Here is a 64026-nt window from a genome sequence, read left to right as displayed (position 1 = left end):
GTGGATCGTTTTTCGGTGAGTTTTAATTTTGTTGGGTTTTGATTGATTTTGGTGGGATTTAATTTTTGTGGTTGGGTTTGTGGGTTGATTGGAGTGGCTTTGGGTGCTGGTTGTGGATGGGTATGGGTTATGGTATTGGTAGCGGATTGATTTTGGGTTGGGGTTTGATTTTTGTGATTGGGTTCGTGGGTTGATTGGAGTGGCTTTGGGTGCTGGTTGTGGATGGGTATGGGTTATGGTGTTGGTGGCGGATTGATTTTAGGTTGGGGTTCACGGTGATGGAAGGTAGGTGGGTGAGTGGGTTTTGGTTGATGGTGGGTATGGTTTGTGGTGGTGGTGGCTAGTAGTGGGTTGATTTTGGGTTGGGGTTTACGGTGGTGGCAGGTGGGTGGGTGAGTGGGTTTTGGTTTATGGTGGTTGGGGTTGAGGTTGTGGGTGGTGGTGGTGGTTGTGGTGGCTATGGCTGTGGTTGTGGTTGTGGCTGTGGTGACAATGGGTGCGGGTAGTGATGCTTCAGCGATGAAGATGGGTGAGAGGCTTGGTGAAGCTTCAGCGATGGAGGATGGTGTGTGATGTTGATGTTGATGTTGGGAGGAGAATGGTGTTTGGGTCTGAAGAGAGGAGAGAGCAAACAGAGAAACAGAGAAGAAAGAGAGAGAAGATTTCGTGGGAAAAAACATAATAAAATTTTTTTTTTATTTTTACAATACTGTAAACAGTACAATTCTATGTTTAGAATTGTACTGTAGCAGTATTGCAAAAAAATTTGCAATACTGCAGTTTACAATTCCCTGATGCAAGAGTTTTTTGGGCTTAAAATGTCAAATTTCCCTTAGATTTGGCATTAGCATTCCCCAATGCTAATGCTCTTATGAGTGAGGTTTTTTGACAGTCAAACATGACGTTTCCTGAGATTACTTATAGAGTCTAAGAAGACTGAAATTGTTTTGTAGGTGGAGATTATTCGAATTTTTGTGCCTTTTACATAAAATGTCTAAGATTGAAAACAAAACATTTGTGCTATTTTTTTTTGGAGTAAATCAAAACTTAAATCAATATTTCTACTGTTTTAGAGCATGTTTGGTAATGTTATTTGAACAATAGTTTTCATTATTTAAACAACGTAACACGTATTTCTATAACACTTTTTCACCCACATGTATTTTCACAATATTTAAACAATGTTACTAAAAATCTTTTACCAAACAGGCTCTAAGTTTTCTAGAGGTCTCAATCAATATCTTTTTCAGACGATGATAGAAATTAAAGTATTGCCTACTATTTCCCATTTGAGAATTTTCTCAGACCTAACATAATAAACTAATCAAAGCATACTGAATCTTCACTAGGAGCAGGGAGGACCTCTTAAGTTATTTTTTTTAAATCGATAATTAATGATGATATCAACTACAAAAGGAAAATTATGAAGTCATATTAATTTTACCATTAATTTTACTGTAGAGACACGATTTATTTAACGGCCCAAGAATGACGTTGGGCTCGTAAGTAAAGGGTCCTAACAATATGATTTGTAGAGAGTAGGCTTGAAAGGCAGGACCTTAGTCACAGGTTAACGGTTTGATCGGGGTTTCTATGGAAGCTTCTCTATGGGTGGACTTGGCTTGACTAGCTAAGCCTTCCATTAGTGCGGGTTGCAAGGTTTAAGTCCTCGGACAGCGTCCGAGGAGCATTGTACCCTTCCCTTTTCTCCCCTTTGCAGGATTTTTCCTCCACCAGGGGGCCTCTTTCCCCTTCGCTTTCTTTCCCCTTTATACTAGTGTTCCTTTCCCCCTTTAGGGTCCACGTGTAAGTTTTACTTTCTGGGGTGCAGACCTGTCCTGTCAACCCATACTTAGAGTGGTTAGGGGTCGTTGGAAAAGTTAAATGGCATGGTTTAGAGTATGGGCTTGTCAGATACAGGGTTCTGTATTACGATGTTGGCAGCTTTCTCTCTTGTCCTACCCCTATACTGAGTTTGCCTCTTTCTTCAGGCAATTTGTGAGGTGCTGAGCATGAGGTCGTCCTCGACAATATCCTTATGCTTTTTTTGGGATTTCATTATGTGTCCTCGGCAATAGCTCTCCTCAGCTTAGGCCTTGGGCCCTAATGTAGAGTGGGTCTGGGCCATGAATTCTTTGGCCCCACATTTACCATTAGCTCTCAAAGTGATTGAGAGATAAACACGGACATTTGGTTCGTCATGATGTTACATTATACCGTAATATTACATTATTTAATCTTATATTAATATAATCTCAATATAAGAATACAACATTATACTGTTTAGGAAAGTGCACTCTTTGGCTCACCAATCTTTTGCCATCTTCTTTCTTTAACATAATATCTCACAAGGAGAAATTTGTTGTACATTATATTTCTCATATTTTAAATAAATAATAATAATAAATAAATAAAATTTATATCACTAATGTGATAGGGGACCAAAGACTCACATGTAGCAACTGCCAATAGCACTTTGGTGAGAATTCTTGAGTTTGACCTCTTGCACGTACATAATATTTATTTCGGCAAAGTGAGACAAATTGGTTACTCTTTATCTACGTCAATGCATATAGTAAGTTTCTCTCCCTTTTCTATCTCACCTTCTTTATATAACATTACCACCCATCTTCGAATGATGTTGCTAAATACATTTATTAGCTTAGATTTTCTACTTAATATATTTACTTGGGCGTACGTAGATGAATTTATTCTTTTAATCTTGCTAAATATATTATCTTGCTAAATATATTTTCTACTTAATAATAGCCTAGCATATTTTCTCACATCAATTTATATAATTCATAGCCTAAATTACTTGAACATGAAAAAACTATTTTCCTCATTATTTGTTTACTTACTTCACTCGTTACATTTTACTACTAAGGTCAAAAAAAAAAAAAAAATTACAATAGCAGTCAATGATTGTTTCATCAGCGTGAGCACCAAACCAACTATCCCAAAAAACCCAAGTCTAACTACTAACTTACTAAAATGAGATGTGAGTCACGGTCAGAAAAATGCCCCAACATTTTAAAAATCATTTATTTTTTTTAAAAATAATTTCAATTTGTGACGTTCGCTTTTGAAAATTGCTCTAAATAAAAAAGTACGTATCATCTCATTCTAAATCTTCTACAATCTAATAAAAAGGCAGTTTATCTTTTTTTCCCCCCTAAATTGATAAAAAAAGAAAGGGTAGCTTAATCATTTGAGCGGAGGCCAATAATATACAAAGTGCGCTTAGTGTCATGATTTTTATTATTACTTTTTTAAGTTATAATTTTTTTCCATTTTTGATCACCACTACAATGAGCTACAATAAACATTGATGACAATTTTTGGGTCCAAGCAAGCATTGTAATTCAAGCAGTGACGGAATAGGATATTAGTCTAGGGAAGGAAGGGTAGGACCAAAGACATCTTAAATAGAAAAATTAATGATTAAAGTTCAAACTACACTCCTAAACTTTGTGGATTGTTGAATTTTATAGTACTCTAAAATTTTAGAATTTGAATTTTATTTTCTAAAATTATATTTTATTTACATCAACAACTCCTCTGTTCATATTTTTCAAAGCTAGCTAAGAAGTGGTTTGACCTCCATACCATCTTTTTTTTTTCAAGTCTTAAATTTGGTGCCACTTTTGAGTAATAGTAATACTGTAATATGTGTGTGTGGTTTTGGGGAAAGAGAAGTAAGAATGTAAGATGTAGCTGGAGGAAAATTGAGCCATTGAATTCAAGCATCGTCAAGATTGAACTAAATCATCTTAGTACGTTAAAAAAAAAAAGCACAAGACTATTAAAAATTTCTGTTGGAAGCACCTGTGGTACACAAATTATTTAACTTATTTATAGGATGTCAACAACGGAAATTCAAATATACTCATGCTACCTTGCTGTCTAAGTTGGCAAAGTCTTCATAGACTTGTTATTTTTTACAACGTGGTTTTAAAAGTCGTAGGGTAGCTAGAAGATGTGCCAAAAAGTACTTCCAAGCAAAAAAAGAAAAAGAAAAAAAAAGCGTAATTATACCACCATAAACTATAAGTAGTTCTATTATTCCTCCGACTCTGAATTTTTTATTTTGTTTTTACAATTCATTAGTTGAGGTAGAGGGATTTGAACTATGAACATCTTCTTTCGAAACAATAGAAATTCTCCTTTGAGATATAAAACTCTTTGCTTCTAAAATTAAACACATCACAGTTATTTAATAAAGCTTTTAAGTAGGTTTCTAGATTTACAAAAAATATGGAAAGAAATCTTGTAATCGCATGCATTAAAATCAAAAGTAAAATTAGAATTCAAATCAGCAATAATCCTTGATCAATTGGCTTGATGTTGGCACCAAAAGGGAGCTATTTTACCCTATAATGGATAGGACTTTATTGGAGCCTATTGAGTCAAAGGTTACAAGTGTTTATAGTCATTTTTTTGCCAAAATATGATTGCTAAAAATTCCTTTTGCAGCATACAAATACCTTTAGTCACTATTATAGAACTTATCTGTTTTGTGGGCTAGGAGAAGCTAGACATGAGTGATCAAACCCCCACCACGCCTTAGTTGTTCAGCATGGTAATCCACCGTACAGTTACTTGTTGCATAGCACAGCATCTCCACCCACACGTTGTTAATGATGTGCCATCTGTTATCCCTAGGGGTGGCAATTTGTGTTCGCATGTCGGGTTGAGCTGTAAGTATTATGTTATATGGGTCAACCTGAACCCGACCTGTTTAATAAATAGGTCAGAATTCCTCAACCCTAACACAGTCTGTTTATTAAATGGGTAACTCGATAAGACACATTTAACCCGTTTAATTAGTAGGTCATATTAGGGTTGACACAAATGACCAGTTAATAACTTGTTTGAATAATAAATCCTAACTAACCCAAACAACCTGTTTAATTAATGGGTTAAAATTAACCCGAATAACATGTTATCAACTCTCATATATCTAAAATTATAATTCAACCATAAATCAAGTAATAAAAATTCAAATAATAACGAAAGAAAATATTCTTTCATTCCTTCAAAATGAAATTACTAGTCCAAAAGGTTCCAACCTCCATACAATCAAATTCAATAATATGTCAAAGTTTCATAATAAAAAGAAAAAAAACAAAAACAAAACAAAATTACTACATGGCATCCAAGTGCCATATAAAAAACTTTAAAGACATTACATATTAAGAAATTAAAAACTAGAATGATTACATATATGGCATATCAAAATATCCATGATGGCAAAATCTAAGTCCAAACATCCAAGTGCCATATCAAAAAGTAAAAGTCACCATTGATTAAGGGACTGGATCCATTGAGGGTTCCATTGAAGAGGTGTCCTCCTTGTGCTCATCCTTATTGATACTCATGTTCATTATATCTTTAGTGAGCTCTTCCAATTGTGATTGTGCAAGTTCTACATCAAAAAAAATTTAATGAAACATTAAAAACTTATCAAAGCATTATAAATAAGAAATTTAGAAACTGTGGATAATCAAGCAATTGAATCAATTAAATAAATAAGAGTCATTCGCATAGTAGTAATTACTGGTAATGAACTTGTGATGTCTACCAAGTCTGCCAAAACATCTATAAACAAATGTATTTTGCCAAAACAACATCTATACAACAATTTATATCCAAGGGAAACTAAGATCTTGGTTTATTGTTCTATAATACTATTTGACATTTTATGGAAATGAAGGTATCATATCATATACTAAATTATAGAAAAATAAAACAAAATTAGAACCTATTAGAACCCAACACAAATTTCTAGTAGGTTTCTCTAACTTACTGTTAAAGTGTTATATAAGACCAATGAAAGGGGCATTAACAATAACATTTTCATTTAACATGAACATAGAAGAAAAAGTTGATTAGGCCAATATTCATTCTTTCCTTAATCTGTAAGTTCACTAGAGATTGGGTCATAAGTTGCTGCCATGACTCATAATGTCAATTAGACCTTGCTACCATGATTCATAACGTATATCAGACCATAAAATGGGTAGTGGAGTAGAACATTGAAAGGGAAAATGAAGCATTCTACCTGCAGATTTATCATCAAAATGAAATTTGACTTTTAAAGATAATAGTATGGAATGCTATTTGCACTGAAGCACAATCAGGTGAATCATCTCACCTGAGACAAAGTTTTCCATTTATATCTATCCTATAATTAGAGTTTTATTTTTTTTTAAATCATCATAAAACTTAAAACTCATTCAGCCAACATGTAAATAAAAAATACATTACCTATATCTGCATATAACCAGTCTCTTGTACAAACCAATGCCTCCACAACATCAGGCTTAAGTGCACTCCTGAATTGATCAATGACTCGTCCACCAACACTAAAAGTGGATTCCGAAGCAACCATAGAAATAGGAATGCTCAAAATATCACGAGCCATGGCAGCAAGTTCTGGATACCGAAATTCATTTCCTTTCCAAAAAGCTAGTATGTCTAGTTTTGCATTCCTATCCACTCTTGGTTCATCCAAGTAGAGCTCCAATTGTGTTTTTTGTGCTTGCCTACCCACATCCATACTATGAAAGGAATCAAATTCCTACATATAAAAACAATATAATAAATGTTAATCTAAGCAAAATATAAATGTCATAATATAAATTAAAAATAATAATAAAAAAATAACATACTTGCATCATAGGCAAAGATCCCTCATTAGCCTCATTAGCAAACTGTTTTTCAGTTTCTTGAGTAGCTTGACCAGCCATTTCGGAAGATGTTGAAGGTGTAGGAACATTACTCACATATTCTCCAAACAAAACAAATAATTTTTCACGAACCTTCACTATAAGGGATGTTGTCGCGCAAGCCAAGGAGGCCGGACCCAAGCCTATGGCAGGAGGTGATCACCCCGAGACAGAGGTTCCTGCTAAGAGCTCAGCCCAAGATAAAGCTTAGGACATTAGCATAGGGCTTTTCTTGTAGTTGTTTTGTTCTATCTTTCATTTCCTTAGCTTTTGTTAACGCTTGTAAGATGACACATCTTGGAATTTAATGAATGATATAATTTCTTTTTTGAATTTTGTTTTACTGCTTCCATTTTTGCCTTCATTAGGAATGAACCTCGACTATGTTACTAAATTTCTGAGGATAAACCGTTACTCGTAGTTTAAGCAATACAGCTAAGTATGAATGAAAGAATGGTAGTTAATTTCCCCCAAGTCTGTGACCCGAGGAGCCACGCAGACCTTGGGTTCTGTTTAACACTTAGATAAAAACTGCGTCGTGGTTAATTTCCCCCAAGCCTGTGGTCCGGGGAGCCACGCAGGACTTGGGTTCTATTCAACACTTAGATAAAAACTGCGTCATGGTTAATTTCCCCCAAGCCTGTAGTCCGAGGAGCCACGCAGGATTTGGGTTCTATTCAACACTTAGATAAAAACTGCGTCGTGGTTAATTTCCCCCAAACCTGTGGTCCGAGGAGCCACGCAGGATTTGGGTTATATTTAACACTTAGATAAAAACTGCGTCGTGGTTAATTTCTTCCAAGCCTGTGGTCCGAGGAGCCACGCAGGATTTGGGTTCTGTTTAACACTTAGATAAAAATTGCGTCGTGGTTAATTTCCCCCAAGCCTGTGTTCCAAGGAGTCACGCAGGACTTGGGTTCTGTTTAACACTTAGATAAAAACGCACAGGGGGTAGTACCATGAATACGAACTTTCATTAATAATAGTACATTTTCAAGTTATTTACATTCCAAGGACGTGGCACTACATGTTCATCCAAATCTTCTAAAAAGTAGGCCCCTATGCAGGCCACCGAGGTGATACGATATGGCCCCTCCCAATTTGGTCTAAGCTTTCCCTATGCGGGATTTCTTGCAGTGCCCAGGACTTTTCTTAATACCAGGTCCCCAAGTGCTAGTGGCCTTAGCTTCATCTTGGCATCATAACCTTATTTAAGTTTATGTTGGTAGTAGGCGAGTTGGACCATTGCTCTTTCCCTTCTTTTCTCGATGAGGTCTAAGCTTTTTTCCAGCAACCCGTTGTTAACACTAGGACAAAATGTGCTAGTCTTCAACGTTGAGAAGTTTGTTTCTAGAGGAATGACAGCTTCAGCCCCGTAGGTCATCGAAAAGGGGGTCTCCCCCGTGGATCTGTGCAGCGTGGTGCAGTACATTCACAGGACTTGGGACAATTCTTCTACCCATCTCCCTTTCGTGTCATCTAACCTCTTCTTCAGCCCATTTACTATGACTTTGTTAACGGCTTCGACCTGCCCATTCCCCTGTGGGTAAGCAGGTGTGGAGTATCTATTCGCAATTCCCAACTCGCTACAATACCTTCTGAAAGTCTTACTATCGAACTGGAGACCGTTGTCCGAGATTAGGGTGTGAGGGACTCCGAACCTGGTGACAATGTTCTTCCAAATAAATTTCTTGGCATCTACGTCTCTAATGTTTGCCAGTGGCTCGGCTTCGACCCATTTTGTGAAATAATCAGTACCGACGAGAAGGAACCTTTTGTTCCCCACTGCTTTAGGAAATGGTCCTAGGATGTCCAGGCCCCACTGCGTGAACGGCCAAAGGCTGAACAGCGGATTGAGGGTCCCGCCGGGTTGATGTATATTTGGGATGAACCTCTGGCATTGGTCGCACTTCTTCACGTATTCGTGCGCCTCTTTCTGCATGCTCGGCCACCAATAACCTTGGGTTATGGCCCTATGGGATAGGGATCTACCCCCGGTATGGCTCCTACAAATTCCTTCGTGCAATTCCTCTAGAATAAGCTCTGTGGCATCTAGGTGTACGCATAGCAAGTACGGTCCTGAAAATGAGCGCTTATACAATTTCAAGTCCTCGGACAGCCAGAATCGTGAAGCCTTTCTTCTAATCTTGTTAGCCTCGCTCTTCTCTTCGGGTAAGATATCCTCCCTTAAAAACAGTATTATAGGATCCATCCAGCTAGGCCCTGCCCTAACGCTGTGAACATGCATCAACCCGGCTTTCACCACTAAGGGTCTGTGTAGATCTTCCACGAGTATAACTCGAGGTAGGCATTGCGCCGAGGAGGTGGCTAGCGTGGGGAGAGAATCAGCATGGATGTTTCCACTCCTGGATACATGCATTAGGCTAAAAAAGTTAAAACGCGTCCACAAGCGCTTAGCTTGGACTAAGTACTCTTGCATTCTTTCATCCCTCGCCTCCAATTCCCCATTTACTTGTCCTACAACAAGTCTTGAGTCCAAGAATATGTTTATAAATTTCCCGCCCAATTTCTCGATCATAGACATTCCTTCCAACAAGGCCTCATATTCTGCCTTGTTATTCGTGGCCAAGAAGCCCAGTCTTAGAGATTTTTCGATGGTGATCCCCTCGGGGGAAATCAAGACGAGCCCCACCCCAGAGCCCCTTTGATTTGCCGCGCCATCCACATATGCTTTCCAACAGGCGGAACTTTGCTGAGAGACTGTGCCGACCAATTTCTCGTCCGTGTTTGGTACCTCTCCCCCCTCTTCTGGTGAGGGTCCAGCAAACTCAACTACTAGGTCCGCGAGGACTTGGCCCTTCACAACGCTGCGAGGCATGTATATAATGTCGAAGGCACCAAGAATGGTCCCCCACTTAGCTATCCTTCTTGTGTAATTAGCACTTCTGAGTATTGACCTGAGCGGGAGTTAGGTTAATACAACAACGTTGTGTGCCTAAAAATAGTGGGGGAGCTTTCTCGTAGCTTGCACGATCACCAGGATGGCCTTTTCCAGGGGGAGGTAACGGATCTCTGCCTCATGCAACGACTTGCTCACGTAGTAGACAGGCCGTTATACGTCATTGTCCACCCGAATCAGCACCAAGCTGACTGCATGAGGGGCCACGGCAATGTAGGCGAATAAAACCTCATCGGCTTCAGGACTAGACATGATTAGCGACCGAGACAGATACTCTTTGAGCTGTTGGAAGGCTAGGGTGCATTCTTCAGTCCACTCAAACCCTCTCCACTTGTTTAATAAGAGAAAGAAAGGCCTACATCTATCCGCCGACCAAGAGATGAAACGATTCAAGGCTGCGATCATGCCAATGAGCTTTTGGACCTCCTTAGGATTCCGAGGAGGCTGTATGCTATGGATAGCTCTAATCTGGTCAGGGCTGACTTCAATACCTCTATAAGTTACCATATAACTTAAGAATTTCCCTGATCCCACTCCGAACGAACATTTGGACGCGTTCAGATGCAGTCTGTACTTTCTCAAAATTTCAAAGACATTGCCGAGGTCCCTCACGTGATCGGACACTAACTTACTTTTCACCACCATGTCGTCTATATAGACTTCGATGCTCTTGCCCATCTGTAGTTCAAACATCCTAGTCATCATCCTCTAGTAGGTCAACCCAACGTTCTTCAAGCCAAAGAGCATCACCTTATAGTGGTAGTTTCCAACGGGGGTGACAAAAGTTGTTTTTTCTTGGTCATTAGCAGCCAGGGGTATTTGATAGTATCCTTGAAAGGTGTCCAAGAAGCTCATTCGAGAGTGTCCCACAGTCGAATCCACCAATCAGTCTATCTGAGGCACAGGAAAATGATCCTTCGGGCAGGCCTTATTCAGGTCTGTGAAGTCCACGCAGACTCACCATTTTCCGCTCTTCTTCTTCACCACAGCTGTATTGGCCAGCCACTCAGGGTAAAAAAACTTCTTTGATAGCCCCTGCTTTCTTTAATTTCATCACCTCCTCCCTCACCGCATCCGCATGCTCTTTCGACGATCGCCGAGGAGGTTGTTTCTTAGGTGTCATGGCTGGGCTAACATTAAGATGGTGGCAAATGAAATTCGGATCAACCCCTGGAGCCTCGTAGGCATCCCATGCAAACACGTCCACGTTTTTTCTGAGAAAGTCAATCAGCTTTTCCTTCTCTTAGGGCGGCAGTTCCGAGCCGACCTGAAAAAATCTTTCCCGATCGGAGCTCACAAGAACTTTTTCCAAATCCTCACAACTCGCCTCTTCGGCGGGTCCCCCACCACTCGAGGCCAGGTTTGGGGTTGTTAATTGCTATAAGCTATTCTCAACAGAGGTAGAGGGCTCAGTACTCGGTCGTCGCAAGATGGTAGACACCATGCATTGCCGGGCCACGGCTTGGTCCCCTATCACTTCTTTGACCTGACCTTCCGACGGGTACTTCACCTTTTGGTGTAAAGTTGATGATACAGCTCCTAGGGCATGAAGCCATGGTCTGGCCACAATGGCGGTGTAGGGCGAATATGCGTCCACCACTATGAACCTCCACTATGTCCGGACCTATTTGTATAGGTAGCCTAATCTGGCCTTTCGGGATAACAGTTTTCCCTTCGAAACTCACCAAAGAGGAGTCATATACTGTCAGGTCTTCTGGTCTCAGCTTCAACCCCTTGTACAAGTCGGGGTACATTACTTCCACGGCACTGCCCTGATCAACTAGCACCCTCTTCACGTCATATCCCCCAATCCTCAGTGTGATGACTAGAGTATCGTCGTGGGGTTGGATGGTTCCAACTTTATCCTCATCCGAGAATCCGAGCATAGGTAAGGCCATCCCTTTAACCCTCTTAGACTCCCGGTCATCAACTTCAAAGGGGAGTCGGGTCACCGACACCACTCTGAAAGGGTGGGAGTCGGTTCTTCCTAAAGCAGCAAGAATGACATTTATCGTGCCAATAGGCGGTCTTAATGTGCTTTGCCTTGCCTCGACACTCGTCTGCTCTTGTCGTCCAACAGGATGATGCAAGAGGTGTCTCAGCTTTCCCTCTCGGACCAGCCGGTCCAAGTGGTTTTTCAGGTTTCTGCAGTCATCGATGGTGTGGCCCGACTCTTGGTGGTATTCGCAATATAGGTTCTGGTTGCGCTTTGCAGGGTCGCCTGCCATCCTACTTAGCCATTGAAAGAACGATTCATTCTTGAACTTCTCTAAGATCTTGTGTAATGGTTCTCGGAACACAGCATGGACTGCCTGTGCCCCGGTAGATCCAGACTGTTCCAAGTAATCCCTTCTCGGCCGATTACTATTGTTAAATCGGTCTAACCTGAAGTCCTTCCTCTCCTGAGGGACAACCTTCGCCTTGCCTTTTCCCGTCTGCTGGTCCTCTTCGACTCTCTTGTACTTGTTGATTCGGTCCATGAGTTGGCGCACGCTAGTGACCGGTTTCCCAGTCAAGGACTTCCTTAAACCGTGCTCTGTCGGCAGGCCTTTCTTGAATGTGCTGATGGCAACATCATCGTAATTTCTCTCTATCTCGTTATACATCTCCTAATACCTATCCGAGTAGGCCTTCAGGGTCTCTCTTTCTCGCATGGACAAGGACAGGAGGGAACCTAAGGGCCGCGGAACCCTGCTGCTCGTTATAAAGCGAGAACCGAAAGCCTATGTTAGCTGCTTAAAAGAATTTATGGAGTTTGGCTTGAGGCTGTCAAACCATCTCATCGCCATGGGTCCCAAACTGGACGAAAACACTTTACACATCAATGCCTCATCTTTGGAGTGGACGGTCATCCTCTAGTTAAATTGGCTCACGTGCTCTACGGGATCTATCCGACCATTATATATGGCAAAAGTTGGTTGGTGGAACCACCGAGGAAGCTCAGCCCCCTCTATCCTGCGCGTGAAGGGCGATTGAGAGATGCGGTCTAGGGCCTTACTCATGGCGTCGTTTGCTAGGCCCTTGTAAGACGGACTTTTGTGGCCACGTTTGTGAGGTTGCTCTTCCTCGTAGGAGAAGGTTTCGCTTGGCGGGGTTCTCGACCTTCGCCTGTACTCATTGTCCTCCTCATCGCTGGTGTCTGGAGTAGGGGAAGGATGCCTTCGCTGCGCTCGGCGCAACTTCTTCTTCAAGTCGTCGATTTCTTGCCGTAGAGTCTTATTATCGTCCCACTTTTGGAATGCATGACCTTTCCCTTTCGAGCGACTTCTGCTCGTATGGGAGGTATTTACACTGCCCTCTCGTCGCTTGTCTTGATCTCTTTCCTGTTCGAGGTTCAAAAAGTTGTCCTGCCATTGGGAGTCTGCCTATCTCGTTTGGCGCAGACCTGATCCTTCCATCTCTAATGGCCTCATTTGCTGAGGCACAAGTTCTCCCCACAGACGACGCCAATTGTAGGGTCGCAATTTGGTGTCCAGACCCAACAGGTATGGGGTTTTGGCCCAAAGAGCCCTGAAACAATGAATTTATAGAGAATGGGTTATAGAACTAGGTCTTAACGAAGTGTATTCTGACTAGAATTGGGCCATGCTATAATTGAAAGTAAGAAAATCTCCTTCATGTCCGCTAGATATTCAGTCCGAGGAGACGTGGTGGATGTATACCGGTTCCTGCTCAAAGGCTATGGTTCTAGCACTGTTCTTCTGTTCTAAGTTCTGTTTTTTCTCCGTCCCCCCCTTCGTGGGGACTTCCCTTTCTTATATAGTCTTCTTGAAGTCATCAGGGCCTTACACTTGTTAATCATCTGGACCTCCACTTGAGTGTCTTTCCCATCGGACGTCCCTCCCATCTTTCTGTGAGTTGTGGTAGCCAAGGCAACACTGTTCACAAGTCCTCTCCACATTAATATGGCCAGAAAAGTAGCTGTCATGCATTTAATGTGGCAGTTGCAGCCTCACCCTTGGCATCCTACGCTTTCTTCCTTCTTACAGGCTTGTGGGACTCATCCTTGTTGCTAATGCTCATTGGGGTGGGTCCTTCTAGCAGGCAGAGTGCATGTTTGAGCCATATTTGGTACGTCCGAGGAGACATTTCTCCTCGGACCGCCTTTTAAACATCCTCAGGCACACAAGAATTGGGCCGAAAGCCCTTCTGGCACCCACGTCTTCTCCTCGGACGTGGTCGAATTTTCCACACGGGACCCAAGGCCCATTGTATGATCTTGGGCCTTTGCCCCTACAATATATATATACACGCACTAATTGTTTTATTATAATATAATTCAAATAAAAAATAAAGATAGTAAAAATAAAAGAACAAAAATTACTTGAAGTTGCATAAAGAATTACGTTGTGTAAGGTATTCACCAAAAATAAAATATTATAATAGAATATTAAATAACTTTAAAAAATTAATGTAACTCATTTTGAATATCTCAAAAAAAAAATTATAACCGTATTTTAATCTAAGTAATATTTAAAATATAAAAATAAAAAATAAAAAAATTGGCATTCACTTAAAATAAATTATCTTAATAATTTTAATATAATTATTATAATAAATCACGAGTAATTCTTAAATACTCTCGGAGCAGAGAGAATGGTGCTCCCTCTTCTTATATTCATGGTGAAGTCCACTCATTAAATTTATAGTAAGTCCACCGTAAATGTGAACATCATTTTTCGTACTCCAGAAGTACCTAAGAATTTTTCCTGACTCACAAAGCAAAACTATACCTTACACGTGGCAATTAAGGATAACATGATATTGATTACTCCTAAGACATTAACCTTGGTCAAAGAAAGAAAGAACAGAGAATTGTTTAAGTCTATTGATGAGAAAATGTTAATGATTAAGTGCTTATGAATAAATAATAATAAAAAAAGAAAGAGACAATGACACATGTAAAAAAAACTTTATATGCGGAAAACATCTCGTGGGCATGCTGCCAAAGCCATGGGCATGCCTGCATGCATGCTCCCAAGGCCATGACAGCCCCCATGGACGAAGCCAAGGCCTTTACAACCCATGGGCAAGCTACCTAGATCATGGCAACCTAGTGTAGGCACGTAGCCAAGGCATGGCATGCAAGCTTGCACTCTCCCCAGACCATGGCAGCTCTCGTGGACATGTAGCTAAAGCCAAGACAACTCTCGCGGGCATGCTGCCAAGGGAAAATCAAAAGCCAATTAACCAATATTCACTATGTAGGAAAATTTTTCCTAAAATACAAGCATATCCCTTCCTTTTATAGACTCGAGGAATTGGAAGAAATTCGACAACTACTGGCTCCTCATTTTGTAAGTGTGAGTACTGTGATCTAAAGCGGATAAAATGGAAAGGGATAGGAATCTCCCCCCTCTAATGCTAAGGTTGTGAATGGGGTAATAATAACTAAAAGGAATATTAAACTGCATTTTGTCTTTCAAATATGGGGTCAATTTTGGTCTCCCAAAATTTTAAATTGTAATAATTTAGTCCCTCCATCTATTTTACATTCATATTTCCTAATAGAATGCCGAGGTTCCCTATATTTAAGGGATCAAAATTGTACCAACCACATGGTTTGAGGTAAAAAAAAAATGCAAGTAAGAAATGGATTAAAATAGACAGAAAAAATTGTCCCCCATTTGGAAATTAAGAGAGGGAACCACGTTAAGAAAAGGCATAAGTACTTATTATTCTTGATTGGTAGAAAGAATGTTGATTACCAAATGCCTATTCTTCTTTACATCTAGAAGGAATGAACCAAATAATAACATTAGTCTACTCCTCCATTATGAGAAGTGTAAAGTCAAAATTAAAAAATCTTCTTTGTTAACCTCTTGATCATGTTGTTGTTCAATCCAACAATATCTTTCATGACCACAAAAAAAAAAAAAGCGCCCAAATAGTATGTCATATACCAATAAACCCAACTCCCCCATGCATTTGACTACTTATTAATCTCTTCTCTTCTAAGTGTCAAAATCACACTGAAATACTGGTGGCACATATGACTTGAGCTCACCAAAGATATTGTCATCTCCTTCACCATAAACACTTGAATCCTGATAATCAAAGTATGTTTGTATATCATCAGGAAATGAGCATTGTGGCGGGTCAGACTCCGATGGCATTGGTGAACATTCGGCATCCGATGACATCTCCATCATTTCCCTAAACTTTGAGGACTGAAGCAGAAGCCCTAGGGCTGATGTGGCAGTTGCAGCTGGTTGGGGTTGAGTCAGCAAGGTTTCTCCTGAGCTGTATGTTTGTTGGTTGTGGAGGAAAGTTGATGCAAGTTCTTGGTTATTAGGGTTCGGTGTTAAATTAGGTTCGACATTAGGAATATGGAGACTGGGATTATAATCAGTACTGTTACTACTATTATCTTTATTGGGTTTTAGCCATTTGATGTAACGACTAAGATCGAAGTTTGTGACTGCATTAAGTCCACGGTATTCTATAGCCGCCATGTCATATGCAGTAGCAGCTTCTTCTTGGGTAGCTGCAAAAATCAATGAGATCATGATTAATGATATTTGGGTCTTTGTTAATGAGTACCTTAGTTCAATGATTAAGAAATAACAAATATTATTGCTCAAAAAAAAAAAATAACAAATATTTAATTATAAATTTCAATACACTTTTTAAAGAAGAAAAGTGTATAAAAACATATATTCTGGTTAACCGTATGCATAATTAGTTTGTATGTGCTAATTCATTATGGTGTGTTTTTCTTCTTATTTGTGCACAAATTGACTTTATTTTTAAAAAGTTGTATAAAAACATCATTTAATGGAATATTAGGTGCATCTTAATTTGGAGCAATTATTTAGTAAACAAAGAGTAATATTCTTTTTTTTTACAAATAATAGCGGATCCTATTAATTAAATTCATGATAGGATTCAGCATTAATTTATACAAGAGGATGAAACATTAATTGCTTTCAGAGTTATATTTGTGGAAATTTGGTTTTTTTTTTTTTTTTTTTTTTTTGGAAATTTGGTAATTGGTAGTACTAAAATACCCTTAAATTGAAAATTGTACCAAATTCTAGGTAAGTTGCTCACTTATCCCTTGCCACTCTTGTAAAATTGAGTTTCAATTTTCAAAATTTTGGATGAATGAAAGAAAACAAGAGTGTATCATTTGATTGTGTAAAGAATTGCTTTTATAAGCCATAACAAAATTTAAATATTTTTTACCATCGAATGATCTAATCATGTTAGACGAAGCTGATTTCAGATTACGATAATAGAGGGAGGAGGAATACCATATGTCCCGAGATAGAGATATTTATTTCCAAAGACTCGACCAATTCGAGCTTCCCATCTTCCATTGTGATGATGCCTGCCCATTGATAATAAAAGAAATTCATATTTCAAATACGAGACAGGTTGCAATTGAAGCTTTGATAGTCACAGACATATATATATTGAAAGATCCCACGGTATACTTGATACATGATATTGATCCTCTATATATCTTATGTCATCTCGAAAATTTCGTGTATATATATGTATACACACATTCAAATCGATTCATATAGAGCACAAACAGTTTACGGGAAAGAACTGTGTCTCATCAAAGAGCACAAACAGTGAAACTTGGAATGATTTATTATTTTTTTTTATTATCTTTGAGACAATAATTGTTGAGGTAAATGACATTAGGAAGTTCTTAATTATTTCTTGAATTATTCCGTGCCCATATGCTACACTCTACTCTCACATAAGAGTGAGTCCTACCTATGAGTTTAGGGGTAGAACTGTAAAGTTTATATACTACACTCTACTCTCACATCAGAGTGAGTCCTACTTGTGAGTCCAGGGGCAGAATTGTAAAGTTCTATTGACATTTAGTTTTAGCTCAACTTTCGTTAGAAGCTCTATTCACATTTTTCCCAAAAAGTTTTACACCGTTAACTTCCTTTTTAGTTAGCCAATCAAGTCTCTCATTAGAACCAGTGCTCTCACATTTACTTTTAAGTTTAATTCTTTTCAATTAGATCTATCTTTGGCTTAAAATATCCTCTAATGATGGCAATCTATATAATTCACTTTGTTTAGCAAAAGCTCTCACACTATCTTTATTTAGCAGTATGAAGACTCTATATAATAATGAACCATATATATAGCGTGTTCTTTCTTCCTTAACAAAGAATTTTCTTATTTGAATCTAAAGTGAAAATAGCTTTAAAATCTTGACAAGTTCAAAATTCTTTTTTTAAGTTTTTCATTTCTATTTATTCAAATTATGCTTTATGTTTTCCCCCTTTAATTTATTTAACCAATTGACAAGCTTTATTCACTATTTTATCTAGAATTAACATTGGCTTCTACTTAAATTTGACATTTGGACAATCTAAATTGATGGATGATATTGGTTGTTTAGCTTGGTTAGTATTTTGAGTGTTGACTTTAATGGAAGATGCTAAGTTCTTTTTTATTATTTATTTTTTAAATATTTGTTATATGATACTTTGGAAATTGGGTAACTTTTGTGTGTAGCATCTTGGCCCCTCCACACATTAATTTCTGGCTCCTCCCCTGTGTGAGTCTCATACATAAACACAAACTGGCCAATTGAGAGGGGATAGAAAGTTGTGTTTTGTTTAGATCTCTCTCTCTCTCTCTCTCTCTCTCTCTCTCTCTCTCTCTCTCTCTATATATATATATATATATATATAATAATAAATAAATAAATAAAATAAAAACTCAACTTTCTTCCCCTCTCAATCGGCTGGTTTTTTTTTTCCCTGGGTGAGTAGACTGTTAACTTATTTAACGGCAAAGTGACAGAATTACCTATTTGGCACATATGTAAAGTTAAGGGAGTAAGCTAAAATAAAAGTTCAAGTGGTGTCATAGCTACTACCGGGTGTCATGGCATTTTTCCCAAAAGTAATATATCGAATGTATGAAATAATTTATAATTTCACTTATTAGAATTGTACAAAGATTTTATTCATAATAAAATTTCAAAGCCTTGGAAAATTATGATAATTACCTTGCAACACCTCTATATTTTGAAACTCCTCGAGAAAAACCACTGCTTTTCCTGCAAATTATATCTCACATCAATTCAAATTGTGAAATTTACACCTTATTTTTCTCAAAATTGAATGTAGATGTAGATTCTAAACCTTCTCAATGATCCAATATATTCTTCTCTTGATAGACCCTCCATTTCTTTGATTTGTTTATGGTATATTGATAACTGCAATTGTTAAGAGGGATTAGCCTCTAGGCCCTCTTCCTTAATCATCTATTCTAGTTTATAGCATTATTAAAAATAAATAAACATAAAAAATCAATAAAACAGAATTACCGGAAAGTTAAGAATGGTTTCTTCACCCCAGTATTTCAGTGCTGCAAGGTCATAAGCATGTGCAGCTGCTTCTTCGTCATCATAGGCACCTGAAAATTCAACAGTGCAATAAGAAATTAACACTACAAAACCAGAATTACTAAATTATAATAAAGTTGCACTCAAATAAGTAACTATAATTCCTTCATTTCTATAATTAAAGGTATACAATTTAGCCTTTATTTTCAAGAATTACATGTAGCAGCAGTAATTAATACATACCAAGATAGACTGCAATGAAGTAGGATTCCCACCAATCACCAACAAGTATGCCAAAGCCAAAAAGGAATAGGAAGAAAAAACCATAAGAGATATGAACATATAATCGATTAAGAGAAACATAGAGAAAATAAAAAACAAATAAACGTGAGCATGAACCTTGTCTTCCTTTCTTGTTTTGGGATTCATTCCAACAGTTCTTATCCCACAAATGAGCTTCATATCGTCCTGTCCATCGATGCCTGAAAATAATCAAACCACACCCACTTCAGAAAAACTAAAGGAAATGAACATAATGGAAAAATACAAATTAATAAAGTGGGTACGTAGTAACTTATTGACCTTGTGACCCCTCGATATATTGAGCTACGTTGAGGAGGAGAGTCTCTAGGGACACATCTCCTTGTTCGTTTCACCTTTGTGACAGTGTTAGAGCTATTAGTGTTATTGTTATTGTCATTGTTACTGCTGTTTGCATTGTTTTTCTTGGTTTTCTGTGATAATTTCGCCATGAAAGTCAATGAAAAAGATGAATATGAGAGAGAGAAAAAATGTTAAGAGAGAGAGATATGACTAAGTCCTAGAATGAGAAGGATTATAAAGGGTGACAATTGGCAATGATATAAGAGGCAAAAGAATGGAGTCAGAACAGTATGGGCTGTCAAACTAGAGAGGACGGGCCGGCAAGGAGCTAGGTACGTATTCTGTGACCGACTAGTTTAACCGGCTCATAAAGCCTTTTTCTTCTTGTCCTCACCTAACATTGTGCTAAATTAGTTTCGATCATATTGAAATCTGATTGATGTAGCCCTTTTTGTCTTTATTTTATAGGATGAACCTTATTTTATAAAATAAATCTTTTTTTTTTATTTCATATTTATACAAAAGTCGTAATGGTATATTGTCATCTTCAGATATTTTATGCCTACGTGTGAAATGAAAATATAGTTAATTTATGTTTCTTCAATGACAATATGCTACATGTTTTTGTTTTTTTACTATGCGTGTGGAATAAAGATTTTTTGTCTCATTTTAACTGTTTAATTTTATACTTCATCAATCAATCAATCACAAATTATTATATCTATTTTTTATTTTTTTTTCTTAAAAATATATATATACATGATTTATTGCTGTTAGTGTAATATATAATGTAATAATAGAAGTGGGATAAAAAAAAAAATTTATTGGCGTGTGTGTGAATACATTTATTGAGGGAGAGAGAAATAGAGATTAAATTAGATGAAGAATAAGATATGTCGATATTTTTCGGCCACTTTTAATTGTGTGCGGTTTCTTTTGCTTTACTTGTTAAAGATTTCATTGAATTGAGTTTAGATGTCATTGGCTAAAGGTAGGAAAATGTGCCATGTGGGGTTAATGTTAGCTCCTAGTAAATTGACTTCATCACATCAGAAATCAACCACCACAGTGCAAATTGAAAACCTTAGGCAACGTGTCATAGAGAAATAGGGTTGGTATAGAGTATGGTTGTCCTTAAAAGTTGGTACGTTAAATATCTTAAAGGCCCAGTTAACATGACCCAAAACTAAAATAGAACAGAAAATTATGGAAATACTTGCACACAGGGAAATAAATTCACTCACTCATGAATTGATGACCAAAGCCTCAATAAAAACTCAATGCGTAGTACACGTCTTCTTAAAGACCTTCACGTGACATGATCTATTCGATGTGGGCCTTAGGGAGACTTTACGTGCTCTATTCGATGTGGGTCACCAAGATAGCTAGAATTTATTAGCATATTTTGCACACGATGGCGTAACTGTAACCAACCCAAGTTGATCGTATAAGTATTAATGATATGGTTGAAAAGTTTCTGAACTTTTTAAGGTTTACCAAAGAAAAAAAAAAAATTTTAGGTTTAGGGTGTCCTAGCTAGCTACTTTCATATCTTGCTTACTGGCCCTGTTGTACAAAACTCTCAAATTAATACTCACAGTGGATGAGGAGCCAATGATGACTAGTTACTAGTTTTAATGCCAAACCAATAATCAGAGAGATTATTTTGTGTTTTAATTAAGGAAGTTTTTTGGTCAAAAAAAAAAAGGAAGTTTTTATCTCAAAAAAAAAAATTAGGAAGTTTGGTAAGCAAACTGTTGGCAACCATATCTAGTATAGCATAAAGATTTCTTGTTCACCTAATTAATGCAATAGATTATCAGAGAAATATTGTATTGTTCAACTGTTAATGCTTGAGTGCTTTTTTTATTTTTATTTTTTTGCTTGGTAAGTGTGGGGATAGAACCTCCGAGCAACAGGTTACAAAGGAACCAAGTGCCACTTGGTTACGAGGTCATTGACTTAATGCTTGAGTGCTTGATATTCCTTTAATTAGGACATAAAATACATTATGCTTTTTCATGATAATATCTTTTCTTGACATAGACACTTTTTTGTTTTTTGTTTTTTTAATTTTATGATTAACTGAGAACATATTTAAGGGAGTTAAGATCAATTATATATGATTTTTTTAATTTATTAAAAAAAAGAGAGAGAATTGGATGGGGTGACCAAAATATTTTTCCTACTTAGGTATTACGATAGTAGCATCCTATCTGTTGGATCCAAGCTTGAAAGTAGGAGAATCGATAAGTTATAGTTGTTATCCCAATTCCACAAGAACGCCAGTGGGCATTAAACCAAGTGTGGTAGATTATATGTGATATATCACAAAGATATATAATAGGAAGTAAGATGTTTTGACTAATCAGGGTGATAACCAATAGTCTCATATCTCTCACCAAATAAGAGATCAAAGTTTGAGGTTCAAGAAGGACAAGTGGAGATTAGTTCTGAGCACATCCAGCCTATGAGCTGAGCTAAGGAATAAATTTTACCGGGCTAATCAGGTTAATAAAAGGTGTACTTGTCAAACATGTCCGCAATAAGTAACCAAAAGAATGCAATATTATTGAACAAGAGATGAGAGGTTAGTTTTTCTGGGTTTTTTTTTTCTTGTAGTTCTGGCATCTTTGCTTCCAAAAAAGAAAAAGACTTTCTTTGGTCTAGAAAGAAGATACAGTACTGTCTGATATCTGGTGTTAAAACCAAGGACTCAATTAACTATAGGCACAATTTTTTTTTTATAGAAACTTTAGGCACATCTAACAATCTAAGTAACATCAAGTATGATTTCGAGCCAACACTTGCCGACTACAACTGTCAAAAAGGTTAACTTCGATTCAACATAAATTTTTATATCTACACCAGACCACAACCCCGTATCATCAATTTTCATAACTGCTACAATGCTGGGCCATACAACGTATTGGGTCTGGTCCCATTTATACAAGCTTTGGGCTAATAAATCTAGACCAAAATGGGGCTAACTGGCTAAGTGAGAAGTGGGCCAATTCAATATAACTTATTTCAGTAAGGGACCATACTTCTAGGCCACTTGAATACTTTTCCCAGAAATAATTTTCCCAGAAACAAAACAGGAAGATTAGTTGAAATTTTTGTGATGCACCTTTAAATCTCATTGTAGCAAGCAATATGATTGTTCTATCATGCCACAAATGAGAGGATAGAAAAGATACTTTAGTAATTACCCTCTTTGATAAGCTTTCTTGTTCCAAAAAAAAAACAAAGAAAAGCTTCAACAACAGAATCCTTCACCAATCCCTCTGGGCCAAGTTCTTTGTAAAATAGGACATTAAGGGTGTGTTCAGCAAAAATTAAAAAGTCGGCTTATTTTACTATTTAACTTATTTTTACTACTATTCATGAGCCTTATTGCACTTTTTGGTATTATTCATGAATTCTACTGTACTATTTCAGTTAATTTTTATTTTTATTTACAATATTTTCAATAAAAAATTTTCAGTTTCAGCAAAATAAGCAGATTCTAATCAGACCCTAAATCTATTTGGTCATAGAGGCTAGAGCCTTGTCATTTCTCGTGGCAAATAGAGACTGCAAAAATTCCAACCTCAGTTTTATCCTTCTGCATCAATTCTTTCACATCCTTATGAATCTGATCTGAAAACAGAAAAGTTACTCTACTAATAATTCTACCTTCATTTGTGGCAATAGGAGATCCTAATGATAGATTTTGTAGAATTCAATTACCACCTGTTTAATTTTAGAAGGTTTATCCAATCTTCTTCCTGTGTTGCTGTCTTGCTGATAGTCAATCTATTCTGAGAATCTGAGATGCTATAGATTTTTCCAATAGAATCCCTTTTTTTATTCCCTAATTTCTGGAACTCATTTTCATCTCACCATTCTATCATGTTCAATGATTTTAGAATTGATTATTCCCACAGTTATTTACAGAGTGACTATAAAATTTACATTTAAAGCATTCCACTGGATGCTTGCTAAATTTTTAATTTCAAGCATTTGTTCTCATTTGAGTAGGACAAGAATCAGAAGGGCATGTTTGGAAATTATGTATCCAATTTATTTTAAATTCTTAAAACCAATTCACAACTTATATAAATAATTGTCGGGGACGTTTTTGCGACAAGGGCCGAAAATGCGAGAATGGCCCAAATCTTCCCTTAGGTTCTTTAGAAGTGTTTATTTGTGGAGAATCAAGCCCAAAATTCCAAATGTATAATGAACAAAAGGGTATTGGGGCTTTGACAAGAGAAAATCAAAATGCTAATAATGAAAGTGCAGAAAAAGTATAAAAATATAACAAGTCTGAAACTTCGACCCACAGTCACACAGAAGAAGAAATTGAGGAAGGTCATGAGGAAGAGAGAGAAGGTTTCCCTGTACCCACATTTCCACCCCTAAGGTTCAGAATTGTGAGAATGTCTCTTGGCTAAGTGGGTTTTTGCTTTCAAATTTCAACTCTATAGGGAAAACGTGGTTTAACAAGTCTGAAACTTCGACCCACAGTCACACAAAAAATGAAATTGAGGGAGGTTGTGAGGAAGAGAAGGAAGGTTCTCCTATACCCATATTTCCACCCCCAAACTTCAGAATTGTGAGATTGTTGACTGGTTGAATGGGTTTTTGCTCTGAAATTTCAGGTCTTTAGGTAGGACGTGGACTCACTTTTTATGAGCTGAAGAGAGAGTTTTATATAGAGTTTGGGGTATTGCTCTTGGCTGGTTTTTGAGTAGTGGAAGAGGCTTTGATCCCCTATGATACCAATTTGGTGTTTTGGCTTGGGTTGCTTTTGTTTAGGAAAGAGTTTGGTAAGCTTTTTACATAATTTTGGAAATAAAAGAGGTTTGCTCTAATTGGTTGCCTTTGGTCAAACATTTCAGACCATTGGAAAGCTCACCTAAGTGAGGTCTAGCAGATGAAGTTGGCCAATGGAAGCCAAATATGTTTTAAAGGTAAAAGTGAGTTACGACAGAAACTTTAGGCCACAGTCACCCAGAGCATAAAAACTATTTTGGGGTGGAAATTTTGGATACAAGACCTATTCCATGAGCCTGATGTGCTACTAGTGTCCCTTGCTCACTTGGTAGCACGCATGGGCTGGGCTCATGCAAAAGGTCCAAAAGGAACCGACTCATACCCTCCAAATCACACTTCCTCAATTTCCCCCAATAAGTCACATGGGCTTAGGCCATACTTAAAAGAATAAAATAAAATATAATACATGAATTGAGCTCACAAGGAAATCGGGTTTGGTTGAATCAGGTTTGTAGAAAATGTGTCGCGAAAATGGGTATCAACAATAATTAAATATGATAACGTTTTTTTTTATTAAATTCGTGTAATATTTTTTTGGGGTTAATTATGTCCTAGCCATTAGCTAGATACCATTGTCTTTTTAAAAAATCTTTTTTAACTTTTTTAAATTACTTAGAATAAACAAACACCGTCCTACACAATTCTTACCTAATCCTACCATGATAATGTTTTTCTAGGTAAAATTTAAAATACTGATTATTAATCCCAGTATCATCAATTTCATATTTATGTACTACACCAGGTGCACTCGAGGTTGATAATTATTTTATCGATAAAGTTTAGTTACAAAATTAGTTGTAACCTAAAATTAGAACTTTAATCCATAAAATAAACATTACTACATATTTTGAAATTCTAACCTTTGAATTGCATGTTTTTTACACTCTTAATACATATATTAAATTCTGTGTTAATTAGACATTATTTATTATATGATCTATAAGTTTATATTTTATGCATAATTTTAAACTACAAAGACTTGCAATTTAAATAATTTATTGATAACATAACTATTGATTTTTAATTTTCTAGAAATTTTGCAAGCATAGAGGATATAAGAAGAAGATGTAATCTTATGATAGATTTGTCAAAATTCACCTAAAAAAAAAAGATATTGAATAAAGTTGTAACCTTATGTTACAACTAATTTTATAGCTAAACTTTGTCATTGTTTTATGGCATCTAGATTTTCTTCTTTTTTCTGTGAAAAGATTAGACTACTGCAATTTGGACTTTAAATTTAATAATTTATATATTAGTTACTTTTAATTTCTAGTGTTTTTTCTTCTTCTTTTATATATTTATACTAGCTTGTAACCCACGCATACCTATGGATGAATTTTAAAATAAGCACATTTTTAATCATAAAATATACATAATTAATTAAATTATTAGAAAAGGCAAACATAATTAGATGCGTGTTAAAATTTATGCCTAAGTTTAGTACTAATTATGATCATTTTTATTCTAATTTTTAATAAGATAGAACATGTAGTGATTTTTGTTTTGTGGTGATTTTTGTTGAGTAGATATATGATTGGTGTTTTTTTTTTTAATTGTTCATTAACATTGGACTTCTAGTATTTTGCACTCACTAACAGACTTGACACAAAAATTAAAAACTTTAAGTGGATACATGCAACAAAATTAGTCCACAATCGAAATATAATTTGAAATCTAATTGAATTTTCTCTTAGTTTTGGCTTTGATATATATATATATATATATATATGAAACAATCATATCACATCATGTCGATCTTCTAACCCATTAAAAACCGATAAGAGCATCCTTATCAAGAATTCTAAATTTTTTAGCATTTAGCACTTCAAAAATCTACTTTATTTATTATACCATCCCACTTTAAAATACATCAAACATCAAAACTTCTATATTTTTTACCATTTTATTTAAATAATATAAACTACTCATTAAAATAATAATAAAACAACTTAACACAAACAACTAGCCAACCACCTCACCACATGAGAATAAAAAACTATTTTTGTTTTACAATTCAGGCTACAGTGAGCTTGTATTAATACAAGCTCACTGTGCAAGTATGCCAAAAATTTTACAATTTGAAAGCTTTTATGGAGTTGCTTTTTTGATGTTTTGATGCTAAAATTTAGCATATATCCATTTTAGCATCCTTGATAAGGATGCTCTAAGGGTCATAAGCTTTGCAACCTATTTAATCTAACATGTTTCTGGCCGAATATAATTTGACCCATACCCAATCAACTCAAACACCAATATGTCCGACTTGACATGTTTAGGCCTAATTGGTGGTTCCTGTGGACACCCCAACAATCAACAATGTAAACCATAATCCCTTCTCACGTTTCCATTATTTTTATATTTTTTTCATTAAAAAGAAGCTGCCCAATATAATATGAAACAATCATATTTATTATTATTATTATGGGAATGAACTATTTTTATAATTTTATACATTTAAATCATGTATAAAATGTGTGTATATATATATATTATACAAAATAGAAATTTTACTCTAACCTAATCTAAGTGTATATGTGTGTGAAACTCTCTCCTAGAGACTTAAACCCCAACTCTTAACTCCCACACTCTACAAGCACTTATACTTATGGACCGGAGTGATCATCGCGTTAAGGATGCATAATGATAAATGTCAATATAATTAAGTGGTATTGAGTATTCTCTTTTATGAAAAACTAGTTATTGGCCCATGTTTTTCACAGTTTTTCACTCAACTTATTAATTTATAAATATTATTAATAGTCATGTTATAGAAAAATATTCTTTATTTAAAAACAATGTGAGAAGTTTTTTGTTGTTATTTTATGTTGTCCTGTTTTAATTTGTGTCTAAATTTTATTAGAATTTTTTTACCTTTAAAATATAATTTCCAATTTAACAATGTTTATTTGACTTTCTTTCTCTCTCAACTTATTTATTAAAAAGTCTACACACATATAGTTAATAATAGTAGTGACATTAAATTTGCTATTTAACAAAAAATAAAAATAAAAGCAATTGGAAGCTTATTTGAACATCAACAACAATAGAATTCCATTGGATCAAGAAAAGTGATTTGACAAGCTTTGCACCTCTCCTTTTATCTCTAATTAAAAAGGGAGTTTTTAAATAGAACTTCATCAGCATCAATACAGGGAAACCCACAAAGTCCATGTCTCTCTTTGTCACCTGCCTTCAAGATTTGTTGAATAAAAGTTGAAAAAGAAGAAGTTAACAATGTCATTCATTTGTTAGAATTCTTTTTTTGCAATTGGAATTTGTTATATATATTGAAATTATCATTTATTAATAAAAATTAAAAGGTTTTTTTCTTTTTTCTTTTTTGGTTTTTGGTTTTTGGTTTTTGGTTTTTGAAGGAGGTGAATGGCTATGACTTATGAGTTACACCGATGCTAAAGAAAATGAAGAGTATGAGTTACAAAGGATGATATAACAACTCATTAGCTTTTTTTGGCATTCAAAGTTAATACCATGTAAAAAGTCATAGCTTTTACTATGACAATCCTACTTAGCAAATTGTAATTAACTGTATATTACTTTTATATTGACTCACAACTTTTTTTTTATCACTTACATTCTACTAAGTAGACCATTGTGATGAAAGTTGTATTTTTTTTTATGTGATTTTAGATTTTTGTTTTTTGGTTGGATGTAACAACTTATTAACTATACCTATGGGTTACAAGTTACAACCCATTAAATAGGCTTTTTTTTTTCCATGTGTAACACAAAAGGTTGTCGACCAAAAAACAAGTAAGTTAAAGTGTGTAACACAAAAGGACGTGCATAGGTATTGTATTAATTGGCGTCCTGTATTTAAATTGGCAAGTTTTTCTTTCAATGTCTAAGACAAAAGAGAAGTGCTAGTGCCAAAACTAGTGCACAACTTGCCTATGTGGTGAGTTATGGTTGGTGGAGGGGTGATAGTGGGTCACCCCTCCACCAACCACAATTCGCCACATGGGCAACCAAAAAAAAAGTAAGTTAAAGTGTGAAACACAAAAGGATGTGCATAGGTATTGTATTAATTGGCGTACTGTATTTAAATTGGAGGTTTTTCTTTCAATGTATAAGACAAAAGAGAAGTTCTAGTGCCACAAACTAGTGCACAACTTTGTGCACAACTCACCCATGTGGCGAGTTATGGTTTGTGGAGAGATGATGGTAGGTCACCCCTCAACCAACCACAACTCGTCACATAGGCAAGTTGTGCACAAAGTTGTGCACTAGTTGTGGCATCAGAATTTTTCAAAACAAGAGGACCAAATCACTTTATTGCATTAATTATGCATTCAATTTTTTTTCTATAAAACTTAAATGACCTATTAACTATAAGTGGCGCTGTATTTAAATTGGTTGGTTTTTGTTTTCATGTGTAACGCAAAAGGACGTAAATCACTCTATTTGTCTTAATTATGCATTCAATTTTCCCCCTACAACTTAAACGACAATGATAAATTGAAAATGAATAGGTGTGTATAACTAATACCAACTTAAAAGAGAATGGTAATTTTTTTTTCCTTTGATTGTTAACTAATCCTCTAACAGCAATGGTTAAGATGTATATAATGTTTTATTAAATAATATTTGTATACACTTTCTAAAAAATAAAGTCAAACTATACACATATATTCAAAAAAGCACACAATTTATGTTTGTAAACCAATCAATCAATTAACACAAGTATTTTCTTTTTTGAAAAATGTGCGGTACAACTCATAATTAATTGAGCATGTATTAGTTAGGGCACTCGTTAACAACTTAACATGACTTTTTTTTTTTTTTTTTCTAAAGCTCAAAACAAGATTAATAATTAATAGGTGCATTGACACATGTCATTGTTATATAAGGATACATGTAATCACAACATGCAGATCCTCTCATTTTGGAAATCTAACTTTTATAATAATTGGATAAAGTTTGAATTCTCTCTCCTTTATTATTGTAGTTGTACAATTATTAGAAAAAATCATGGATAAAATGAACTAACATATTTAATGCTAGTGATAAAAGTTGAACATGATAACTAATGACTGGCATAAGAGTAATTATCAAATACTCTTGGAATATGGAGAATAGTACTTCGGGTCCTCTCACATTCATGGTGGGATCCACCCATTAAATTCATGATAAGGTTCACCATAAATATGAGAGGAAAGATCACCATTTTTCCACACTCCGGTAATACTTATGAATTTTCCTTGATGTAGGCAAAATATTGTTACATGTAAAAATTACTTATGCTATATTGTTATATAAACAATCATTAAGCAAATGAATAAAACAGAATTGTATACAACTATTTTTTTTTTATATTTTTATACATGGTAAGTGAAGGATGGCAATTCAAGCCTTAAAATTTTCTATTAAAAACACCAAAAAAATATCAATGGACCTAAATATTATAAACATATAAAACTATTAAGTTTGTATGAGCTTGAAATTAAGTTATCACCCACCAGGATTTGCATTTAAAGAACCTTTTAGAATATATATATATATATATATATATATATATATAGAATATTCTGATATGGCAAATGATATCCTTATCGGATTATGATCAAGTGATATCCTCATTTCCCTCTCACAAAATATTTTTACATTTTTACTTCTTCTTAGCTTTTTTTTATTCTATGTTCGAGATTGATTGATTTTTTTTTTTTTTAACTTTCAATTTCTGACATGAATAAGGATTACATCCAGTGCAATTCCTGGTCTCAATCCATCCTTATCACCGCTTCACTAGTAAAGTCTTCAATCTCTGAACTCTACAATTAATGCTATGGTTTCACAATTGGGGACCCCCTCATAATATTTGTCGTTCTTCGCCTTTTGGTTTCTTGTAATAAATTTTTCTTAACATCATGAACCAAACGCAAACGGCTCAACAACCCCCACCATACATATTATTGTGGAAGTACTTGAATCGTATGGGTGAGACTGTGAGAGCAATGGCCAATTTCTTACTTCCTTTGTGAAGAGCGAACTTCAAAGTGTATGGTACGGACTTTAATCAGTTAAATGCGCCTTATTACCCAACAACTATTCCTACCGTTTTAGGTGAACCCCCTAATAACATAATTTTGACATGTTACAAGGAAACATGCCAAGCTTTTGCTCCTTGAGATTCAGAAGTCATTGTTTTTGGTTTAATTTTTTCTTAATTATTCATGCTCATTGTATATTTGTCGTGTTTTTTCCACTCTATTGCCAAAGTATCCATGGAGCTACTAAGCTGGATCAATGGTTTAATTTTTTCTTAATTATTCAAGTTCATTTTATATATTAACTTTATTTGTGCTATGGGTATACACTGATGCTAGATCTATCCCAAGTTGTTGGTCCTACTTAAAAAAATCTAACTTTTTAAGGGAATATATATTATTTGATGAGTTGTTTGTGATGAGTTAAAAACATACAAGTTTTCAAAACTACCCTCATCAATTTAAACTCTAGAGAAAGAATGATATTGAATTTTTAAACAAGGTAAAGAGATAAAAGAAAAATTATTTTTATTTATTTTTCAAAGAGACTGCAATTTGAGATATCCCAAAATGGAAAAGATGGCCAATAATTTAGGACAAAGAGACTAATTATTTTATGCATATAGTAAGTATATATTTACATTATACATAGATACAGGCAACATTGCAAATACAAAACAGTTTATCTGATGAAATCCACATTTTACTACCATCAATACCTCCACCATTGTTGACATTGCTATTACAATTGTCATCGCCACTCTACCACCCACATGACATTGTCACCACCACCACCACACTATATCCGATACCATTGTTACCACCACTTTTATTGTCACCAAACCACCATTTTCGTCCCTGCTATAGTCACCAAACTACTTTCAAAACTACCACTATACAGGGACGAACCCAAGATCTCAAGCTAGAGGAGGCTGGAGTATAAGAAAAAAGAAATTTCAGATAGGCATCCCCATGTAATATTAACAAATTATAAATACACAAAATCATTATTTCTTAATACATTAAAATGTAATCATTCACCAAAAAAGACAAAAACAAATAAACAAACAAAACAAAATAATGTTTAAAAAAAAAATACTAGCCTAGCTAGGATTTTTTTTTTTTTTTTTTTTTTTAAGTTAGTGCATTTACAGTAATGGTGCTAAAAAATTTAACTTTTAGCACCTCAAAAAATGAATTTATTTATTTTACCACCTTACTTTACAGTACACCCAACATCAAATGTTCTATTTTTTTTACCACTTCATTTTAAATAATATAAACATCTCATTAAAATAATAAAGGAGGAGAGAGAATTTGAGTTTTTTTAATTGAAGGTAGAGAGATAATTTTAATAAAATATTGTATTTTATTTTTAACAACTTGCTACAGTCAACTGGTATTTATACCATTTTACTGTAGTTGCAAAAAAATTAGCTTTAACTTCTCCAATAACACATGATTTTCTGGTTCTTTGGTGATTTTTTTTTTTTCTAAATAAATAAATGCATTTTTTGTTTTATATTTAGATAGGTTTTTTGGGCAAAAATGTATATAATTTGTAAAAAAAAAAAAAAAAAGGACCTGGGGGGGCTAGGTCCGTCCCTGCCACGACACCACCATCGTTGTTGTTGTTAGGTTTGTCACTTCACCTTTGTCGTTATCATCATTCTGCTACATGAAATATTAATAATTTTTTGGGCAAGTCAAGCTACATATATAATTTTTTTTTTAGGGTTATTTTTAAGAGTTGCTACAAAACGAAAGAAAAAAAATAAAAAAAAATAAAAACAAAAGCAAAAAAAATTGGGAAAAAAAGAAAGAAAGAAAACAAATCACGAGAAAAGAATATCTAAAGAACTAGACTCACGCACTTTGCGCATGCAATAATTTTCTTTTTTATTTATTTGTTTTTTTTTTTGTTTAGTGTTATAATATTTAAAAGTGATATACAAATAACCATGTGTATTTTGTTTTTTAAAGAAATAAATAAAGTAACGTGGAATAATGTTTAAAAATGAAATAGAAATATTATCTTAACTTTTAGGCTAAAGAGAAAAGATAAAGGAAAAAAACCTAAAACTTGGGAAAAGTAAATTACTCTTTTAAACAGTTTGTGTTTTTTAATTTAAAATTATTTAACTAAATGGTAAAAGTATTTTAGAGAGTGTAAGAATTTGTGTAAGGATATTTTAGTAAGTAAAAAGACAAAAACCAAAAAGAAAATCATATTATTGACAGTATAGATAATGTTGAGCAGTTCCATATTTCCTTAATTTTGTATCGCAGGAGATCAAATATATGCCAGATCTTGGGTTCGAGAACTGGGACAAAGCAAAGGAGATCAAATATATGTACTAGTAGGCAGGTAGAGGTCTTGTAGTTGGAATTAAGAGAGACATTCTCTCTTTTTCTTTTTCTTTTATGATATTATATTTGGAAAAGAATATTTTAAAACACACGTTATAAATCAAAAAAAGAAAAGAAAAGAAAAAGTAGTCGCTCAACTAGGACTATTTTATAAACAAATGGGAATATATTGGTCACCCTCAAATAGGATAAGAGAATTTAGGAAATTAACCCCCAAAACACACCACATTAGGCTCCCCACACATTTCCTAAAATAACATTTAGTTAGGGTGCTTCCTTGAATGTAAAGGAATTAAAGTACCATTCATTTCTAAACAATTGATCTATTCTTTTTTATATCTTGATAACTGAAATAAAGAAAAAAAAAATATTGAAAAGAGAAATAAAAAAAATTTGGTGCTTTGAAAAGTAAGAAAACAATGTTTTCATAAAATAGAGAATCCGGAATATGGATTTTATGTCTCACTTTATGGTTTATATTCCACTAATTACATTCTTTCATATTTTTTTTTTCTTATAAAATAATTAAAAAAAAAAATCAAACATATAGGTCACAATTGGTGGAACATAAAATTTTTTTTTTTTTTTAGGAATGATGAAACATAAAATGAAACAATAAATAAATCAAATAATTTTTATTTAACAATTAGATATCAATATTTAAAAAAAAAAAACTAAAATAGAAAAAGATAAATACTTATTCAAAAATAGGAAAAACAATTTAGGAAATCCAAGGTTATTTATATCCTTCCCTATCTACCAGTCACCAAATTTATTCTCTCACCTTCCGCCAAATTTGAATTTCCCAACGGAACAGAATTAACAAAATTATTTAAAACCGAACAGCATATAATAGTAACATACGCTATACACAACTCAACCAAATACGTGTCAAAACATAATTAGCCAAACCATAAAATAGACACGTAGCCGAGCTCAAAAACAATTTTACATACTAACCCTTACTCTATCCCAACCCAAAAGAAAATGATAAAAACGTCGAGAAGCTTCACGGTTTTCATGTAGTAGCTTTATTTAATTGGCTCACACCGGTCCTCGCTGGGTATAAATAGAAAAGGGCTCAGAAATTGAAGGAAATGATCGATCAGAACCTCTCGGGACTCGGACCTCACAGATCTGCCGGAGAGTTCAGATCCGGCGGATTTCTCGCCGGAGAACAAAATCTCAAAGGAAAGCTACGGCGACGAAGATGAGCATCGTTCGCCGGAAAAGCGCGGGGAGTCCGAACCGAGCCGGCTCGGAAACTCAACAGGAGACGAAGAAGAAGACGAAGGCGGAGAAGAGGCAGAGATTCGAGCGGCGATTGGTGAAGTACGAGGAGTTGCCGGAATACCTGAGAGACAATGAGTACATATTGGACTATTACCGGTGCGAGTGGCCGCTCAGAGACGCGTTCCTCAGCGTCTTCGCCTGGCACAACGAAACCCTCAACGTATGGACGTACGTGAGACCGATTCTCAACCTTTCTTCTCTTCTTATTATTAATATTATCCCTAGCATCATCATCGCACGCACGCACGCGCTACGCGCCTAGTAAATATTATTTCTAGCCTCATCGCACGCGCCTACGCATTACTCAATATTAAAATATTGAATATTGTGGTGTGTGCAGGCATTTAGGGGGTTTTGTGGTGTTTGTGGGATTGACGGTGCTGAGCTGGATGGAGATGGTGGAGCTCGGAGGTGTGCTCGCAAGTTGGCCTAGGTAATAAAAATAAAAAATAAAAAAGATATGCTTGTCACTTTGAATTTTTTACTTTTTTTTTTTTTTTTATCAACTTGTTGATCACGTTGTTTTTGTGGGACCAGGGTTGCAGTTAAAGGAGGACCGTTGACGAACGTGTCTGGCAATATATTTCCGGTCAGTTCATTTTCCAATTCCAACTCTCTTAATCGGCGCTTTATTCACAATTTTTTTTTGGGTTCTTTTATTCCATTTTTTTGGGTAATTTTTTTATTTTCTCTACTTTTTACACTCACTTTTTATTGGTAAACTGTTTTACACACGGTTCCAAAAAATAATTAAAATCGTGAAGTTACCGTTTCAGTTGTTTGTTAGATTGTGTAAAATTGTACCGCATCAATGATTCAATATGGTATTAGTCGCTCTCTTCGTGGACGGAACCACACTAGCCCTCGAAGGGGGCCCCTTGATTTGAGCTTAAGAGCCTAAGAGCCTGTTTAGTTAAGGGATTTCTAATAATATTATTTAAGTTTTGTAAAAATACATATAAGTAAAAAAAATATGTAAAAATATGTATTATAGTATTAGACAACAATTTTTATTGTTTAAACATCGTTATCAAACGGAGCCTAATTCAATTGAGCTTATGGAAAATAAAACTTAACCCATTTCTATAGAATAGCTCAAATCTTCACATATCAACCCAAACAATCACATTTCGTGTGCATTTGGATTGCACTAATTGCCCGTTTTGAGTTTGTATTTAGTGTTTTAAATGAAGACAAACGCACATAGACAAAATATTCAACAATATTAATCAATATTATATTATTATATATCCACAACACAAATACACTAAACATCAACTATTCATTCAAATATAATTTTTTAATCAAAGCAAATTTCGGTCAATCACTCTACTAACTTTTTGGCTCAATGCCCAACCATTCACTATCAGTGATAGGCATAGCTCACTAAACATCAACTATTCATTCAAATATAATTTTTTAATCAAAGCAAATTTCGCTCAATCACTCTACTAACTTTTTGGCTCAATGCCCAATCATTCACTATCAGTGATAGGCATAGCTCCATATCATGAAGTAATACTTCAAAATTATTTTCGGTGCAATATGTTTTGTTATGTCACGTTCGTACTAAGACTTATGTTTTAAATTATTTTGTTACAATTTTTTTAGTTTTTAATTTTTAATAAAATAAACGGTATTCAAACAAACACTTTTCATATTATTGGTCTCTAATATGACCAAATCATTTCAAACGATTTTTCTTTATTAGGGTCATCTTTACATTTAAGTGGATTTTTTTAGAGAATTAAAATTTATACTTTTGAAACAAAATGATAAACGAACCACTACGGGGGTTGAATTTGAATAAGCGGTACTTTAGGATCCGTTTGATACATGTGTTTAAAAATAGAAAATTATTGTTTAAAAACTTTTGAAAAAATATATATATATGAAAAAGTGCGTGAAAATACGTAAAATGTTATTTACCAACTGAAAATTGTTCTTTGTAAACACTCAACAAAAACCCTCAGTTTTTTTTTCTTTTTTCTCTTTTTTTGGGCCTACAAACGCGAAGGCCAGGTGAGTTGACACCACTCACCATCATGCGAGAAAGATTCTCTCTCAGACGAAAGCTAATTTAAAAGCTTAGCCAAAACGTGGAGCCATGCCATGTGATATTGACCGATACAAATATCTTTATCATTTTTTGTGTTGTTAGTTTTTTATTTTTTGTTGGTAAAAGTGTTGTTAGTATTTTATATTTCACTAAATGGCCATTTATTTCTGATTTTTTTTTTACTTTTTTATAAAATAAGTGAAATTAAAAATTAAAAAAATCAAATACATAAAATGTAATAATTTTATTTTGAGAAACATAAAATATTATAAAGAAATGAAAAAGCTGTCAAAATAATAAAATATTTTTTCATTTTTTTTCATAAAAAATTGTTTAAAATAATTTACTAATATATATTTTAAGGCATACGTCAGACAAACTCTAAAAAAAAAATTAGTAAACGTATTTTTATTCACATTGATGTCATGCTTGGTTGCCACGTATTATTTTTTAACGGTAGTGATACGAAAAGAATGGCTATCCAAAGCCGAATGATGTGGCTGTACCTTCCTTCAGATTTTGTCCATCACGTGACTTACCAACAACATTTAAGTAACGCTTTAAATTTAATTTTAAAGCTTTTTTCAATAGATGAATAGATTTTTAATTCGTGACCTTAATACATATAAATTAATTATTGGTGTAGATAGAATTTAAATTTAAATTCTTTGTTTAAGTACAATAAACTTTATCATTTGAATTATTTATTGTTAATTTAGTGTCAGTTTATAAGTTTTTTATTTTTTTAAAAAAAATTATGTATAATTTTTATATTAAGATGGATAATTTGACAAATTGTGAACCTAAGTCTTTTATATATATATATATATATATATATATTAATAGTCTTTGGATTAAAAAGATATTTCTTCTTCTATAACCATAAACAAGTAGTGATTATTGTAGCAAGTGACCAGTGTTCACATGTATGAACATATTCTTATCATAAAGATGAATTTAAGACCCCTTTTTTTTTTCTTAATCATAATTTTTTAAAAATATTCATCATGTGATATCTTTATTTAGCGTAACCAATCTGAAGGATGTCTTATGCCTATTCTTATTGATTCTAATTTGCAGGACTCGCATTTGAGACACATTTCAGAGTCATCAGTGTTCCATGTAAACAAAGAAGACAGTTCTGAGTTTATTCCTAGATGGCCTTTGTTTGTTTTCTTAGCCGGAGCTATGGGCTGCTTGGTTTGTAGCTCCCTCTCCCACCTCCTCGCTTGCCACTCAAAACGCTTCAACCTTTTCTTCTGGCGCCTAGATTATGCAGGGATTTCCCTTATGATAGTCTCTTCCTTCTTCTCTCCCATTTACTATATCTTCTATTGCAACCCCTATTGGAGTTTCTTCTATCTTACCTCCATTTCAGTACTAGGGATCCTTGCTATCATTACCCTTCTCTCCCCTGCTCTCTCCACTTCTCGTTTCCGTTCCTTCAGGGCTTCCCTATTCTCCACCATTGGCTTCTCAGGAGTCATTCCGGCTGTTCATGCTGTTGTTCTCCACTGGGGGCATCCACATATAATTGTTGCACTAGGGTATGAGCTTGCTATGGCTGTTATGTATGCTGTAGGAGCTGGGTTCTATGTTAGTAGGATACCCGAGCGATGGAAGCCTGGTGCATTCGATATTGCAGGGCATAGCCACCAGATTTTCCATGTGTTTGTTGTTCTAGCAGCAATTGCACACAGTGCTGCCACACTAGTTGTTTTGGATTTTCGCCAGCAATCACCAACCTGCGTGTCTTAGCCATTCAACTATTAGTCAGAGATTGACAGTAGTGATGGCATTTTCTTAGCCCCAGTTTGTCTGTTGTTGCTCTTGTTTGTTCAACTAGCATTGTAAAATTACGAAGAAGTTCCCTCCAAATGTATTGGAAAAGGAGTGCAGTTCATGTTGTAATTCTGTTGAACAAAAAACTATTATCATTCCTACTAATGCATTTTGTAGCACCAGATTTGTATGTTGTTTATCCTAAACTTGTTTAAACTGTAAGGCTATAAAACCATCTCAAACACAAGATCTCTCTGTCATTGAGACTGGTAATTTTGCAGCGGAACTTGTTATGCAGGATTTTGGGCAATGCCAATTGACAAATGTAAAAGATCAAAACTAAATACAGGCAAGAAAACTGAAGTTTATTGTTGTAGATTGTCCATGCAGTCATCAGTCCTAAGAGTATGTCCTGGGAAGCATAAATAGTCCAAAGTTTATTTCTGTTTTCATAAGGCAACTAACAAAAATTACAGCAGGGAAAAAAAGAAAAAGAAAAGAAAAGGCTGAAAATGAACAAATATAAGGAGATTTAAGCCGTTGACTAACTACTCAGTAGGTGCTTCCGCGGTAGTTGTGTTTCTTTGGCTTACCCGCTTATTAACTCGACTCAAAATTTAATATTCTCCTTCCTCATCACTGCAAATTCAAACTGTACGAGTGTATTCACAATACCTGGGCTTGCAATCAATTATGCCATAGATTAGCAGAAAATGAACTTCCGCAGTCATTATCTGGCCTTCTGTAATTCACTGGACCTTACACTTCTGTTGTCTCACAGAAATACAGCACTGAGCTGTGAACAAATTAGTTGTCCAAAAAGGAATTCAAGATCCTTCTTCAACTCGTAACCTCAACAACCTCAGATTCACTGTCACTGTAATCTCCCCAACATTTGGTTTGTTTTTCCTCAATCACTGCAATACTGCAAGTTTCTGTTGCCACGACAGTGTCACCAGCCACTGGGGCTGTATCTGTAGTTTTCTCTTCAATTTCAGGATGACTATTCTCATTGTCTGCAGCTTCATCTTCTTGCACTTTCTGCTCAATCGGCTGCTTTTCATGTGCAACATCTGTAGAGGACTCATCAGTACTCACCTCCACTGCAGCTTCATTTTTGTTTTCAACAGTGGTGTCAACATTTAAAACTGTTGGTGATTCTAAAGGATTGACTGGAGATGCTGGAAGCCCATTTTGAGTCACTGGAATACCATTCAGTGATGCTGGATATCCATTTGGTGACACCAGAACACCATTTGGGGATATGGGAAAACCATTTGGTGAAACTGGAATACCATTTGGAGAAGCCAAATAACCATTTGGAGATACAGGATAGCCATTGGGAAGCCAAGGATGGCCAGGTACAAACTCAGCTGCATGTGGGTTCATCATTGTAGGAGGGCTAAATTGATTCCCATCTCCAGTGTTTTCACCATTGTGGAAGCTAGCTTTATTACGTGGAACCCGATTTCCGGATCTGTTATAGCCACCAGATAGCCGTGGACCATATGGAACCCTTGCTGTTGCTGACTGATGGGGTGATCTACGGACAGGATTGACTGGAATTATTGGGGGAATATTAATTGGTGGGGGCAGAATTCCTCCATGATCTTTAAAGCCTGGAACTGGAACTGAGCCAAAGACAGGAATTGTGGATGGATTAAATGGAGGTGCAGCAGCAGATAGTTTCTTGGCTGTCTCCTTTCCAGTTTCTGCTTCATCTTGTTTTTCTCCTTCAGTTGGCATTGGCTTAACACTTAAGCCACCATCAGATAAATCATGCTGATTTTCATCTCCCTCTGCCACCCTTTCTTTAGAAATGGAGGCATCTTTATCAGGCAAAACAGTAGTCTTTTCAATTAAAGCAGATCCTGAATCAGTGGAAGTTGCTTGGCAACCATCTTGCACAACTGTTTCCAACACTTCACTTCTCAAAGAACTAGTGTTTGAATCCACCAAGGTATCAGGATTCTCAACTTTAAGAACTACAACATTCCCTGTTTCTGCTTCATTGTCTTTAACAGCATCACTCTTTAATTCTACCTTATCACCTTTCACTACCATATCTCGAGAACCACTCTTTACAACCTTGAGGGGTTTTGTAGCCAAAGAGTCCTTGACTTTTGTTTCTTGCTTTTCTTCTTCATTGATGGTGCTTTTTGATTCCTCCTTAGAAACCTGGAGTTGTTTCTCTCCTTTGGGGTTTTTAACTGTTTCTTCCTCCACATCCTTTACTTTCGTCACTTCACCACGAGTGACCTCTGTCACAGCTGCCTCCTGGCTAACCTGTGGATTCTGTTCCTTGGGAACATTTCCTTTTGGCAACTGTTCCACCACTGCCTTCACAATTGTTCCAGGTGGAGCCAAAGCAACTTCTTTGTAGGAGAAAAGTTTTCCAGCTGCCTGAACACTGATTGAACTTGCCACATGAGCAGCCTTAGCAGCTTGATTAGTGGAAGCTGGGGTAGCAGGGGCTGACTTTGGGTTAGCGATTTTCTCTGCAACAGCCATTGAGGTGCTAGAATTATTTAACTTAGGGCTGAAGCTTGCACTCTTAACAAACTTTTTCATAACAGGAGGAGCAGGTCCAGTTGAAGCAACAGGCTCATTTTGGGTCGCCCTTGGGGATGTGAAATTAGTGGACTTTCCACGGTATCTCGATGAAGGGGGTAAATTCATAAAGTTTGTATTTAGTTTTGCTAGGCTTGGCCTCTTTGAACTAGATTTGCGAGCTGTAGGTGAGCGACCTTTTGGAACAGCTTCTTGCCATCCTTCATCAGATGTGTCATCTTGTGCCACATCATCATTTTTATTTAGTATCAATTGATCAGAAACGCTTGAATCAGGTTTGTCATCTCTAGGTTCTGCAAACTGAGCTTCAGATTTGTTTTCTTTATCACTTGCATTTTCTGCAGAGGGATGACTAGGCGACAAAATTTCATCCTTTTGATATTCATCTGATACTGTTTCCCCATTCTGGTCCAGTTTGCCTTTAACCTGTATGATAATGGGAAATCATATTATTTTGGTAATGAGAAAGAAGATGAGAAGACATAAAAGAAAACTAGGCCTTTTTTTTTTTTTTTTGATAAATACATAAAAGAAAACTAGGCTTAAGCTAGAAGCTTTTTGACCTTGGCACGAGCTTTCCTTTGGGCATCTCTTGCTCTCATATCTGCATCTGGGGTTATATAATCCAGAAGGTCCGATACACTGATCCAAGAAGGGTATATATTATTTTTTTAATAAGTAAATAATCATTTTATTAAGAAGAGGAGAAATCTCTAGTACACAGGAAGTATAAGAAGTGAAGATATTGAATACAATTGTTAATCAGCTGAATTAACTCATTTTTTTGAGAGACGAATAATTGATTACGAATGGGCTCAGTATTACAAGTTTTTTTGTAGGACAGGGTATCAAATATATAGGAGGCGGCCGAATTTCTTCTTATCTTTTATCGTATCTATCCTATATATTAATATGTTATTAATTTTAATTTTCTTTTATAAATTTATAAGATAACTTAATAAGGTATTCTCTTTATCCTTTATTCCTTCGAATATTTCTAACTTCGAATTTTCTTGATTCCCATTTATTTTTTTACAGTGTTAAAAATTGATTAAAAAAAATGTGGTCACATAACTCAATTGCAAATTTGATTTGATCAAATTTCAAACGGTCTGTGTAGGGACTAACTTTGAAACATTTCAATTCATATAGAAAAATCTGTCAATAGGTTTCTAATCACATAAACAATAACGATGACAACAACCACCACCACCAGAAAGAAAAGAACAGTATGGCCAAAATCATGCATTAACGAACTGCTGGAACCCTTTCAAACAAAATTATTAATAAAGTTTGACTGACCAATCATAAATTAAGTGTGACCAGGGGCAGTGCTAGTAAGGAGATATGTTCCCCACCACCCCCCCCCCCCCCCCCCAAAAAAAAAAAGAGTCAGCAATTTCTGGCTCTGCCTCTGAGTGTGACTACTGAATCAGCACATAATCTTGGTAAAAGATCTCCATTAACTTATCATTTAAGCAATGAATTCCATCTACAAGGATGCAAAACCTTGGAACACATAATGAGCAGATTGAATGCATATATCTTTTAAGTGACCAGTTATAATCCTTTTGGCTCTTTACCATCAGATGAAAGACAATCAGTTCAACAATATGGTTTAAAGCAAAGGCACAATTATTTGGTTTGTAATTATTACCTTAAATGACCTTTGCTGGAGATTGAGGCATCTGGTTTTGGGGTACCATGGCGTGCAGCTTCTTGCTGCTCTAGAGCCTTAGACTCAAAGTACTCGAGCCATGCAGCCGCATCCTACATAAGTTCATTGAATACAAGTATGAGGAACACTAATTACTACATAGAATGAGAGGCAATCATCATATGCCAAACATAATCCTACCTGTGTTCGTAGATCCTCAGATCCAAGTTTGGCCTGCAGTATCTGTAGGGTAGTTTGTTCATGCTGAACACTTAAGGAGTATGCCTCCATCAAAGAGAGAGCAATTGCTATTGCATGATAACTGGCAGCAGTCTGAACAAGAGAGAATTGTTGTTAAACATGGATGGACACAAGCAATCAACTACGTTTCCAACTCAATTATACCCATATAGTCCTAAGTTCAAGGTATTAGGAATATAATGGAAGGACCTAATTGACTATCATCAAATCCTTTTAAATATGACTGCTCTTATAAAAATCTATAAATATTTAACATATTTTAGGTTCAAAATTATTAATATTTTCAAATAATGGGTTGGTTGGTTGTGATTGTTTAGGATCTTTGATTCTGCAATTGAGAGCCTCAAGAGGAAATTTCAAATCAGTGAATGTAATCACAGCTAGTTAGGTCAGTACCAAGTTTCATGATGATAAATATATTTTTTGATAATATAGTGAACCTTGACCCACCCTAACTTTACCCATTCTAACCATACTACCAAATTCATCTTGCCCATTTTGTTTTAGATTTAATTGCTTAGCGCTTCAAAGAAAGTCTAAAAAGTCAGTGAAGAAAATTAGACTGAATAAAATATAAAGAAGTTTAGTTGGTACAGCACACCAATGAATTATTTAACTGCTTGAGTGCAATAAGCTTCCCAAAATTTTTATTTTCCCTTATTATTTTTTCTTTCGGTTTGAATTAATTTATGACATGGAATATTTGAATAAAAAGGAGTGGAACATTGCCTATTGAAGAGCTTTTTTTTTCGTGTAACCCTTTTTCTTGGTAAGTATTTTCCTCTGCAAAGTGTTTGGATTTCAATGTTTTTTTTTAACAGGTAACAAAACTTATATTCAACTTCAGATCATTGGTCACATACAGTTTTCTCTTGTACATCTTAATGAGGCTTGTAGCATTACTCTACATTTCAGATCATTGGTCACATACAAAATTTATGCTATTAGTAATAGTTGTAGCATATGATCCTAAACTATTAGTAATAGTGTTATTTCCATAACATAATTACTAATAGTTGTAGCATTACTCTACATATAACTACTTTTGTAATTTATAGTTACGAGAAGAGAGAGAGAGAGAACCTGTATATGATCAGCCCCAAGTAATCTTTGGTTACATTTCAAGGCCTCATGGAGATACCTAAGAGCAACATGGACATTCCCCAAACCTTCTTCCATCATTGCTACATTGATATAGGTGGCAGCAGTATTCGGATGAGAAGGCCCACATGTCAAGTGCAAGAGGTACAGAGCACGATTGACGTACCTAGAATTAGGAAAAGATAGGAATAAGCTATTATCTTTTTTCTTAAGGACATTTCCTTGATGGAGAGCAAAAGATGAATTGAATTTAATTGTCGTTCTATTTAATAAAACAATTTCATTCTATACTTGTTTCTCCATGGGTTAGTTCAAATTGGTTCCATGGTACATCCTTTTTAGTTTTCAATTTTTTGCTGAGCAGCATGAGTTGAGTAGCATTAGGATATAGCACATTACATAGTTTTCATAATTCACCCTGCTGATATAGTCTTCGGGACATGAATACTGTAATTTAAGAAATTTAGTGTTTCTTATGCAAGTTAAAATTCCTTGACTTTTTAAACTGTTAAATCAAGTTAACATTTTAGCCTCTCCCTAGACTTTTTTTTTTTTTTGATAAGTAACGAAATGGAACTGCTGGAACTAAGAAATTGATCAATACTTTGAATGCACATCATATTGTAAGCCCACTGAACAATTACAGAGCCATCATTTGATTAAACGGAGCACTATTTTATGATCTTTTTAGCTACGCAGGTGCGGTAATATATCTCACTCAAAAACTTTTAACCTAAGAAATTGGGATTGAAGTACACTAGAGAGCGTCTGATGGTAACAAATGGGAATAGCATAGAATAGCTTATTGTAGTTCCCAATATTTATGACCAAGGTGCCTCGTGCATATATTCAAATACCAGAGTGAGCAAAGATGTTCCTGATACTAGAAGCAATGAAAAAACAAAAAGAATAGCCACCATAATATTAATTCACCTAGGAAGAATTTATTTTATTAGTAAATACGGAAGCATACTTCAAGGCCAACTCTGTATGCTGAAGCCGATAGTAGAAAACAGCAAGATCTCCATAGCTTTTCATGGTATCAGGGTGATCAAGTCCGAGCTCTCTCTCATTAATATCCAATGCTTTTTGTTGATAAATGGTTGCCTAAACCAGGAAACGAGTTCAGCATATTAAATAAGTCTAAAGCTTGACATTACATGCCAAATAGAAATTATATATGGGAACATGCACAAAACATGTGCAAATCTTGAAGCAAAAAAAATATAGAGATTTATTTAGAATAAAACCGTTAGTTTTAATCCACGAATTGATTATTACTTTTTTTTTTTTTGTATAAGTTTTACTTCACAAACTTACTAGTATACACAAGGAGGAAAATCTCATGCTTTAAAGTTAAAATGTACTTGGTGCATGCTTATGCATCTATATATATATTGGATAGGTAAAAAAAATTATCTTCCAGCAAACCTTGACAAAACCCTAGAAAGCACATGGAAATTGGCTACTTTTGGTTTTATAAGAATTAAATACGTTTTGAAGTCTGATTAGTCAAATACAAAGCAGAAGTGTTTCTTTCAAATTCCTATTGACAATCAGCATAGTACAATCTGTGACACATATACTTTTGTATTATTCTACCTTTTTCTCTTTATTTGACCTTGAGCAAGTGTGCTTCCCTATCCTCTATATATATAGAAAGAACCTAGAAACAGCAGATGATAACCAAGCACAGCAGCTAAAACCAAAACACAGAACGCCTTACAAGCTGAGAAAAAACCAAGACATCACTACCCATCTAACCAACTCAAGCCTCAAACCAAAACAAATCACTGAGAAAAATTCCCATAGTACAAAACAGGGTCCTCTTCAAAATAGGACACTTATTATAATCTTATACAATGTAAAATAAAATCAGAATATTTAAAATTTTAATAATGGGATTATTTTCCCTTTCTCTTTATTTGATCTTGGGCGTCTCTCTGTGTGTGTTTGTGTGTGTGTACGATCTGAATAAATGTTTCTGAAGGTAATTTGGACCACTAGTATCAGTTTTTACATACCAAGAGCTTAGAACTAGATTAAAATGAATTTTAGGAATGTCACAAATCAAATTTTCAAAGAGAAGTAATATAAGACCAAAAATGTTGGTAGTTTGGTAATTCTATCAAAATCTGTCACACATTCAGCATAAGTGCATTTGTCAATTGAAATTCATGCAGACCCAAATAATATTTAACACAATAAATCAAGATGCAAAGTGTTTCGTCATCTAGACAAGATACACATTGACAGCACATATCACTTGTCATGCAATTCATTCATATAGGTATGCATGTACTTTTAAGCATATACCTGATTAAAATCCCCTGTATGGTAGAGAACCACAGCCAGAAGACTATATGCTCCAGCTGTCATTCGATGATAAGGACCGCAGACAGACACAAGTTTCGAGAGTGCCTTCAAAATTCAATTTTAATTAATATTTCAATTAATTGGAAATTTATTTAGGTAAAGAGAAGAAAGAAGATAGATAAATAAGACCAAAACGAGAATTCTTTCCGTACCTTAGTGCCATAATTAACAGCGTCCTCCAATTTACCTTTATCCAGGGAAGTCTTGGATGATTCCAACAATGTACGCCCATCAGCAGATGAACATGCAACATGCTGTGAGAAAGAGTCAACATTGTCAGAGTACTGCAAAGAATCCTAAAGGGAATTACGCATTCCAGTTTTTAGAGTGAATTAGTAATATAGGTTACCTTATAGACAGGGACCATGCTGATAATATCTGATTTCCTAAAAGGTGATGTACTGTCCATATCATAGTCCCTAGGAACAAGCTCAAGTCCAACCTGACAAAAGATGACTCCCTCTAAAGCTGGAGAAAAAAAAATATATGCATTTTCATGTAAGGTAGATAATAATGAGACAATCTTTTTAACGAACCTTATGGCACAGCCCACGAAGAATGGCAAACTTTCTCAGATCCTGGGAGCTTTCATATTTCCAATGCCAAGAAAACCTTTTCAAAAGGAATGTTTCCACCCACTTCCATTTTATATTATCATCATTAGTAACATCCGCATCAAGGTCTTCAGGTGATGGTGTTCCTAACAATAAATTCAAACATGATGCTATTGATGCAGCCAAGTCAGCACCATTATCAACTGCTACTACAGCAGCCTGCAATATGTGCTTGTAGGCTCGAACAACCATCTCATGTATACAGAGTGATTGAACATGAGGAAGCTTATCTGCAAGTTCAACCTACAGTAACAGAGGAAAATAAGCTTTGAGTCTCAGCCCTGTTATATATATTATTCTCTGAAACATGTCATCATGAGAGTAAGCAGAACTTCTTGTGCTAATGACTAAGGTGACTAGGTTGAGAAGAATTTCTATGGCGTCACATATTTATAAATAGGAGGGAAAGGAGGAAAACAATATATAACAACAGCTTTAAAATGTGGAGAGCAACAAATAAGGCAACTAAATTTGCAGTAGCTTCAGTGATTCAAATCCTTTGAAATAAACAATCCCCAAAAAGGAAGAAACCATACTGAGAACTTGAGACTTCAAACACCTCTAATCCAAAGTGATCTTTGGTAACAGCATATAGCAGCCTTCTCTGACATTTGTCTTTGTTTTTAGTGCACATTTGGTGGCATAGAGGTGTGGCATGTGTCAGTGAGGCGCAAACATTTGGTTTGAATGTAAGGTCTAAAGTAATATAGGGCAATGTTTTCTTACCCCAAAAGCACCCCAAAAAAAAAAAAAAAAAAAAGATGAAGAAGAAAAGAAGCAGCAGTCCAATTATCATGAATGGTCAAAGTAGAAGTGATAGAAATTCAAAATAAAACTAATAAGATAAAGCAATTACCACGCGCCCTAAGGAACACATCTGCAAACCCCTGGTATGCATAAAATCTGTCAATGTCCTTCCATCAACCGGTGAAAGTTCAAGGGAACCAAAATCTGCCACCTAATAAAATTTTGAAGTCACACCCATTAAACATGTTTGTCAAACACCTCAGGGGTGAAGAACACTTTGATAATTTAGGAACTAACCAGCTTTGGAAGAGCTGTATCAGCATAGTATTTATGAGCCATTTCAATCAGCTCATCGGGCAACTGCAAATGGTAAAGGCATCACACCACATATAATTAGAAAGGTTACATGAGATGAAGCAATAAGAAAAACTGCAATTATGTATGGAGAAGAATTCTCAACACCAAAAACTTCAGCTCTTGGTTAAATGAGCTTCAAAACCTTTACATATCAAATTGAATTAATTAGTTATTCTCAGGAGAAAACAGCTGGCAAACCTTATGGTGAAGACCAGTCTCTGATTCTTTAAGGCGCAAATATGCTGGTTCAGGAAGCAGCTTTTTCCACATCATTTCCTTCTCCTCATCTTGTTTCTCCAATTCCTTCTGACTAATGTAATCTGATTTCTTGTTTATGTCAGGGTTGTTACTCATAGAGACTTCCTTCCCCAATTCAGTTTTGCTGCTTCTGACATCCGTTTTTCTCTTTATATCCTTCAGCAGTCCACCTTGCTTCCCAAGGCCCTTTACAGCAGGCTCAGACTTAGCTTCTTCCGGTTTCTTAGACTCGGTTTTCCCTGAAGCCTGGTTTTGTAAATGTTGCACCCAACAAGCTCCAAGCTCCCATCTGATAGACCTAGTCTGTTTAGTGGGTTCTTCCTGCAACTTCAGCAAACTTCCTTCTAATATTTTCCTTACCAAAGACCTAGAAGCACGTAAATTTTCAATATCTGAACTCTGAAATCGTTGGCCCGTACTAGGTGATTGAGGCATAGATGGCTTGTGTAATAGCATTCTCAAGCTGAAAGGTAACGTAGACAAAAAATTATATCAATAACTCATAATATCATCATGAAGCCAATGCACCATATGCCACCAACAAAGGCTGCTAAGTAAGCAACGGTAAGTATATAGAATACATAGTTTACTTGTGAACAAAGTAAGTTTCCCAAAAAAATAAGTAGTTGATTGATACCATACTCTGGTTCCACAATTACACAAATGAATATTAACCCTTTATATAGAATGACTGACCTGTTGACATTCAAGGCATTGGCACCTCCGTCAGGCTGGTCCTCAATGTCAATGTCTTGTGGAATGGGATTCCCCTCCCAATTCACTTCGTCTGAAACTTTCACAACAGCTGTGTATCCACAATGTCTAACTACCACTACACTTAAAGTAGAAGTATCCTACAAGACCAAAAGATGACCTCAGCAACTAATACAACATGTTTAGACAAGTGACAACATAATTTATTTTAATTCATTTACTGACATGAACAGTAGCGCTCTCATCAGCAGTTATGCCTTTTAGTAAATTTCTCTGAGCAAGCTTTTCCTGTGACAATCCCAGAACCTGACTCCCATCATTTTTGCAATCCAACTTTGTACTCGCATCAGGCACATCTCTTGTCAGCTTAATAATTAGATCCCCAACTCTTTCCTCATGCAAGATTGAAATGGCGGGATCATTTAAAGAGCATTGATTACTGTCCATGAGATGCTTAATTGCTGCAACAGCTTTAAGAACTGAAACGTCGACAAATAAACTGTGAAGCAGAAAGGCTTTCCTATCTCGAATCTGCCTCTCTTCTGCTGTCTTACAAGGCATCGCTGCCAGTATGGCAAATTCCTTTGCCCACTGCCTGCAATCATGTTTTCCATCTCTTCCCTGCCCACCCCCATTGCCTCCCCACTTATCGTCTTCAATGGGAAGTGATGGGAAAACAGATGGATTATCAGCAACAACTGGAGGGACAACCCATGTGTTTGCCCGAAAACCATAAGGAAGATTGCCAAACTGAAATAAAACACGTGAATGTAAAATTATCTTCTTTGATTATTATCAAAGTGTCAAAGTACATAGTGATATATACATACTTTATTGTGCTCTGTGAAACCTTTCATAAGGCCTTTGTATGCCTGCGAGCAAAAGAATAGTTTGATGAGTACTCCGGCATTTGAACAGAACCAACACATGAATGATACAGACATGCACATAGAGAAGAATTAAAGAAAAAGACAAAACAAATATAAACTTACAGCATCGAAAGCCCTGCTTATCTGCTGCAGCAGAACAACCAAAGAGTGACTGAGAAGAAGGCGTTTCCCAGCAGGGTAGAAACCATTTCTGGAAGCAACAATTGTCGTTGGCTTCCCGCTGCAAACTCGAACCTTCACATTCACAATTACACATCATACCAAACAAATTCATGAATAAATTAACCACAGCCAATCAGTTCAGTGGATTAAGGGTCCGTTTGAATTGAGCTTATTTTTACTGAAACTGAAAACTGAAACTGAAAACGCTGTAACAAAATAATTTTTAAATATGTGAATAGTATCGTGGGACCCATTTTTAATGAAAAAGTTAATAAAAAGTGAAATTTGTGGGTCCGTGAACAGTGCACGATGCACTGTTCACAGTTGATTTAGTCCAAATGTGCGGCAAAAAAAAAAAAAAAAGAAAGAAAATTCAGAAAACGCAGCTTGGATTCAGCGAAAAACGCTGAATCCAAACGGCCTCTAAAAGTATAGCCAGTTTCACAGCAATATAATCAAATAATGAAACAAAAGGGGGGTTGCAGTGCTCACATCAATTTGAAAGAAATCATCTTCTGTTTTATCTTCAAGGAAAGGACGAGTGGATCTCCGAATATCTGCAAAGAGAACCCGAGACAAATCAATAAACTAGCCCCTGGGGCGAAGTTTGAAAAGACAATCATGCTTTGCAAATTTCAGTTGTTAAAGGACATAATTAAATCCATCAAAATTTTCAAGAATGAAATCAAAACAACCTCATTATTAGTTCTCAAGAAATGCTCAGGTACTATAAATATTAAAAAGGGTTACAAACTGATGTGATGTAATGTAAATAAAAGAGATCATGATGCAGCCACATTACTCAATTAGCATAAAGAGTTCTGAAAAAATTATTAGGCGTTTAACTTCTTTGCTGAACCGAGAACTTCAATATATATATATATATATATATATATATATACTCCAATTGGAATGCATTAGTTTCTATGATATTGCCAAATGGAAAATGGATACACAGATCTTAACAGTCTAGTGGAAATCAATCGATGTCAACTTATCTAATTTCTCTTCAAAAAAATACAATGATTCTCATAGAGCCTATGATGATTTTTTTTTTCCTTATATATTTTATTTTTAAATTTTAATTATATTAAATACTTTTTCCAGTTCACACAAAAACTGTACATATAAAGTCACGGTTTAAGTATACTACCAAAAACTTACTTACACTGAGCTCATAGAGACATTTCCACAAACAGTTAGCACGCAAACGTGAGAGAGAGAGAGAGAGAGCAACTCACAGTGGAGAGGCGGAGTGAGATGCGAGAAGGAGAAGAAGTCGTAGAACTCTCCGAGCCTCGGCGGCGGGCACATCGACACGTCAGCTTTGTCGTTGGCATCGGGTGCCACGTGGAGTCCTGGACCCGGTTTCTTGTCGGCCGGCTTGGGAGTGGGGTGGTCTCCGGCATTGTCTGAAGCTTCACCGTCAGCCGGTCCAGGCTCTTTGGGCTGGGGTCGAGGCGCAGGTTTGGGCGAAGACGACGAAGGAGAGCCGAAGAAGGTGGTGCAGGCCACTATGTCCAGGAGTCTCCGGATGTGAGCGATTGCTAACTCTTCCGTGTATTCCTCTGCCAAAAAAAATTATTTAATAAAAAAAAAAAAAAAAAATCGATTATTGCACACCAGTGTGGATGGAGTCCAGCGTTTGTTACGCGCGTTTAAACGACCGTTTTCAATTTTTTAAAAAAAGATATGTGAATGATAAAGTGTATATAAATCCATGTTTAAAAATTGAAAACATATATGTGTTACACATGTATCAAACAGGTCCAAAACTATATGAAATCAATCTTGTTTCAATAAAATAGTAAAATGTGGATTTCAAAAATGCGAACAAAAAGGCTAAAAAAAAATAATAATTAAGTATAATAAAATTGATAAGTTATTATTAATTCTAATTTGAATTCACAATATATATTACTTTTTTCACATTCATTGCAATTAACCTAATATTTAAAAAAATTTGTGAAAGCATTTTGAAAAGTATTGTGAATATAATATTTCTCTTTTTAAAATAATTTATTAATGCATGTCATGAGAGCATGCATGAGGAGAACTCTATTTGGTAGTGATCCAGTGAAGTAGGTGATAGGGTTAAGATTATGGTTTTAGGATTGAGAATAGATATGGACCATTGGATTGGAGGAAAAGAGGTGGGGGTACCTTCAACGATGGTGAGATGGCAGGGTTTGAGCGAGAGGATGTCTACTGAGTCTTTCAGACGTGGTCCTCGCACCTGTTAAGACAAGCCACAAAAGAGAATTAGCCGTTTTTCTGGTCGTTAATTTCGTTACTACTCTAGGACTGGTGGGTCCCATCTAAACTTTTTTTTTTTTTTTTTTGAGGTTTCTTAAGAAAGGAAAACACACACAAACGAAAGATGGAAAAGAAAATATGAACGTTACAGTGAATAATTCCATATCCTAATCCTATCTAAAACAAAACAATAAAAAGGAAATATGCATGTAAATATATGATGCACTTTATTGGTAGCCGCAATCACAAAAACCAACAAGCAGAGAGAGAGAGACAGAGAGAGCTCAAAACTGAAAAACCACATGACCCAATTCGGGGAAAGACGTAAATTGAAACTTGGGCATGGAATGGCCCAATATCAATGGGTTGGCCATTTTTAATGTTGACTGAAAACTACATGGCCTTCAAGCCCCCCCACGTTTACTCAACGTGAGACCCACCTGCGTCTGCCCAACTTCTTTTGTCTCCAATCAATTACTCTTCGGAATATTTTTAACGGACACGTTTCAGATTTAAATATCTTCCATTCTATTATAATTATTAAATCATCCAAAAAAAAAATCACTCAAATAGGGGCTGAGCCTTCTTAGGTCCAATTCAACTCGATTTAGTTTCTATATTGGTTTCTTTTTTTATTTATTCTATTTCACGGATGGGTAGGTAAATAGGTTCTCAAAGCCAAATTTTATAATGTTATCAAACAATCAAAGTAGACTAGTTTTATTTGTTTATTTATTTATTTTTGGCAATTGATAATATAATCCCATCCCTTTCCACTTTAGGACCATTCGAACTTGGGTCCATGAACTCTTCAAGTTGGTAGGAAAGACTAGTTAGAAGAAGAGCACACCCATGTGGGTCCCTTTATGTGTTGGTGCTTTCTGTCTTTAAGAAAGTCTAAAATTCTCCTTTTAAAAATGTAAAAATAAAAAGGTCCAAGAATCCAAGTTGGGCACATGTTGAGAGAGTTTAGATTGTGCTTTGCATCTTTATCAATGGGTCCTGTGCACAGTGCACAGTACCCATGAGTTGTCTAATTCAACCAAATTTTCATTAAAATTGGGTCTCACGGTACTATTTACATATTTAAAAATTATTTTGCTATAGTGTTTTTAATTTTTAGTAATAAGTGATATCCAAACAAATTCATTATGTTATGACATGACCCAATAAGGTCATCCATGACTAAGGACAAAACTCTCCACAGGTCAAGACAAACAAATCCCCACTCTTCCTTACCGTTGGAGTCTTTTTCTAGCTTTAAGACTAGCAAATGAAAGCTTTTATTAGGTCTTTTTTATCTCTAATTTTTGTGTGGCCACAAGCAAAAAAAAAACAGTTGCTAGTAATGCCTAGACGTTTCGCAATATTACACGCGTAAGTAACATCTTTTTGGATAAGCCTATATAGATTTATCTTAAACGGAAAAAAAAATATACAGTTTTTCATCTTTTTAATATACAACTCTAATTTAATATTATAAACAAAATTAATTACTAAAAATAAACTCCTCCAAACATTTAGAGGGTCATAATTTTTTTTTTTAATAGAGAAAATAAAGTTCTAACACAAATACACGAATTAAAAACTATAATTAACAATCTTATTTTAAAAAAATATATATATATAAACTCGGGTCTACCGTCATCACAAATTAACAAAGAATGAAAGTACATTACTAGTGGCTATTGCAAAGCAAATTGATGTGCAGATTTCCTTGCAACGAAAGGGATTACTCAAGATAGAGATTTTATTGGTTATGTTGATCCTCCTATGGAATTACTCGAGCTTATACGCTCGGGCTGCTCTGGATTGTATCATAACAGGCTTTGTCCTAATACTTTGTTTTCCCCTTAGTTTTGTTGCTTAATGAATTCCAGTTTATCAAAAAAAAAAAGTACATTACTAGCGAAGGAAGAGTACCTCGTGTGATAAGGAGAAGTTGGTTAAGTGACATGTTTCGACATGGACACATAAAAGTTTTCTCACATCTAAGATCTTGTCCGTAGAGATTCCCTACAAACTCAAAGAAATAAACACAAAAAATTAAAAAATTAAAATAAACCCAAGAAAAATACGTGTTAAATAAATAATCTTATCGTGACACGTGCTCGAACCTTATTGTCCACCTTAGATTTGGTAATTAAGTGTTAAAAAATCGTACCAAGTACGTACATTATTGGAACAAGAGTAGATGAACATTCATACCTTGAGGGTCACATGTGTGTCTTCCGGTGTTTCAATGGGAATCTCAATTACATTTGGCAAAACTGGATATGAAAATCAAAACTTTGTTATAAACAATGAAATTAAAGCTGAGACAATATGGTTTAAATTACATATAATTTAATTCACGAGAATACATGAAACCCAGTTCAACTTATAAAGTTTAGCATAACAATTTGGTTCCAGCTATTAGTTTGCTCGAAATTTTGAGCTGAATTTCGCTAGTAAGGAACATATATAGAAGACAAAACATTACACTCCGAAATTTGTTTGTGTTTTTGCAATAGTAATATCCAAAGAGAACAGAAATGAGTTGAAAAGACTGAAAAGAGTGTACACCTTTCTCTTCCTTTTTCTTCTTCTCTGCCTTGGCTTTATGTGGTTTCGCCTTTCCTGTTTTCGGAGCCATTGCACATCAAACTGTTGCCTGTTGGGTTAGTTTAATTTAAAGCTTTTTGGTTCGATTGGTTCTTGAACTGAAATAGCTATAACTTAGGATTGAATTTATAGAATAAAACAAATTCCTCAGCACACAACACAAAGACTTTTGTAATTTCTCTCTCCTTCCAAAAGTTGAGAACTTTGTTCTTAAACTACCAAAAGCAAACAGTAGCTGGAGAGCTTAATCTCGTCAACAAGTGCTCCATTTGACTCCAAAACTAAGCATTAACAAATCCATATGTATATAAAAAAGTTGAAATTGCTAATAATAATTTTAATGGAATGAATGATAGATTGGAAAGAGTGGAGTTGGGTTTGCTTTAGAAGGAGGTATTTTTACATGGAAAAGATTTGGAAAGGGACAGAGTCGTAAAAGGGAGGGAACTGAATTGAAGAGGGAATAATGGTATTGTTGAGCATATTAAAGGAGCTAAGTAAAAGAGGTTGCTAGGGACAGAGAGTGAGGGTAAGACGGTGAGAGAGTGAGAGAGAGGAAGATATAAGAGAGAGAGAGAGCGAGAGAGAGAGAGAGAGAGCGAGAAGTGGATAGGATAAGCTAAGCCAAGTCCTTATACAAACGTAGAGAGTATAACGCTAGCGATTTCGAGCCTCTCATTTTCTCCTTTCTCACCCAGTATCTCTCTCTCAAACTATCTTACAATCCTTATTTAGATTTTTAGCTTTTTTTTCCTTTTTTTTTCTCTCTTATTTTTTATTTATGTATGAAAAAAGTTTTGCTACAACTTCTACTAAAAAATATTAATATGACTATATATTTTGAAAATATAACTATTGGTTTTATATTTTTTATGTTTTTAAAATGCATGTCAAATTTTGAGTCTATCGGATATTATTTATTATTCGATCCATAAACCTTTTTTTATGTATAATTTTATTCTGCAAAAATTTAAAATTTAAATATCTAATTGATGGTATAGCTAATGATCTTTGATCTTTCAAAAATTTTGCAAGGATAAAGAATATAAGAGAGTTATCATCATCTCTTATGTTGTACTTTCCTTTGTGAGACCTATACATGGCCGCTATGTGGCTTAGATGGTTTTTTTTTCTCCAAGGTTGGGAAGCATTGTAAGTTGTAGCTGTCCTCCCTCACACTATTAAATACTCGTACTTTACTAGGTTAAAGTCTTTAGATGAATTTCTAAACCTTCGGTACAGGAACAAATTTTCCATAAGCCTGTTGTTCATAATCATTTTTGCGACACATTTTTTACAAACCCAATTCAACCAAGCCCGACTTACTCGTGGGCTCAATTCTTGTATTATATTATATTTTATTCTTTTAAGCATGGCCCAAGCCCATGCAACTTATTGGGGAAATTGAGAAAGTGTGGTTTGGAAGGTATAAGTCGATTCCTTTCGAACCTTTTACATGAACCCAGCACATACGTGCTACCAAGTGGGCAAAGGACACTAGTAGCACCTCAAGCTCATAGATGAGGTCTTGTTCCCGAAATTTTCACCCCAAAATAGCTTTTATTCAGCTGACTGTGGCCCAAAGTTTCTACCCTAACGCATTTTTGCCCTTAATACATAGTTGGCTCTCATTGGCCAACTCCAGCTATTAGCCCTCATTTAGGTGAGCATTCCAATAATCTGAAATGGCTAACAAAAGGCAGCTAATTAGAGCAAACTCCTTTATTTCCAAAATTATGTAAAAAGCAACCAACTCATTTCCTAAACATAAAGCAAACAATACCAAATCATGGAAATAGCACTTAGGAGGTCCAAAGCCTCTTTCTCTACCCAAAAACCAGTCATTAGCAACACTCCAAATTCAATATAAAACTCTCCCTTCAGCTCAAAACAAAAGGGATCACGTTTTACTCTGAAAGCAACACCCTAAGCTCAATGCAAGAGTCTCTCTTCAGCTAAAAAACCAAAGAACTATGTTTTCCCCCACAGATCTAAAACTTTAGAATAAAAGCCACTTTAGTTAGTTAACATCCTCACAATTTTGAAACTTAAGGGTGGAAATATGGGTACAGAAGAACCTTCCCTCTCTTCCTCACAACCTTTCTCAATTTCTTCTTATCGTTAACTGTGGGTCAAAGTTTTAAACGTATTGTTTTTATGCATTTTTCTGCATTTTGTTATGCCATTTTGATTCTCTCTTGTTAAAGCACCATTAGCCTTTATTCATTATACATTTGGAATTTTGAGCTTAACTCTCTACAAATAATCACTTCTAAAGAACCCAAGGGAAAATTTGGGCTAATCTTGCATTTTTTGCCCTTGTTGCAAAAAAGTCTCCGACATCTGTTTACTGACACAAATTGTTAGGCTAACATTGCATTTGTTTCGATTGCAAATATTTTCCAATTGAAACAAATATTTTCAAAAAAATGTCTTATATTCACCTGTTTGTTTATAACTAAAAAAAAAAAAAAACCTAAAAGTATTTTGTATAAAATAATATCACGTTATTCGTATCAAAATCCAATAAATGAGAAATACATGTACAAAAGTAACTACTTGCTAACAATGCCTTTTAGTTGTTAGTGGAGTAATTATTTTTTACAGACATGTTTCCCACTTATTGGATTTTAATACAGATAACATGGTATCATTTGATACCAAATACCTACTCCAAACTAACACCCCCAAAAAAATATTATCATGTGTCTATCTCTTCAAAAAATTCCACTAAAAATAAAACTCATATTCACCAAATACAAAACACAACCAAAAAATATCTTAAAATTTTGTATATCTCAACAAACTTTAACAAACCAAAAGGAGCAACATTGACAAAGATAGAACCAAAAGCAAGAGCTTCACAAAATAAAAAATTACTTGGGGATTTAGAAACAAAGATTGGTTGGGTAGTGGTGGCGGTCATGAAACGGAGATCGATTTGGTGGTGATGATTGCAAAATAGAGGTCGAGATTGGGGGTGGTGGTTGCGAAACACTAATCAATTGGGGGTGGTGGTGTGAAACAGAAGTTGAGATTGAGGTATTACAAAGGAAAGGTTGATTTAGGGATGGTGTTGATCACAAACAGAGGTTGATTTATAGTGATGTTGGTTGTGAAACAGTAATCGATTTAGGGGGAGGGTTGTCATGAAACAAAGATTAAAGGAAGGGGAAATTGAGCTAAGGTTGAGGTTTTTGTTTTTGTTTTTTGGTTGCAATGGTGGCATTTAAAGGGAGGAGCTAGGGAGGTGCGCCGAGTGGGGAAGGGGTGTGGAGACTAGTAGGAAACTGTGTGGCATATATAGTTTTAAGCCAAAAAATGGGTTATTTTACAATCAATCAAAAATTATTTTCAGTTTGTCCAACAATTTTAACTAGACCAAACACTTGAAATTGAAAATATTTTCAACCGAAATAAACATAGACTATGCTAAAAAACAAGCTATAAAAAATATAGGTATATAATGCTTATTTCTATGCATTTACCGCTCTGTTTGTTTCAACATTAACGTTTTCTGGAAAATTGTTCATTTTCCAAATAGCATTTTCTAGAAAACTATCTCATTTTCCAGTGTTTGGCAACGACCTTGAAAATGAGCTTAAGAATGTTTTTTGGTGTTTGGTATGCAATTTTTTTTAAAAATATTTCTTGTATAATTTAAAACATGTATATTATATAAACTAACTAATGTAATCATTATAAATAAAAAACCAAGAATGAATTTGGCTTTCATACTAAAATTTTGACAATAGATACAATCAAAATTAATTAGTTGTCAAATTTTCATGATCTCTACCACTCATCTTGCTTATACATATAAACAGTAACGTACGTACACACACACATATATATCAACCATTTGTCTATATATATATATATATTTGATAGGGGAATACAATTTCAATAAGTATAAATAACAATAACTTTTAATTGTCTACTCTTTTTGTTGGTATACTAATTGTCTACTATGGTCAACTACAAATTTTTAATATTACTCTAAATTATGTATTTACATAATGTACTATATAATATGTCATCACTGCATAGTATCTACCAACAAAAAAGTATTTGCCAACAAATGTAATTCTCCTAAACAATTATCATTCATTATATAACAATATTATTAGTCCACGGTAAAGATTGTCCCATGTAAAAGCAATTTGGAGCAATATAGGTGTTATGTTTAAAATTTTCATCTTTTACTTCATTCATTCATTCTTCTTCTTCTTCTTTTATTTTTTTAATTTTATTTTTTTGCACTTTATGTACAAAAAAGAAGTAACTTTTGCCTGGAATCCATCAAACCAAAAATCTCTTAGAGAAAAAAGAAAACCGAGCTTGAAATTCAAAGCAAAAAATTGGGGTTTTGGTAGAGAGGAATGAAATAATTACCACTACAAATTTGTTCTCATTTGCAAGTCGGAGCTATTGACCGATCAATGAAGGAAAAAAAAATCTAATCAGAGAATTGTGTTATAGAGAGGAAGAGAAACATGGAGAAAAGAGAGAAGAGAGACAATTAAAGAGAGAGAGATATGGGAAGAGGAGAGACTAAAGTTAGTGACAGTGAGGGTGTGAGGAGAGAAAAAGTAAAGGGAAGAGAGAAAAAGTGAGAAAACTTACCATGAGAGAGAGAAGATGCCAAAAACTTATGTTTCTCACGGCTATAGACGAAAATAATATTTATAGAAGATGTAACGCATGAGAAAGAGATTGTTTTCCAAAAAAAAAAAAAATGGAAAATAACCTATAGAAAATAAGCCTTATTTTTATTAGGGTTTTCTGTTAACCAAAGATAGTTTTCCATTGACCAAGTTTTTTGTGTGCTACCAAACATTGAAAAATGTGGAAAACTATTTTTACAGAAAGTTTTCTAGTGAAACAAACAGAGCATACATGTTTGCATATTTTTTAAGTGAAAGGTGTGTGTATATATATTGTTGGATATTTTTATAAAAAATATTATATTTATTTTAATACTCATTTATGTGTATCAATTATTCCTTAATGTCAAATACGTTGATTGTTAAATTTTGAAATTCAAATATAATTCAAAATTTGAATACTTTTTGTCAATGGTTTTAATCAGGAAACTTATGAACATTAACGTGATATTAATACCATAATTGCCAGCATATTTGGTTTTATTACAAATATATACTTTCCATTCTAAACGTTTTGTATTTAAACGTTCTTATTTAAATATGACATAATAACATTATATATGGAATATTTTTTAGTACTTAAATGTACAACTATTGCTAAATTATTTTACATTATAATAAGTTACCGTGTATATACAAATGATTACTATTTGGTTTAATGGAAAGCAGTCAAACAACTAGCAATTTTTTTTTTTTTTTGAAAACGCAACTTTATATTAAAACTTAATGTGCATCAAAGTATAGAGCTTCCAAAGCCGGTTGAGGGGATTCCTCTAACCAAATAATGTCATCATTGATACAATATGCAAAACGAGCTAGAGAGTGGGCAACAGAATTAGCTTAACGAGCAACACAGGACAGCGAGCAGACATGTAATCTTATAGCCAAGCAGTGGATGTCTAAGTACAAATGACCCAACCTAGAATGAAGCATGCGTGAGCTTGAAATGGCATCCATAACCACAGAGTTGTCTCCTTCAAGTACAATGTCAGCGAAGCCCGAGTCGGAAGCAAACTCCAGCGCCTTCCTGCAAGCCAGCACCTCCGCTTCCTCGCTGTCAAAAACAGCTGGTCCTCTTGCAGATAGAGCCGCCATAACCTCTCCACCATTATTTCGGATCACCACCTCGAACCCCGACGCCTCATCGTCTTGAAAGATGGCTGCATCAAAATTAAGTTTGTAACTCAGGCTCGACGGGGGATTCCACCTTGAACTTCTCGCACTGACTGTCGACACAACCAACTGAACTTGGGACTATTTAAACTCCTCCAAGAATTCACCAGCTCTTTTCACCAGCCGAGAAGGGTCCTGAATCGCTCCACCAAAGGTCACTGTATTGCGCAGCTTGTACGAAAAACAACTCCAACTCCTCCCGAGACAGCTTCAACATTAACTCCTCCACCAAGTGCAAAAAATCAAGTTGGCCACCCTTTCCTTTCTGTAACTTCCTCATGCTCCCAGCCCATATGTCTTGAGCCACGCCACATTCCGACAACACATGCAACTCAGTTTCACTGGTTCGTTTACAGAGTACACAGGTGCCATCTTCAACCACATGTTTTCGGAGCAAGTTGTCACGGGTAGGAAGAATACCATAACAAGCCCGCCACATGAAAACTTTTATTTTATTTGGAATGTGCATCTGCCAGATCTTCCCCCACAATTACTCACTATCTCCTGCCATTAAGCTTTCCCCCTGCATGCTCGCTTCCTTCATGACTTTACATGCCACCCTATAACCTAACTTGACAGAATAGTCCCCCATCTCTGTTGAAGAGCCAAAAAATAGAGTCAGCCATGAATCTTCTACTAAGTGGGATTCTAAGGATTGCATCAGCATCTTCTTTATGGAACTTCGTCTCTATCAAGTTTCTATCCCATGCACCAACATTCCAGTCAATAAGTTCCACCACCCTCCATTCCCATTCTACCTCTTGTGGTTGGTAAATCACCATGTTACCAGGGTGATTCTATATCCACTTGTTTGTCATGACTCTAATATCAGATCCAGTTCCCACCCTCCAACAACATCCACGTTTTAGGATTTCTTGAGCAGCTAGAATGCTTTTCCAAACATACGAGCTGTTGGGGGCATCCTTTGCCTCCAAGAAACTGCTCCTTGGGAAATACCTAGCCTTGAAGCAAGCATAAGCCAATGAACCTGTATCCTGGATCAGCCTCCAACCTTGCTTGGCAAGCATTGCCAAGTTAAAGCACCGAATGTCCCTAAACCCCATGCCCCTTTCCCTTTTTGGCTTAGACATCAAATCCCAACTCTTCCAATGGATCTTCCTTTCATCACCCACCTCACCCCACCAGAATCGAGCACACATGTCGTTGAGTTCATTATAGAGCTTCAAAGGTAAAATAAAAACTCCCATAGTGTATGTGGGAATAGATTGAGCTACAACTTTAATAAGTACCTCCTTCCCCGCTCTCGACAATAGTTTACCCTTCCAACCCTAAAGCTTTTTCCAAACTCTATCCTTGAGAAAGGAGAAAGTTTGATATTTAGATCTACCAATCAAAGTTGGTAACCCTAAATATGATTCAAATCTTGCGAATTCCTTTACCCCTAAAATATTCTTAATCTCTTCCCTATGCCTTGCTTCAGTATTGTTGCTAAAATAAATGGAAGACTTCTCCAAGTTTATGCATTGCCATGAAGCCGAAGCATACAAGTCCAAGATCTCCATCAACACCTGCACTTCTCCTTGGTTTGCCTGGCAAAATATTAGAGAATCATCTGCAAATAGAAGATTAGAAATACAAGGAGGTCTTCTACAAATGGACATCCCATGAATCTGCCCCTCCATCTCAACTTTGGCTAGAAGTGAAGTAAAACCCTCTGCACACAAGAGAAACAAATAAGGAGATAATGGGTCTCCCTGTTGGATCCCCCTAGATGGTGAGATATTACCAAAAGGTTTATCGTTAATGCATACAGAGAAAGAGGGAGTGGTAACACAAGACATGACCCGGTCAATCCAAGTCTCAGGAAACCCCATCTTTTCCATAATGCCTTTGAGAAAAGCCCACTCAACCCTGTCATAAGCTTTACTAATGTCCAGTTTCAAAGCAAGAGAGCCTTTTTTGCCTTTTTTACGACAATGCATAGCATGTAAACATTCATAAGCAACCAATATATTATCAGTAATGAGGCGGCTGGGAACAAAAGCGCTCTGGGTAGGAGAGATTATCTGGGGAAGTATTTGTTTCAATCTGTTGGCTAAGACTTTAGAAATAATTTTATAGATTACATTACAAAGGCTAATAGGTCTATAATCAGACATTTTTTCTGGGGATTTAATTTTAGGGATAATAATAATATGGGTATAATTCACATCAGGGTCCATATTTCCAGAATTCAGAAAATCTAATACTTCTACAACAACATCATCACCCACAATATTCCAAAATTTTTGGTAAAAAAGTGCATTCATACCGTCGGGTTCAGGAGCCTTTGTTGGTCCCATTTGGAACAATGCTGCTTTGATCTCATCCACACCGTAATCACTGGTCATAATCTCCTTCATATCATCAGTAACTTTTTGCTGAACGACATTCAAACACTCCTCCAACCGGTCACATGTACCTGCTGTAAACATCCTCTCAAAATAACTGGTGGCTACCTAACCAAAATTTGATATTCAGAAACTTTTTTGTAACAGCTAGCAACTTTTTGTAACATATATTCATAAACTTTTGAAAAGGTATTGTAATAATGGGCCATTAAATGCATGGCATTATGATCCTTCCTTTTTGTTCTCAACGTACAAAGTTTGGCTAAGACTACTTTTGATATCCAGCTATATTATATTACTTTTTTTTTTTTTTTATGAACGAAAGAGGTGGGGGGGGGGGGGGGGCGACCATTTGTGGCTTACCCCCAGGGCGTGACTTGATAGGGGCACCACCCCCCCCCCCCGGCTAGGGAATGTTGGATTGAGCCATAGCTACTGTGACCAGCATGCCACAGACCTCACCCTAGCACCCCAAGAGAGCCAGTGGATGAGGCGCAATGCATGCTAGGAACCCACCTCCCACACGGTACCTGCCACGACTCAAACGAGGGACCTCATGCATGCATGCAGGATCTCACACCAACTGGGCCACTCCTCTTGGGGCAATGACTATATTAAATTACATATATAGAAAGAAAGCTATTGATTATATATATTTATTTATTTATTTCAATAACTTTATGACTATTTAATTCTTATCAAACCCTTTTGATTTTTTGGGTAAGGACAAGCAACATGTCTGGCTTTATATATATGGAAAGAAATAAAAGTTCATAGACACACATTTTTATTTTTGAATTAGAAAGCTGTAAACTTTTAAAAAAACAATTTTTTATTGTCTTAAACACTTACCATCTATTGATTCTTACTACTCACAAAAATATTCTATCTTTTACAAATTTTTATGGGAAAAGAAAGTACTATAAAGAGCTTATATCCTACGAGCAATGTAGGCTTGCAAGAATAATCAACAAAGGTGGCTGGGCTGTTGTATCCTGGGGACAACGTATGTGCATAAACTATTTGTTTGACTACATCGGATATGTCGTAGACGGCACGATTTGTCTCAAGACAGTGACTAAGTCCACGCCTCATCTCCGCCACCTCTTTTGGTAAAATAAAATTGTGTAATTTCCAATGAAAATTTAGGTATTATCTCTCCTTTATTTCCAACATATATTAAAAATAGTAATTATTTTTTTTACTTTTTCATCCTCTCTATCAGACACACACGGTGGAAAACACTATTTTTTATACTCTCAATTTTTTATATTCTCCTACTTCTCCATCATCCAATCAAACAAAACCTTAACAGAAACTTATTAACAGACATGTATGATATGAAGCAA

At 35.4% G+C, this 64026-nt stretch overlaps 4 protein-coding genes across 4 annotated transcripts; 1 reads left to right on the top strand and 3 right to left on the bottom strand.

The window, feature by feature from the left end:
• Nucleotides 1–11060: 11060 nt before the first annotated feature.
• LOC115973874 lies at nucleotides 11061–12257 on the bottom strand. The gene has a single exon (XM_031094112.1). The coding sequence runs from the start codon at nucleotides 12255–12257 to the stop codon at nucleotides 11061–11063; it is 1197 nt and encodes a 398-aa protein (XP_030949972.1).
• A 3046-nt stretch (nucleotides 12258–15303) lies between these two features.
• LOC115977302 (AP2-like ethylene-responsive transcription factor At1g16060) lies at nucleotides 15304–19934 on the bottom strand. The gene is made up of 8 exons (XM_031099081.1): nucleotides 19565–19934; nucleotides 19382–19464; nucleotides 19226–19234; nucleotides 18965–19053; nucleotides 18780–18853; nucleotides 18644–18694; nucleotides 16908–16984; nucleotides 15304–16138 (listed from the first exon to the last, which is right to left on the bottom strand). Exons 1-8 carry the CDS (start codon nucleotides 19732–19734, stop codon nucleotides 15606–15608), a joined length of 1086 nt encoding a protein of 361 aa, XP_030954941.1. The 5' UTR covers nucleotides 19735–19934; the 3' UTR covers nucleotides 15304–15605.
• A 13538-nt stretch (nucleotides 19935–33472) lies between these two features.
• Nucleotides 33473–38165, top strand: LOC115977300 (heptahelical transmembrane protein 2). Its single transcript, XM_031099080.1, has 4 exons — nucleotides 33473–34245; nucleotides 34418–34510; nucleotides 34615–34666; nucleotides 37217–38165. Exons 1-4 carry the CDS (start codon nucleotides 33995–33997, stop codon nucleotides 37892–37894), a joined length of 1074 nt encoding a protein of 357 aa, XP_030954940.1. The 5' UTR covers nucleotides 33473–33994; the 3' UTR covers nucleotides 37895–38165.
• Nucleotides 38166–38266: 101 nt separating this feature from the next.
• Nucleotides 38267–55088, bottom strand: LOC115977299 (protein TSS). The gene is made up of 23 exons (XM_031099079.1): nucleotides 54448–55088; nucleotides 54091–54152; nucleotides 53806–53898; nucleotides 51790–51862; nucleotides 50868–51194; nucleotides 50119–50183; nucleotides 49567–49698; nucleotides 49405–49446; nucleotides 48800–49324; nucleotides 48557–48714; nucleotides 47801–48323; nucleotides 47543–47605; nucleotides 47355–47456; nucleotides 46421–46741; nucleotides 46234–46326; nucleotides 46037–46138; nucleotides 45825–45929; nucleotides 44482–44615; nucleotides 43491–43674; nucleotides 42348–42479; nucleotides 42147–42259; nucleotides 41053–41131; nucleotides 38267–40915 (listed from the first exon to the last, which is right to left on the bottom strand). The coding sequence occupies exons 1-23, from the start codon at nucleotides 54515–54517 to the stop codon at nucleotides 38759–38761; spliced, it is 5655 nt and encodes a 1884-aa protein (XP_030954939.1). The 5' UTR covers nucleotides 54518–55088; the 3' UTR covers nucleotides 38267–38758.
• Nucleotides 55089–64026: the final 8938 nt, after the last annotated feature.

Source organism: Quercus lobata, chromosome 2, assembly GCF_001633185.2.
Source record: "Quercus lobata isolate SW786 chromosome 2, ValleyOak3.0 Primary Assembly, whole genome shotgun sequence".
Taxonomy (NCBI): Eukaryota; Viridiplantae; Streptophyta; class Magnoliopsida; order Fagales; family Fagaceae; genus Quercus; species Quercus lobata.
The sequence above is the reverse complement of the archived record's forward strand: the minus strand, read 5'-3'. Positions and strand labels throughout refer to the sequence as shown.

Excerpts from the sequence above, each read along its gene's own strand:
- LOC115973874 (XM_031094112.1), bottom strand. The coding sequence starts at position 12,257 with ATGTATAACGAGATAGAGAGAAATTACGATGATGTTGCCATCAGCACA.
- LOC115977302 (XM_031099081.1), bottom strand. The coding sequence starts at position 19,734 with ATGGCGAAATTATCACAGAAAACCAAGAAAAACAATGCAAACAGCAGT. Across the intron at positions 18,854-18,964 it reads AAACCATTCTTAACTTTCCG|TTATCAATATACCATAAACA; the intron begins GTAATTCTGTTT and ends TAACAATTGCAG. Across the intron at positions 16,985-18,643 it reads AAATATAGAGGTGTTGCAAG|GCATCATCACAATGGAAGAT; the intron begins GTAATTATCATA and ends ATCAATGGGCAG.
- LOC115977300 (XM_031099080.1), top strand. The coding sequence starts at position 33,995 with ATGAGCATCGTTCGCCGGAAAAGCGCGGGGAGTCCGAACCGAGCCGGC. Across the intron at positions 34,246-34,417 it reads GAAACCCTCAACGTATGGAC|GCATTTAGGGGGTTTTGTGG; the intron begins GTACGTGAGACC and ends TGGTGTGTGCAG. Across the intron at positions 34,667-37,216 it reads TGTCTGGCAATATATTTCCG|GACTCGCATTTGAGACACAT; the intron begins GTCAGTTCATTT and ends TCTAATTTGCAG.
- LOC115977299 (XM_031099079.1), bottom strand. The coding sequence starts at position 54,517 with ATGGCTCCGAAAACAGGAAAGGCGAAACCACATAAAGCCAAGGCAGAG. Across the intron at positions 53,899-54,090 it reads ACACACATGTGACCCTCAAG|GGAATCTCTACGGACAAGAT; the intron begins GTATGAATGTTC and ends TTGAGTTTGTAG. Across the intron at positions 44,616-45,824 it reads ATACAGGGGATTTTAATCAG|GCAACCATTTATCAACAAAA; the intron begins GTATATGCTTAA and ends TTCCTGGTTTAG.